General features: G+C 39.4%; 1 protein-coding gene across 2 annotated transcripts; it reads right to left on the bottom strand.

The window, feature by feature from the left end:
* Positions 1–16,600: 16,600 nt before the first annotated feature.
* Prlr (prolactin receptor) lies at positions 16,601–30,690 on the bottom strand. Of its 2 annotated transcripts, XM_026390151.2 has the most exons (8): positions 30,614–30,690; positions 27,680–27,812; positions 26,190–26,359; positions 23,018–23,187; positions 20,934–21,075; positions 19,810–19,909; positions 19,249–19,318; positions 16,601–17,631 (listed from the first exon to the last, which is right to left on the bottom strand). In XM_026390151.2, the coding sequence occupies exons 1-8, from the start codon at positions 30,681–30,683 to the stop codon at positions 16,612–16,614; spliced, it is 1,875 nt and encodes a 624-aa protein (XP_026245936.1). In that variant the 5' UTR covers positions 30,684–30,690; the 3' UTR covers positions 16,601–16,611. The 2 variants fall into 2 exon arrangements, with proteins under 2 accessions (XP_026245936.1, XP_026245937.1); XM_026390152.2 differs by lacking the exons at positions 26,190–26,359; positions 27,680–27,812 and having other exon boundaries at positions 30,614–30,683.
* Positions 30,691–72,089: the final 41,399 nt, after the last annotated feature.

The following is a 72,089-nucleotide window of genomic DNA, read 5'->3' as shown; positions in this document are numbered from 1 at the left end:
TGAAGTTATTTGTGCCTCATAAACCTAATGCTGCATGGAAATAAATCAAGGTTCATAATAATAAGTACAATAGTAAAATTCATAAACATTCCATATAATTAATTATATATATTATGTATGGATACAGAGTTATAGTTAGGAGGTGAATGCATTTTAAAAATAGACAGGAAGGCTATACATCAAGGAAAGTAGAATTTGTTGAGGGATATAAATTACATACCCATGATGTTTCATTTGTTAAAAAGATATGGAACAAGCGGGAGTGAGAGGTTGTGTTGGAAGCCCAAAGAGCTCCCGAAGCTGCTCAAAGTTTTGAGGCCGGGGCTGAGCGGGTGGCCGCCAGAGACCTCACCTTCCCGTTTGCCACCACTTTGCATTTGAATTTGCGATTGGCGTCGGCCCGCAGACGCGTCAGCTGCTCCTCACTGGCGAAAGTCCAATGTCTCTTTTGGCTGCTGTTGTGGTACATCTTAGCGTCCAGGACCAGGCCCAGAAGGAAGGTCTGGACAAAAAAAAAAAAAAATAATAATAATCACAGCAACACTTTAGTGTGAAGCAGACGTGACTCCACCAGGATCCCGCGGAAGTCTGGAGCGTCAGGCCGGCTGGCGCGGGCGCGCTGACTTCACGACCACGTGCTGAACCTGCTGACAGAGGCGTTTCCGGAGCCGTCTAAGAGGGGAGTGTCTTTGGTGTTCTTCGGCCGGCAGCCGAGGACACAGAATATTCCACACAATCTACAAGGAGCTGAAACAGAGGAATGGATAAACTACAGACACTGTTTTTAGATTGGGACCAGCAACCAGCCAAGTGACAGCAGCTACACACGCCGGTGGGGAACGCAGACCGGACCCACAAGGACAGGTCCGGCGGACGGCTGAGGGCTAGGCCCGTCCCCTCCCCCAGTGTCTGCAGGTAGGAGGGGGACTGTGAACACCAGCAGAGCGGGCCCAAAGCCTGCTGAGGGGCGGAACCGGCCCCTCCCCCAGTGCCTGCAAGCTAGGCCAACCTGCAACCCATCGGGAGGTTAGGCCCAGCAACCTATGGAGTGACACAGGTGCCTCTGGCGCCTGCTGGGTAGGTGGACCTTTGACTGACCAGCAAAGCAGACCTAGGGCCTGCCAGCATGGTAGACGGATCACACTAATTGGAGGAGGATCACAGCCACTACCTGCCCTGCAAGGGTGATTTTTCAACTATACAAGAGCAATATAAATAAATAGAGGGGGAAAATATCAAAGACACAACAATTTCACCAAGCAGAAAGAAACGCCAGCAGTATGAAACGACAAGGAAAGAAAGGACCACAGGCAATGCAGGTCAACTCAACTTTAGAAGAGGTAATAGCTGCAACAGATGGAATGTCAGATAGAGAGCTCAGGACATACATGCTTCAGATGATCTGGAGTCTCAAGGAAGACATGAGACAGCAAAATCAGACAATGAAAGATCACATTGACAAACAAATCCAGGAAGTAAAAGATCAATTTCACAGGGAGATAGAGGTAATAAAAAACAAACAAATAGAAATACTAGAAATGCAGGAAACAATAAACCAACTTAAAAACTCAATTGAGAATACTACCAGCAGAGTGGATCACTTAGAAGATAGAACATCAGACAATGAAGACAGAGTATTTCAACTTGAAAAGAACATAGATAGCTCAGCAAGTCTACTAAGAAACCATGAGCAGAACATTCAAGAGCTATGGGATAATATCAAAAGACCAAACTTAAGAGTCATTGGGATACAGGAAGGCACAGAGCTCCAAACCAAAGGATTAAGCAATCTATTCAGTGAAATAATACAAGAAAACTTCCCAGACTTGAAGAATGAGACAGAATCCCAAATCCTAGAAGCCTACAGGACGCCGAATGTGCAAAATCATAAGAGATCCACACCTAGACACATTATAATGAAGATGTCCAAAATACAGAATAAGGAGAGAATTTTAAAAGCTACAAGGGAAAGGAAGCAGATTACATTTAGGGGTAAACCAATCAGAATAACAGCTGATCTCTCAACACAGACTCTAAAAGCTAGAAGATCCTGGAATAACATATTTCAAACGCTTAAAGAAAATGGATTCCAACCAAGAATCTTGTATCCGGCGAAATTAAGCTTCAGGTTAGAAGATGAAATTAAAACCTTCCATGATAAACAAAAGTTAAAAGAATTCGCAGCTAGAAAACCATCTCTTCAAAAAATCCTTGGCAAAACATTACAGGAAGAGGAAATGGAAAATAACATTGAAAACCAACAATGGGAGGTAGGACAGTAAAGGGGGGAAAGTAGTCAAAGAGGATAACAAATCAGGTTTAGTAACATCAATAAACAAACATGGATAGAAGAACAAACCATATCTCAATAATAACCCTAAATGTTAATGGCTTAAACTCACCAATTAAGAGACACAGGCTAGTAGAATGGATCAAAAAACAAGACCCAACAATATGCTGTCTACAGGAGACGCATTTGATAGGAAAAGATATACATAGACTGAAGGTGAAAGGTTGGGAAAAATCATATCACTCATATGGACCGCGGAAACAAGCAGGAGTGTCCATACTCATATCTAATAAAATAGATTTCAAGCCAAAGCTAATCAAAAGGGACAAAGAAGGACACTTCATACTGCTCAAGGGAACCATACACCAACAAGACATAACAATCATAAATATATATGCCCCCAATAATGGTGCAGCTGTGTTCATCAAGCAAACTCTTCTCAAGTTCAAGAGTCTAATAGACCACCATACAATAATCATGGGAGACTTCAACACACCTCTCTCACCACTGGACAGATCTTCCAAACAAAAGTTAAATAAGGAAACTATAGAACTCAATAACACAATTAACAACCTAGACTTAATTGACATATATAGACTATACCACCCAACATCAAGTAGCTACACTTTTTTCTCAGCAGCACATGGAACCTTCTCAAAAATAGACCATATACTATGTCACAGGGCAACTCTTAGACAATACAAAGAGGTAGAGATAATACCATGCATCTTGTCTGATCATAATGGAATGAAACTGAAAATCAATGATAAAAGAAGAAAGGAAAAATCAAACATCACCTGGAGAATGAACAATAGGTTGCTGAGTGATCAATGGGTTTTAGAAGACATCAAGGAGGAAATTAAAAAATTCCTAGAGTTAAATGAAAACACAGACACAACATATCGGAATCTATGGGACACATTGAAAGCAGTTCTAAGAGGAAAATTCATTGCTTGGAGTTCATTCCTCAAAAAAAGAAAAAACCAACAAATAAATGATCTCATACTTCATCTCAAAATCCTAGAAAAAGAAGAGCAAAACAACAGCAAAAGAAGTAGAAGGCAAGAAATAATTAAAATCAGAGCTGAAATTAATGAAATTGAAACAAAAGAAACAATTGAAAAAATTGACAAAACTAAAAGCTGGTTCTTTGAAAAAATAAATAAAATTGACAGACCCTTAGCCATGCTAACGAAGAGAAGAAGAGAGAGAACCCAAATTACTAGCATACGGGATGAAAAAGGCAATATCACAACAGACACTTCAGAAATACAGAAGATAATCAGAAATTACTTTGAATCCTTATACTCCAATAAAATAGAAGATAGTGAAGGCATAGATAAATTCCTTGAGTCTTATGATCTGCCCAGATTGAGCCAGGAGGATATAGACAACCTAAACAGACCAATAACAATAGAGGAAATAGAAGAAACCATCAAAAGAATACCAACTAAGAAAAGCCCAGGACCGGATGGGTATACAGCAGAGTTTTACAAAACCTTTAAAGAGGAACTAACACCAATACTTTTCAAGCTATTTCAGGAAATAGAAAAAGAGGGAGAACTTCCAAATTCGTTCTACGAGGCCAACATCACCCTGATTCCGAAACCAGACAAAGACACTTCAAAGAAAGAAAACTACAGACCAATATCTCTAATGAACCTTGATGCAAAAATCCTCAATAAAATTCTGGCGAATCGGATTCAAATACATATCAAAAAAATTATACACCATGATCAAGTAGGATTCATCCCTGGTATGCAAGGTTGGTTCAATATACGGAAATCAATAAATGTTATCCACCACATCAATAGACTTAAAAATAAGAACCATATGATCATCTCGATAGATGCAGAAAAAGCTTTCGACAAAGTACAGCATCCCTTTATGTTCAAAACTCTAGAAAAATTAGGGATAACTGGATCATACCTCAACATTGTAAAAGCAATCTATGATAAGCCACAGGCCAGCATCATTCTGAATGGAGAAAAATTGAAGGCATTCCCTCTAAGATCTGGTACAAGACAGGGATGCCCTCTCTCACCACTTCTGTTCAACATAGTCCTCGAAACACTGGCCAGAGCAATTAGGCAGACGAAAAAAATTAAAGGCATAAAAATAGGAAAAGAAGAACTTAAATTATCACTATTTGCAGATGATATGATTCTATACCTAGCAGACCCAAAAGGGTCTACAAAGAAGCTATTAGAGCTAATAAATGAATTCAGCAAAGTGGCAGGATATAAGATCAACACGCATAAATCAAAGGCATTCCTGTATATCAGCAACAAATCCTCTGAAACGGAAATGAGGACAACTACTCCATTCACAATATCCCCTAAAAAAATAAAATACTTGGGAATCAACCTAACAAAAGAGGTGAAAGATTTATACAATGAAAATTACAGAACCCTAAAGAAAGACATAGAAGAAGACCTTAGAAGATGGAAAAATATACCCTGCTCATGGATAGGCAGAACTAACATCATCAAAATGGCGATATTACCAAAAGTCCTATATAAGTTCAATGCAATGCCAATCAAAATCCCAACAGCATATCTTGTAGAAATCGATAAAAGAATCATGAAATTCATATGGAATAATAAAAGACCCAGAATAGCAAAAACAATACTAAGCAGGAAGTGTGAATCAGGCGGTATAGCGATACCAGACTTCAAACTATACTACAGAGCAATAGTAACAAAAACAGCATGGTACTGGTACCAAAACAGGCGGGTGGACCAATGGTACAGAATAGAGGACACAGTAACCAATCCACAAAACTACAACTATCTTATTTTTGATAAAGGGGCTAAAAGCATGCAATGGAGGAAGGATAGCATCTTCAACAAATGGTGCTGGGAAAACTGGAAATCCATTTGCACCAAAATGAATCTGAATCCCTATCTCTCGCCGTGCACAAAAGTTAACTCAAAATGGATCAAGGAGCTTGATATTAAATCAGAGACATGGCATCTGATAGAAGAAAAAGTTGGTTATGATCTACACGCTGTGGGATCGGGCTCCAAATTCCTCAATAGGACACCCATAGCGCTAGAGTTAACAAATAGAATCAACAAATGGGACTTACTCAAACTAAAAAGTTTTTTCTCAGCAAAAGAAACAATAAGAGAGATAAACAGGGAGCCTACATCCTGGGAACAAATCTTTACTCCACACACTTCAGATAGAGCCCTAATAACCAGAATATACAAAGAACTCAAAAAATTAGACAATAAGATAACAAATAACCCAATCAATAAATGGGCCAAGGACCTGAACAGACACTTCTCAGAGGAGGACATACAATCAATCAACAAGTACATGAAAAAATGCTCACCATCGCTAGCAGTCAGAGAAATGCAAATCAAAACTACCCTAAGATACCATCTCACTCCAGTAAGACTGGCAGCCATTAGGAAGTCAAACAACAATAAGTGCTGGAGAGGATGCGGGGAAAAGGGCACTCTTGTTCATTGCTGGTGGGACTGCAAATTGGTGCAGCCAATTTGGAAAGCAGTATGGAGATTTCTTGGAAAGCTGGGAATGGAACCACCATTTGACCCAGCTATTCCCCTTCTCGGTCTATTTCCTAAAGCCCTAACAAGAGCATGCTACAGGGACACTGCTACATCGATGTTCATAGCAGCTCAATTCACCATAGCAAGACTGTGGAACCAGCCTAGATGCCCTTCAATAGATGAATGGATAAAAAAATGTGGCATTTATATACTATGGAGTATTACTCTGCATTAAAAAATGACAAAATCATAGAATTTGGAGGGAAATGGATGGCATTAGAGCAGATTATGCTAAGTGAAGCTAGTCAATCTTTAAAAAACAAATACCAAATGACTCCTTTGATACAAGGGGAGTAAACAAGGACAGGGTAGGGACGAAGAGCTTGAGAAGAAGATTTATATTAAACAGGGATGAGAGGTGGGAGGGAAAGGGAGTGAGAAGGGAAATTGCATGGAAATGGAAGGCGATCCTCAGGGTTATACAAAATGTCATATAAGAGGAAAGGAGGGGCAAGACAAGATAATACAAATGGAAGTAATGATTTACAGTAGAAGGGATAGAGAGAGAAAAGGGGAGGGGAGGGGAGGGGAGGGGGGATAGTAGAGAATAGGACAGACAGCAGAATACATCAGACACTAGAAAGGCAATATGTCAATCAATGGAAGGGAAACTGATGTGATACAGCAATCTGTATACGGGGTAAAAGCGGGAGATCATAATCCACGTGAATCAACCGTGTAATATGATGTATTAAGAACTATGTAATGTTATGAACGACCAATAAAAAAAAAATAAAAAAAAAATAAAATCCTTTCCTAAGTTAAAAAAAAAAAGATATGGAACAGATAAGGAAAATATTAATATTTATGAAACTTGATGTTCATAAATAGATCTTTGCTATGTTTTTAGTGTAATTTTCAAGTGCTTATGAAATAGTCTAGGCAACAGATGAAAGATCATAAAAGAGGATTAAATCACAGTTGGAGTTTGAAGTGAAGATGCAGAGTAATTCTAGGTAAAAAGAAGTGAACAACAACCAAAAAAGTCAGTCTTTGGCACTGAGATTTGAGGCTACAGCTTTATTTAGGGAAGTTGATTGTAACTTGGTTTTGGAAACTTTCCTTTTGATTGTCCTCGGTTACTCCCAGGAGAAGATCCAAGGAATTTCTGGGTGTTTCCAAGCCTGTGTGCACTTTCAAAGCTCAGGTCTGGCAAATGAATAAAGACCAGGGAGACATGAGGGCAGTACAGAGAGAAGATGTAGAAGTTAGCTAAGTTGGAAGCAAGGTTTGGTTTTGACTTAGAATTAGTAGGAATAGAAAATCAGAGAAGGTGTTGAAATATGAGCAAAGAAATTTGTGCCCAGAAGAACAAACAAACAAAAACAACAAAATGCCAAGGATGAGTGTCCTAAGATAAATGTTTTAGCATGTGTCTGCGTGTTTTATTACCAGAGAGGTTTAGAATGTCATTTCCCCCTTTCTTTTAAAAAAATGTGTCCCAAGAAGTTTTGCTGAATCAAAGAAAAAACATGTCTCAAATTCTATTTTTCATATAATCCAAATTTCATACATAAAAGACCCTCCAAAAGCCATTGCTCAAGAAATAATTTATTAAGTCAACTTAAAGTAGGCATTGTTACCATTGCAAAAGCATTTGCTCTGAAAAAGGATTGAAAAATGCATCATAAAGTTACATAGTTCAGCAACAATATCAATATTCATCTTGTAAAGTAAAACTACTGGCAAATGTCATTTAAGCTCACCTTGTAATTTTTAATGTTTTATAAGGAGCAAATGTGTCACCTTAAAAATGTACCAGTGGCATTTACAAATTCTTTCAAATACATTTATAAATACAGTAATAAAAATTCCTGAGCTCTGTTTTCTTATGCCAGTGTTCGCCAACACACATCCATGTGGTGTTTTATTTGACTGACGTCCTCTAGCTTTTTCTTTAAAAAATATTTTATAGCATTCATAAAAATATCTGTGCTTCAAGTCAGTTTATAAGCACACATTTTAATGTGAACCTGATCACAACAAGAGAAAAATGCTTAACATTTGTATGGGAAGCAGGAGTTGATGGACAGTGTAGGTGGAGGAGGTTATTGATAAAAGAATTTTAACTTTAGGTGTCAAGATTTCCAAAGCAGAATACATTTTACAGCATTAATAATGGGTTTGATTTCCTCTGCAGGCTTTGGGGGGATTTTCAAAATCATCAGGACTTTTTCTTCCCATGTCCAGGGAGGTCCCTTTGGGGGCTTTTCAATGACACTTTCTTTCACTCCTCTTCACTCCCATCTTGCTCCATCACCCCAAGATGAAAATTGCATCTCCCGGTTCTAAAAAATGGGGGAGACTTGGTATGTGTGAAACTTGGTCAGTAAGATGTAAGAGGTCTAAGTGGGTGAAAATTTCATATGGGATTCTGGCAAGATGTGGCAGTACAGAATTTCCATTTTCATTGAGGAAAGCACATGCAGTTAACTTTGGAAAACTAGCTCCCTACTACATTCCTTAGCTCATCACTAATTGTAGAAAGCCTGTGTCTGATGGCTGACAGTGCACATTTTGTAGCTTCAAAATACAAATGGGCCCAAGAATTAAAGGCAAATGGTTCCAAGAGAACAAGAGAGTCAAAGTTTCTTTGCCTAAAGCCAAGTTTTAGATCCCAGTATTCATGTAGGGAAGAAGTTTATAATTCTTCAATAAGACATGGCATTAGTGAATTAGGACATGGCAGAGGAGAGTTTGTAAAGCAAACCTCCATGTTGTCTCATAATTCAACAGAAGCATGAACTCTAGTTGATTTTTTAGATCTAGATCTTTTTCAAAGTAAGAGGTTATCCATTCACACTTCATCTGATGGATTTTGCCAAAAATATATTGGTAATATCAATGAATTATAGTCTTCAAAGGGTTACTTTTTTCTTAATGATTTGGTCTTTATTTAACAATATTTAAGTGATATTGTCTTACTCATTCCCACTGTGACCAGTGCCATGTCACTTTATTTTTTGCAGCTTCTCATATGACAGGGATGAGGTAAAGGAAGGGAATCTTGTCTGGTAATTTATGGCAGGATGAAGGTATATGAAGAAATTTATTTTGGTCCCATTAAAGAAACAATTTCCTGATTATACATCTGTCGGCAACAAAAAGTTTTTCAGATATTTGCTTTAGCCCAACATATGTTATTCTGCACATTCCCATTTCAAGTTTAAAAAAAATAAAGAAGGATAGGCAAGGGAAAAAGGGAAATACATATTTATTGAGCCGGACACTAGGCTGGGTATTTTTATAAAGACATGAATAGAAATATAATGACCACAATGTACTAGGATGTCTAAGATTTTGTTTGGCAAGCATTGTTTTTGGCATGCAGTAAAAATGAAGGTGTGAGAATAGCAGTTAGCATAATTTCCCATACTATTGACAAAGATTTAACCGTCCGTGTAGTCCCCAGAAAATGGAAGGAGATAAAGGAATAAATCCATGGAAAACGGGAAGCATGGTATGCAATAACCAAAGATTTATAGAATGAAAAGTGCAAGATAACAAATCAGATGTGTATAATCTATAATTCTTAAAGGTTAAACAGGAAAAAAATAGACATTACAATGATGGCATAAAGAAAACAAGTTTTTAAAATCAAAACAAGATTATTTCTGATAAATGACTGACTTTCCCCATATCATAATATATTTGATAGATAACATTAAGTAAAGAAAAAATTTATTTCTAGGAGTTTTAGGGGAATTATTTTGTAAATTTCCTGATTATGGATCTTTTAGCAGCAAAAAGTCTTTAAGAAAATTGCTTCAGCTGTATACATAATTCTGCTCTTCTCCATTAAAAAAATATACATGAAAGGCAGGCAAAGGAAATAAACATTTGTTAAGCCAGGCACTGAACTGGGTATTTTCAATAATGACATATATTATCATGGCTTTGGGAAACCACCTTAAGGTGACTTAATAGTTAGGAAAAAGCTCTACACTCTGTTATTTTTTTTTAAAATCTGATGACTATGTATTCTTTCTGAAGTTGACTCATCAGCCAGTTTTTATAAAATATAAAAATGTAAAAAGGGTTATTCAGAAAACCTAGCATAAGCCTGCAAAGTGGTGAATTAGAAGTTGCATTCTCATGTCAAGAAGCAAACAACGTCATCAATGTGTTTAACAATCACTTCTAATTTGCCACTTAATGTTGAAAGATTTTACTTGGCATTTTCTAGGGAGAGAAGACAAGCAGAGGTAGTGGTAGCTTTGAAAATATGGAACCTTCCATTATGGTGAAGGCTTCACTTCAGTATGGCTTTGCAGAAGACACGATCTTGCAATGGGTTGGGTCTAGATCGCTTTGGTTTCCACATGAGACTCGTACATTGTTCAAAATGAATTATGAAGCACAAAAGTAAGCCTCATTATGCAGATAACACTCAAGACTCAGTGGTCACATGAAGCAAAGCCGAGGGGTTGAAGTTGATGTTTAAATAGTTCTTGGATTGTACTTTAAACACAGAACACCCCAGAGCAGCTGTACAGTGGCATATGATACTACTTCAAAGATTAAGGAAAAATTAGTACATTCACAGTTTCAACAGAAATATGTGATTACATTTTTTAGTCTTATTTTACAGTCATAAACATAATCATTTTGAAATTACACATGGATAGATTCTAAGTCATTAAATAATTTTCATTTCTATTACATAATGAGTTTTATAACACAAGGATTATATATTTCAGTGTGGCATATACTGTTTGTGAACCACATACGGCAATATAGTATAAAATAATACAATGATTACTTTAAAGTCAGAAATGACTTATGACAAATACATCCAATATGCCACCAAAAACAGTCAAAGCATGAGATGTTTCATTTCTAAACTACAAGCAGCTTTGAAGGAAGGTTATTAGGACATGAAGGGGAGGTAGTTATTTCTAAAATTAATTTCAAAATTCATTTTTCCCAAGAATTTATAAAACAAATCATTTTTCAGAGGTATTCTTGCCATATAGTTTTTCAATTTTAGATAGCATGATAAAAAGATCCCCTCCCACCAGAATGCAAAATGTGCACAGAAAAGCTCAGAAATTTATCCAGGTGAGCATAATTTGACCACAACTATTTAAGTTTATGTTTGATATTACTCCTTCAGTTGCCAAAGTTTTTAGAGTTTTTTTTTAAACAGCAGCAGGTAAAATGTTAATTAATTAATATGCCTTGATAATCTGAGAGTCCCTCTGTTCATTGATTACACCATATCAACAGGATATGCCTTTCCAATTTACATTTTTCAATGCTTTGTTAATTGAAATCAGAGTGTAAACCAAATAAATTGATGTGGATAAAAGAGCTGCCAGCCTATTGTATCATGAATTATATACATCTCAGAGCCATAATATCAGACTACTGAATACATTATAGTTTTACTATTTTCACTAAAATTTAGGTTTAGTGGCGATTCTTGGCATTTTGTGGAATTCTCAAATGCCCAAACCTTTGGAAACACCCTATTTTCTATTTATCTATCTTTTCCCTTTAATTGAAATAGATACCATGGGGATCCCAGACCAAAAATCACCTTCCTAAAAAGCAAAAGTCTAGGCAGAGAAATCCTGTTTGATTTGCAGATGACAAATCTGTCAATCATACAAATCTCATTTTTTATTGGATCATAAGTTCTGAAGAAATAATTCTGTGTTTTTAAGTTTCTCCTTAAGACCTCTGGTGCCTAGTAATAAAGATAGCTTGAACTTATAGATGGCCACCAAATTAACTAAAGAGTGAATATGGGCTTAAATCTTTAAGCATGCAAATCTCTCAGTGGGGTGTGCTTGTGATCCTCAACTTGGGCTTGGATATCTGTGCCTGATTTAACATTTGACTAGTTCTTTGCAGGGTTAAAGTTCATTTTTTAAAAAATAATTTTGTTTCTTGCTACTAGGCATGATTAACACTTGGGAGAAATAACAGGCCCTGGGGAGAAGGAATAAAAAGCCTAGAAGTACATAACACCAGGAAGGAAGAGGAGGGGGGAGGAGTAAATTCATCTGGGTTGAAGGAATGGAGCTGACTTTGTGTCTTAAGCATTTTTATAGACACACTGTCTTCAGAGTTCACTGGGCAGGTCAAGGGCAGGTCAGCAATGTGTTCCTGTGGGGTACCTGGACCTTGGACATGAACTCTTGGATTTTACTTAGATTATGAGAATCAAAGGCAGAGCTAGAAGAAATCCTAGAAATATTTTTGGCCAACCCAGTGAGAAAATTGGTGGCCAGAATTTAAAGGTCCATATACTTTATTCAGTGGCAGTGATAGGAGCTAGACCTGGACATGGAACGCCAAGTCACTATCCCAGCAATGACAATATTGTGCTTGAGCAAAAAAGACAGGAAAGGACATTTATTCACTGAAGTACACACAAGGCTTTCATCAATGGCTTATCTATTTTTAACAACACTGGGGGTGATAACTCAGAGTCATTAGTGTTTTTCCATCTGTGTGCCAAGTTTCAAAGTGCACACATTGTTCTTTTGAGGCTCTGGCATGCAATTCGGTGACATTTAGTAGCACAACAATATGCTTTAAAATGGATTGTCTTGAGTGGGTGGCGGGTTTATCCCCACATCATAGCCAGTGGGTGGCAGGTTTCTCCCCACATCATAGCCAGACTCAATTTCTTGTCAGGCAAAGTAAGTCACACTATTAACATCTGTTCTATGATGGTTCATTGGAACCATACACAAAAATCTACTGAACATTTTGCTGGTTAATTCTTAGGCCATTTTGTCATTCTTTCTGACTTCTCTTTCCATTTCTTCATTTTTTTAATGCAACATTTGCATAAAAACAAAATCTACTTAAGGTCAGTTTTACTTTCTGACAAATTTCCTGTAAAGTGACAACTCTTGTTTTTTTTTGTTTTTTTTTTTTTTAGAAAATAAAGAAAGGCACTTTTATAAAACATAAAAATCTGTTTCTTTATTCTCTAAGGAGATAGGGAAGTTGGCAAGGCAGGCCCAAGTCTTTCTGCAAATGCAAATTATGGGCAGCAGAGGGCAGCTCAAAAAAGCCAGATTTCTTCCAGAGACAAACTGCTCCCTGGAACTCAGCCTCAGGTCACTCATTAACTCAAGGTTTGCCTGTTTATTCATTTCAGTCACCACAGGGCAAGGAGTCAAAATGCTTTGATCTTACACAAGCAGCTGGAGATTGATTCCTCAGACCAAACCAGTTAGAGTGAGTCTTCAGTTCATAACTGATTACCAGAGATGGTCTTAGGCACTTAGGAAAATGTTGAGTCTGCTAAATGTCAATGGCAGCTGATAATAACTTGTGCTCATGTTAGGGTGTCTTATATACATTAAATTAAAACTTAAATAGAACATTTTGTTACTTTGGTCGTAAGTGTCCATAAATCAACCATTGGTTGTATCTAGTTTTATAAGCTTTGTAACTTGAATATTTAAGTACTTGTTTATCAAAGTATGACCTTAAGTCAGTTGGGCAATGATTGTTTACAAGCTATCATAAGTGGAAAAAAGAATCAATAGATAAAAGAAAAGAGATTTGGGGTTGCTGGACTCAGCCAGAAATGAGCACGGCTTGATTCACTAAAAGATAATTTTTCTGCAGAATAGTGTCTCTTTTCTATCTTATGCCTATTCTCTCTATGCATATTTGCACATAATTTTAGAATATGATTCTGTATTTATATAACTTAGAAAATGAATTTGCAATACATTAAGATCATTTGGGGCTGATGACTTGAAAAATAAAGTATGATGAGCAGATCACTGAAGATTACCTGGTATTCATATAATGAAAAGCAATTATTTGATGCCATATTAAGATACAAGGCATTTGTTTGAATGATCTTTGTAGGAAAATATTCAGTGAGTCATGGAATCAAGGAATCACAGTTTTTTTAAAGCCTTTAGAAATTATTTGGTCTAACATCTTCAGAAAAAAAAATGAGACCTTAAGAAGGTCTATATCTCTCCAAGGCAAAACAGGAGTAGAACCCAGAGTATGTGTTCTTCCATTCAATCAGCTGTTTCCATCAAAGAAAATATGTTATATCATGAAAACAATTGAAGGAGTGCTAAATGATTACAGAATCATAGTTTTGACTAATGAGTGCTAATTTGTGTCTTTGGGATTTGGGTTGTCGTTAGCCGGCTATAACCTTTTTTTATATACATAAAATTATATGTCAAAAGAAGATTGTTTTAAAATTTTCAAACTATAAGTTCTACACAATTACACACACACAAACAAGTTTTTGTCTTTGCTATGGTCATAATTTTATAAATAAAAACCTATATATACATATGTTGGAGAAGAATGGTCTACTTGGGAAAAGTATAGTTAAAATTGTCTTGAAGGTCATTGTCTATGATCAACATCTTTTAAGTGGACTGTATTCTCTGGCCCTAATGGAAACTTTATGTACTTTTGCAGGTCATTCTCAGATTCTCCATTATGTGCATCTTAAACCACTAAGAGGTTTCTTTTTTTTTGCCTTATTCTTATATATAGTACTGTTCATTGAGAGTTAAATGTAACTTGACCTATACGTTCCATGAGAGGATTGTTTCCATGCACTAAAATAACCTTTAGTGGAAATATTAATCTAGGGCAATGTTTCTTAAACTTCCATGAGCATATGAATCATCTGGGGATCTTAGTTAAATGCAGATTCCATTTCTGTAGGGCTGGGCTGGGGTCCAAGATTTTGCAAACAGAATTTTCATACAGTGTCCAGTTGATACTGACACAGTTGATTCTCAGACACTGAATATTGAGGATCTAGAGGATTAATGAGCTTGGACAACTCTCCCAAAGGCTTCCTCAAATCATAAGAGTTGTCTATGAACTGGGAAGATAGAGCACTGGCAGTGTGTTCACTTTTAATCATCCGGGAAGCTGGATCCAGTTCTTATCAATATGGACTTGTTGGGGTGGAATACTTGACTCACCAGGGTGAGCTCAAGTCTTTTATGTCATTAGTGAGTGGCTGGAAAGTGGATTTGCCCTCAGGTGAAATGAAAAATAGAGGGAAGCTGTTTGTAAAGTCAATGATTCATAGATGTTCCTCTTAAAATGGTGATCCCAGCTTTTGACCACTCTCAGGGGGTCAAAAACAAACAACAAACAAACAAACAAACTAACAAACAAACTAACTAACTAACTAACTGATCTACAGATTCTCATTACCATACCTGACCTCTGGAGCTGTTCCTATTACTCTTCAAATGCCAGGCTTTCTAGAGCGTATTTGCACACTGCCCATGTAAGTGCTGTCTCCATCTCTACCAAGATTTTGCAAATGGTTCTATTTAGAAGAGATACTAACTCCTGGTTTTGCTTAAAATTCTTTTGCTGCCCAAGATTGCTCAGAAAAACAAAACAAGACTAAGCCTCTGTCTCTGAAACAGCATGTTAAATTCACCACTGTCCCTTTTCATGGTAGCTTTATGAAGATTCAACCATAGATGGGCAGAAGCCCCAGAGTTGCCCTAAACTCACAGGAGAAATAATTTCTGATCTGTGGAGAATTCTTCGAACCCAAGTTGTTGTTGTTCGTTGTTGCTTAAAGTATCTTGGAGAGAAAAAGAATCAGAGAAACTATGCTCCATTGTAATGGAAACTGGATTTTGTCATCCACTTCATATTTCTCAGTGGGCTTTGGGTTGGTATGACATTTTACTTCACAAACAGGGACTGCATACACTTTTATGTACTGTAAATGCTCAATTATAGCCTTGTAGCAGAAAATACTGTACCCACTTAATACATAAACAGCTATACTGGGAAAATAGAAAATAGTCTTTTATTTTACCTCAGCAATAGAAAAATAGTCTTCAAAAATACATTGCTAAACTTATGGGTTTGTATTAAAGTAGAATTCGTATGTACAGTAAGGCAGTAGTTCTATTAGCATCCTGCTGTGATTATCTTTTAGATTAGAGTTCATCTTTTGGGATTTTTTTTTTCACTAAGGAAAGACTAGGGAATATAATAATTTTTTTTTCCTGCTGCAGGAAAACATTCTAAAAGAATTTGCCACGTGAAATTCATTTGCCTCTTATATAATAAAATTTTACTTTCCAAAACTATATTCTTTAGAGGCTTTGGAATGAAGTAAAATTTAGGGGTGTTAAATCTATGCTTAACATATTCAAAGTATCTTAAGAAAAAATCAGAGGCATCATTTTACTTGCATCTTGGCAATGTGTCAAGGTATAGGAACAGGTGTAAACAACTCGTCAGGTATGCTGGAATGCATGTGTTCTTTCCATGGGTCATATTTGGGTAATCCTAATAAAATGAAAGAAGAGTGTCCAGATTAAAGAACTGTTTTTCAGAAGTGGTTTTCATGGCATTTCCCACCTATCTGTCACCTTCCCATGCTACCATTTTGACCATGTCATTTCCTTCTATCACCTACTGAACCATGAAAGCCTTTTCCAGAGGATGTACCAAAATCGTACTATCCCTCAAGAATACTAAGCTATGTGCTTTTATTTCATTGAATACAATTTTTATAACTAATAGCAAAAAGTGAATCTACAAATCACAGGACACAAAACGACTTGTTCTGGAAATCAGCAGTTGGAAAAAGAGGCAAGTGGTCAGACATGGAGCATGAAAAAGAGCAAAGTAGTGTCATTCTACCCACGTTCTCGAGCATCAGCTCGCAGGTCGCATTTTGTAACTCTGTAGTGTTACCTGAAGAAAAATCACATTTTACCCAATCCTTCCATTAGTCAACTCTCAGTGAAAGGAGTGCGTGAAGCATGCAGGGTCCAGGTAATCCAGCCCCCCCTGGGGGTGTGTGCAGTTGCTTGGTGTTGCTGTGAAGCAGGCCAGGTCTTTCTCAGCTTGATTCTGTTGACATGATGGCGGAGCTTCCTTGGCCGATGCTTCAAACAAAGCCACGCTTTGAGCACGTGGGTCTGGCACTAACACCAAGATGTTGTTATCCATCACCCTGGAAACTTTGGCATACTCCTTACTGATTTCAAGAACCCCGGGCTTCTCTGTCTGGTCACTGTTCTCTTTCTGTTTTGGCAGCAATGACAGAGCTCCATCTTTGTTGACCTTGTGAATCTCCACGTAATCCAGGGGTTTCGCAGAGATAAAGTGGGCTTTTTCGTGGGGCAGCAGCCAGGCTGTGCCTGGCTCAGTCTTGGGATGGAACCTTTCCATCTCCTTCTGCTTGTCTGCCTTTTCCTCCCCTCCAGTCTCAATGGTTTTAGAGGATCGTAAAGCATCTTTGCCTGCTTTGTCCAACAACGTGGCCAGTGCACCCGCAGGGCCCACAGCCAGCTTACACATATCATCGATGCTGTGGTAAGGAGACTTGGGGTTGTGCTGGGCAGCCTGTGGCAAAGGCCAGGTGGAAGATTTGGATCCACCAGCATGATAGTAGTGGATTTTGCCTTCCGTACTTATGCTGTGGGGGTCACAGGTGAAGGGAATATTTGTTTGGGGATTCTCAGGCTGCTCAATGACCTTAGGAGTGTGGAAAGTTGGGGGGTTGGCCCGGGGTTCCTCACACTTTTCAGACAAAAGGGAAGGGCTGTCACAGCTTCCCCGGCCAGAGTCATTGTCAGGATCTAGGTGTAAGGGTTTCACACCTTGACCTGGGTGTTCTTTCGAATGTGCTGGCATTAGCTGCTGGTCTTCACTGTCGTCTACTTCTAAAAACTCCACCAGCAAGTCCTCACAGTCAGAAGTGGGGGGAAAGTCTTGGCATCCCAAGGCACTCAGGAGTTCTTCAGACTTGCCCTTCTACGAAACACAGACACAAGGAAAGAGAGCTATTAGCTTCATCACATGCCCAGTTGGCATCACAGTTGGCAACATGGCATCTGTTCAGCACCTTGATCAGGTCAAGTGTGGTAAGAGCTGTGCGGAATTTTCCAAACTCCAGGCACTGTGTGCCAGGCCATCTGTAATCACCTTCTGGGTGTTACTCATCAAATATTTTTAAGTCAACTCGTGATTTTTAACTTACTCAGTCTAAACAACAATGATCCTGGGTTTAATAGGAAAGTAGTATGCACACATACACTAAACACAAAACCACTCAATAAAAGAAGCTTGTGGAACATCTGAGACCACAATGCTGAGGCGAGAAGCTGGCTCTGCTACTCACGGGCGGAGTGGCTCCAAGGTGTCATCGCTGGCCTCCTCACCTGCTCCACCACTTTCTAGAGTGATAAGAGGTTGATTCTTTCCTTTCTCCTGCTATTCTCTGCCTCCTCCTTTTCCTGTTTCTCTTTCCCTTCTCCTTTTTCCAATCCCACGTTTTCTGCTCCTTCTATTCCATTTCCCCCACATCTCCTTCCTCCTTCTCCTCTTTCCCCACCTCTTCATTACATATAGGGTATATATGACTTTGGACAAGCTGCTCCCGTAACTTCATCTTCTTCATTTTAATAATAGGAATAATACGACCTATCTGAGAGGGTTCTTTGGAGGAGTAGAGATAGATAATAGAAAGAAGGGTATTAATATTCTTAACCCTCAAGTAGCTATGCTGTCTCTGTGGCCAGGAGGTTGAATTGTGAGCTAGTCAGTAAATTTAGTGAGTTGTTAGTGATTAATTTAGTCAGTTGACTTGTGAGCTAGTCAGTGGTCACTTTAGTTAGCAAAGGCATTCATGCTGGCTCTGTAAAGGTCAATGCTAGACTGAATGGTGGGGTAAGAACACTGGTTTAGGAGCGCCAAACTCCTGGGCTCTTGTCACTGCTCTGATATTTGCAAACAAAGAAAATGCAGACAAGCCAAATTCTGTGACTCACTTTTCAATTTCTTGCACTATCAATCATAATATAACCAGATCAAGTGACATTTGCTTTCATCTACAGGGAATAGATTTAACATATGTCACTGTTAAGGTTTCTGTTGAATTGAAATTATCTATTTCAACTTAAAAAGAAATTAAAAAAAAAGTTCTAATCTCTCTTTTCATTAAAAACAGTCTAAACACGCTTTGGTAAACAACACTACTGTTTTACTAACCTAGTCTCAAGTGACTGCTCAAACAAAGGGAAGCTTGTCCCATATGATGGAGGTGGAGGTGGGTTCCTGTTTTGTATTAATCAAAACATTCACCTTCTTTCCAAATTATTTGTACAAAATCATAATATCTGTGCTTCTGAGCAGCCCTGGGTCAGTGTACAGCATCAACATGTATTTGTATGTTTTCTTTCCTTGCCCTTGGACTTTCCATATCTGATAGTGAGCACTCTTATCCCTCACACCTCTCTCTGTTAACACATGCCAATAAGGAGAAGGATGACTGAGATGGCCTGGCTGGATTGATGGGATTGTGTGTTCATTTGTAAAGTTAATTATTACAAAGTAGTGAGTCACATTTCATTCTCTGCCTCTGGCACTTACCTCCAACAGATGAGTATCGAATCCTTTTATTTTTGGCCCAGGAACTGGTGGAAAGATGCAGGTCATCATGCTATAAAATAATATGGGAGATTGAATAAATTACTCATCTTTTTGCTTTGTGATTTTTGAAAAAATATTTTTATCTTCAAATAGCTGCTATGGGAACTATAAAAAAGAGTATCGGGGCTACATTAAACTAATAATAAGCGGTGAAGATAATAATTACAGAGACCTCTCTTAAAATTTTCTCTAATTTAAAAGACTGATTTTGAAACTCATGAATTATTTGGACAATTTGCTTCTCTTAATTTTAGCTGTTCTTTCCAGATTTTTACTATTTCACAGCTGTGAACACCTGCTTCAAGTGAGTTCATTTTCCTACTTTTTTTTTTAAGAAAGCACTGACAAAATGATTTTTTTTTTAATTGGCAAGCACATTGCAACTAATGGTTAAAATTAGGTCTTGGATTGTCGTAGGTTTTCATTATTTTCACATTATCTTTTTTTGCTGTTATTCCTGACAACCATGATTGAGAGAAGGGCTTAGAGATAATGAAGTACCTATAGCCCTTCAAAGCCACTGCCCAGACCATAATCAAACAGATGACAGCAGAAAGAACAGCCACAAAGATCCAAACCGTTGTGTCTTTCATGGTGAAGTCTAAAAAACAAACAGCCAGAAAGCTTTGATCACATATAGTATCATTAAAAACAAAGCAGCCAAACTAATGTGTGAAACTTTTGAACACATGATTTTCTTCTAGTTTTATCTCTTTTGATTTAAGAGCAATCCAACTTATATTTTCCAAAATTACTAATATTTTAATATGTTGCACATATTTTATAATATAAAATTTCAAGTCCATTCACATATTCTTTTATTTGATTCTTAAAGAAGAAATCCATGGTAAGTTGCAGTAATAATAATAAAAGTTAACACTAAAAAACGTTCTTACTAAAAACCATCAATCACATTAAGCTCTCTACCCACATTGCCTTGTTTTATAGATGAGGAAACTGAGAATCAAAGAGTGATTTACCCAAGAACATGTCAGAATATGTCCTAACTTCACTGAATTTCATTTTTCTCACTTTTAATTCCTAATGGTAATTATATTCTCTCCAAATACATGAGAGGGTTGGGAGCACCAAATGGGATAATGATACTGGAAACTGTAAAGTACTCTAGTAATGCAAAATGGCTCTTTCTCTTTGTGGAATATAAGCCACTATATTTAATGGCACTTTGTTAGATCTGAGGGCCTCTCATGTTCTGTGCCCATGGATAATAGAACAACATATAATCCTCATCAGAGATTAAACATGGGTTTGTGACTTTGAGATGGGATAATAGCCTACAAACTCAGGAAGAACTAGATGATGGTACTGACTGAACCCTCTAAATGCTAGGGATGAGGCATATGGAAAGGGCATAATGATTGACCATTTAACCCTCTGAGACATTTAAAGTCCACATCTGTACATTATCTGGAAACTGGTCCTCACTGACAGTCACTCAGGGAGAAATGCAACCTTGCTCAATGTCTTTGAAAAGAAATTAAAAACCCACCTCTATTTATTATTCTGGATAAGGCTCAAACAGTTTCTCTATTAGTAGTTAATACATGCAAATTAACCATTTAAAAATACTTAGGAATATAAGCAAAGGTAGTCCAGGCACTCACCACTGGGTATCTGAATGGAGCTCTCTTGACTCCACTTACTCCAGAATCCATGATCTGGTTTGCAGCGAACCTGGACAAGGTATTTCTGTCCTGGATATAAGCTGAGAATCTTAAATTGAGTCTGTTGCCCTGCAAAATGGGTCTAAGGAAGAACAAGGAAAACAGAAGTCACTTCTGACTTTTGTTTTGAGGAAAGGGACTTTGCCACTAAATAATAAACCATTGGAAACATTAGGCCAGATGATGATACCTACAGGATACCCTGTTTTCACCATTCTATGCTACCCTTTCAGATCCATCCCTCCTTTAAAAAAATCCAATGACATACCTCATAGAAATGAAAAAAGCAATCATGAAATTCATCTGGAAAAATAAGAGACCCAGAATAGCTAAAGCAATCCTTAGCAGGAAGAATGAAACAGGTGGCATTGCTATACCAGACCTTAAACTATACTACAGAGCAATAGTAACAAAAACAACGTGGTACTGGCTCCAAAACAGACTGGTAGACCAATGGTACAGAATAGAGGATGCAGAAACCAATCCACAAAACTACAACTATCTTATATTAGACAAAGGTGCCAAAACATGCACTGGAGAAAAGATAGCCTCTTCAACAAATGGTGCTGGGAAAACTGGAAATCCATATGCAACAAAACGAAATTAAATCCCTATCTCTCACCATGCACAAAACTCAACTCAAAATGGATCAAGGACTTAGGAATACAACCAGAGATCCCGTGTCTAATAGAAGAAAATGTAGGCCCTAATCTCCATCATGTGGGATTAGGCCCCAACTTCCTTAATAAGACTCCTGTGGAGCAAGAATTAAAATTTCAAAGGTTTTCTATCTCTCCACTTGTAACTTTGTTTCACAATGACAAATATGTCATACCCCTCCAACTCTGCTGCATGGAAGACATGATAAACATTAATAAATCCACTTTATAAATGTATAAGGGACAATAAAATTGGAAAATAGTTTCTAAACTCCAGAGAAGTAACTGATATAAGGATTATTAATTGGTATTAAAATCATAAATTGGAAGAGAACAAGGTCTTCATGTATGTTGAAGCAACTGTAAAATTGCTGTGAAATTGTGATATTTGTAAAATCAAACGAAACATGAGTTTATAAATAAAGGACCGGATTTTCATCTCCCCAACACAGGCATCAATTTAAGCATCATTAACGGGTTGGTCAACCAGATGGCTGTGTCTCCTGATGATGGTGCTGATGATGCATTATGAAGCATGTAATATCACCCCTGAAGTATGCTGGCCCCAAATTGTGCAATCTGAATCTGCTCCAATCTCCAGAAAATTCGGGGGAAGAGAAATTAACTGACATTACAGAGAATTAATCAGATAAATGAAGAAGATGAAATATTCTATGGGACAAGTGGCCCAGCCTCCTGAGTGCATTAATACTAAAGAGATTTAACAATCAGGTACTCTGTGTGGTCTTGAAGTGGATTTTGGTTTGGACAAGCCACCATTAAAGAAGTTCCTGAAACACTGAGGAGGGATTAAAAGATGGACTGGATACTACATGTTATTCAGGAATTTAATTTTTCTATGTGTGATTCTATTATTTGGCATATATTTGGAAATGTTCTTTGTAAAAAAGACCCATATACTAATGGATTTAAGGGTAGAATATCATAATGCCTGCAATTTACTGCATTATTTCTTTTTTACATTCAAGTATTTGGAAGTATTTCCTTACAAATACAGCCACTGCCTCTGGATAAATTACAGTAAGATTCTCCCTACCTCCTGCCCCAGTGTAATTTACATACTTTCATAGGTGTCTCGATCTAAGGTATACTTAGAAAGGCAGGTGGGGAGCCTGGGGGAGAAGGCTGTAAAGTGCAAGAAACTATTTCTGGGAGAGCCATGAAGATGGACTCCATTCAATTCCAAGAGAGGAGAGGAGGCCTTCCCACGTCTGGGTGGGCTACATCTGCCTGGGTAGGCCAACATGGTGGCCCACTAGTTGAAGAAATGATCTGTTGATAGCCGTGAGGGGTTCATCCTTGCTAACGAACATGGATTCTTCAAAAATATTCTGTTGGACTCACCTCCCACTCAGCTGCTTTCTCAGGTTTTAATCGAATTTCATACTGTAGCGTGAGCCAACCAGATCTTACGTCAACCAGGCTGGGTGGGAACCACTTTATCCACAGATATGGTTTTCTGTCTTCTGGCTGTTTTACTTCCAATGTCAGGTTCTCCGGAGGGTCTGGTTCAACTGTACATAGAAAAGAAATTCCAGTTGCATTAATTGTTCACAACTTTTATTTGCCACTACAGTTTTCTATCATGGATTGCATTTTCAACTTACCAGCCTTCTTTCTCCAACACATTATTATCCCTTAGAAGACAGGAGTTATGCTGTCTGCCTCTTAGTATGTGACCAATCCTATCCGTACTCAAATTTGAGTTTAGTATGGTCAGAATAGCAAGCAGCTGAATTTTTGTTTTTGATGTGTTCTTCACTTTCCAGCAACCAAGGTCAAATATATACCCAAATTATTTTCAATTATTTGATGGCAGAGACCAGGTGATACAAGTTAAGCTGGAATTTGCAAATGGGAGTTAGGATGAAAGATTATTGGGAGGGGACCTGAAAACTTATTTTCTCTCTGCTAGGAGCAAGATTCTCTTTGATGGCACACATGTTTTGTGAACCATCTATTCATATTTATGAGTTAGGTAACAAGTTTACAGATTCTACCTTTGCTTCCTCATTTACATTTCACATCCAATACATGTTAGCCCTGATGGTGAATGGAATTCATTCTTTCAGATACTAGTTATTACAATGTGCCTAAAGGTTAGACTTTTTGGCAATGATCTCTTTGGTGACCTCATAACAACTTGTTGGTCCATTCCTTCATTCTGCAAATGTTTTCAGCAAAATGATAACAAACAGTCTTTGGGTGCTTGCTACATGCCAGATGCTGCATAAAACTCTCTCCCTGCATCGTATCATTCAATGTCTCCAACTAACTCCATACCGTGCTATTACTGTATCCATTCTACAGAGGAGAAAACAGGCTTAGAGGAGGGGAAATTACAGTAAAAGTGACATTTGAATCCTGATTTATGTGGTCTAGAATCAGCTTTTTCTACCATTTTACTCTGCCATGGATGTGAGCAGCTCTGTGTGATGCCAGGGGCTGGAGAGTGGGCTTGGGATGTAGTTGAGGCAAATGAGGTGCAAAAGTTGCAAAAATCTTGGCACATAAAAAATGCTCAATTCCATTAGTCTTCTGGGAAATACAAGTCAGAACCATAGTGACATACCATTTTACAACTACCAGAAAGCCTAAAATTCAAAAAATTAAAAAAAAAATGTTGGCAAGGATATAGAGAAGTTGGAACCTTCTGGTACAAATGTAAACTGCTATGGAAAATACTCTGAAAGTTCCTCAAAAAGCAAAATATAGAAATGCCATATTGCTCATCAATTTCATTCCTAGATACACGCCCCCAGGAACTGAAGAAAAGATGTGCAGGCAAAAACTTGTACATGAATATTCACAGAAGCACTATTCATAATAGCCAAAAGGTGGAAAAATGCAAATGTCCACCCACCAATGAATGGATCAAATGTGGTGTAGTCACCTATTGTATGATCCCATAAATGTGCAATATTCAGGCTGGGCAAATGGAGACAGAAGGAAGATGAGGGTCACAAAAGACTGGGAGAGGGAGAAATAGGGAATGAGCATGTAGTGGGTATGACATTTCCATTCAGGATGATGTGACTTTAGGGAAACAATGGTAAGTCACTTGTTTCCCTAGGCTGAGAGCTAGGACTAGATAAATGTTGCATAACATTGACAATGAACTAATGGCACACTTTAAATGGTAACTGTTGTTACATATATTCTACCACAATAATAAAATGATGGAGGCATCACTCTCAATTTCTGAAATTGCAGAGTCCTGAGAACACCTCCCTAAAAGTGAACTGCCTAGGGTGCAATTTGTCTTACCCTAGTCTCACTCTAGTCTCACTCCTGATGGTCAGTAACATTTTCTCCTTTTATCTATTGCCTCCTGAAATCAGTCTCTACACCAGGTGGGGAAAGAGAGTGTGTGTAAAAATAGTATAGTTGGCATTGTGTCTTACATTTATCTAAAAAATGAGCTTTAGAAAAGCTTCCATAAATCCTAATGCATATGAACTCCTAAGAAAGATTATTCTATATACTTACTAAAGAAATATCAATTAATTAAAAGAAGCATTAAGTTAAGCACATACTGAGCAATATCTGTGATTAAAAAAATGCATGTACAAAAGTAAATATCCAGAATGAATTCTTTAAAGCAAAATTCCTTCACCATTTGGACTAGATAGTCCTTTGCCCTGGGGGGCTATCCTACACACTTCCTCACTGAACCATAAGGGCCATTGAAGTTATGCCCACTTGCCCTGCAGCTTAAAGATGATCATGCAAATCAAGAAATATCTTCCAGGTTGATTTTTTTTTCTACTTTGCTAATGACTTCTCCATATATTGTACTTGTGATCTTGGTTTTCAGCTTGATGCTAAAGCATCAAGCCAATTCTTTATTTGTAAAACAATAGCTTGGATTGTTAAGAAATATATGTATTTTGAGAATTCAGGGTGGGAGTAAAGCAATTGCAGCAATTTCTATGGATGCAGAATCAGATGAATCTCTTCTAACTGCTGCTCTACAGGGAATAGCTCTGTCTTCCATGGAGAGAATAAAAGAAATAAATCCCAGCTTATCAAGGTAGAAGGGGACACTGATTATGTGGTCAGTGCAGGAGAGAAACATTAACAAGGAGAGCATACATAAAACAAGCATTGTTGCCAAGCATGGTGGCTCACGTCTGTAATCCCAGTGGCTCAGGAGGCTGAGGCAGGCTGACTGTGAGTTCAAAAGCCAGCCTTAGCAAAAGTGAGGAGCTAAGCAACCCAGTGAGACTCTGTCTCTAAATAAAATACAAAATAGGGCTGGGGACATGGCTCAGTAGTCGAGTGCCCCTGAGTTCAAAGGAAAGCACATAAGGATCCCAAGTGCCAAACTTACTGAATGAATGAATCAATGAAAGTAATTTGAAATGCTCAGTTGACAAGGATATTGTGAATTTTCTCATATTTTTTTTTTTTTTGGTCAGGGATCGGCCCATAAGCAAAGAAGACTCAATTGAATTTGACTATTGGTAAATACATAGTGGAGTAACAAATTCCTCACCCCTCTCCTTCCCCTTACCTATATAAGTCACATCCACATAGCGTGGATCCGAGGTACTGCTTCCCATCTTGTTGGTGGCATTTACTGTCATGATGTATATTGTCCATATAGAGGTGTGCTTTTTGCTAAAGTAACAGGAGTTGGGGCCACTGGTTTTGTAGTCTGGACATTCATGGGTGATGGTCTCTCTGCAATGAGTAACGTATTAGGAGGAAATAAGAAAGTGATAACAACCTTAGTTGTTTTCTTAGTAGATCAACACCACTGGCTTTTGGAGATTTGACATTTTAAGTGCATATCAGCTGGGCAGAGAGAGAAAGGGGTGGAAAGGATGTTTTAGGGTCTCAGCTATTCTGCTTCTCGGAAACCCTTCCCTCTGTATAGTGCTTTTGCGAACTTTGAGATATGCATTGTCTGATAATAAATCCTGAGCTGCAAGGATATGGGTATGGCCAAGGCACTGCCATACCCAGGCAGCAACATTATGTCACCTCAGGGAACTGGGACTTTCACCTGCATACACACACAGTGTGGCCATCTACAATGCAGCATTTATTGCACTTACATGTTGAATTACATTTGGGAAAAAAAAAAGAGTTCAAGAGGATAAAAATTTTAGATAACCAAATCAGTAACAGAGTGAAGTGACTTTGAAAAGAGGTATTTTAACCCCAAGTGGCTTATTAGGCTGCTCATATGAGGAGATACAAATCCAGTCACACCACAGAGGGATGGAGGTTTATTCGATTTTGGTTGCCAGTTTGAGTTCATAAAATCTGCTTACATGACACCCCTTTGGGTCCCAGATGGAAGGACAGCTTTGTGTACAACCAGGAGCAGTTACTGGAAAGTGAACCAGCTGTCTTTACTGGTAATATATCCAATTCTCCAGGATCTCCAGGAGAATATCATTGTGAGTTTAACAAAATTCTCACCCAGGGATGTTTTGTTTAGTCCTTATGGCAACATTATGTCCAAACATGCCTTCCAGGAGATCTCCAGTTCTGGATCAGCAATTTGGTAAAGAAAAACACTCACCTTCTTTTCCTTATACTCTTCTTCATTTTCTTGGATGTGAAACAAATTTGAAAACCTAATGTGCTACATTTGTCAAGGATTATATGATGCTGATTTATATAATCCTATCGTGTTACAAAAGTAACATGTTTACTTAGGAAAAATTACAAATGGCACAGTGTTTACATATGGTCGGCTAAGATTATTATAAGGAAATACTTCTATGGAGACTTGGGCTGCAACATAAGCTTGTGACAGGTAAATGGAAACATTGCTAATATTTTGTTGCCAATGTGGTGGATCAGCTTGCACAGATTGAGAAAGCTTGTAAAGGACCTTAACAAGAGAAGGTGGACAGACACTCCTTTTCTCCAGTGGTTTGAGCCTTTGTGGTATACACCCAGAAAATTCTGACTCAGAACCATCTCTACTTTGGCCTGGATGTGTGAACAGTCTTGTGGGGCTTGATAGGAGAGAAGATAACATTTTACCCTTCCTTGTGGTAAGTCAGTGTATAATTGGTAGGCAGTCCTCCGTCTGTCCCAGGACTCCACCAGCAGGTGAATGTTTCCTTCTCAGGAGAACGACATTTAAAGATAGTAGGTTTTCCAGGAGGTGACTCTCCTAAAAATAAGTCACAAGCCATTGGAGTTAATATTGAGATCCATTCAACCACTCAACTCTTCTGCTGGTGACAGCACAGTGAAGGCACCCAGAGCAGAGAGAGGCTCAGATGAGCAGACCTACAGGCTCAGTGCTCAGAAGTGGCAAAGCACCAGCACCCAGGAACACCCTTTGGGTGCTATCCTAGGGCAGAAAGTGTTCTTGGAGAGAGAGCTTGGTGGTGGTTGTGGTGTGTGCCTGTGTAAATGTGTGAGTGTTGTGTTTGGAGATGGAGATACCAGCAGTTCACGTGGGGCAGTGGCCAACTGTAACATTTCAGTGAAGAGTGAGCCTGGGGAGCAAGAAGGATGGGTTTGGGTTGGAGAGTGTGAGGCCTTCCTCCCATGGAGTCTAAAGAGCTAATGTAACGCTACAATATAAGGTGACTTCCTCTCTGGCACAAGCAGCCTGTGCATCCTTTGCCCATACATTGCTCCCTGGCACATCTCTGCTTCTGGGTTTCTGTCTTCCTGCCATCCTCACACCACTAACTCCAACTGTCTCCATCTTTAGTTTGTCATCTATCATTGATGCTCCCTTTATCTGAGTGTTCCTCAGCAGTTCCTCCCTCTCTCCTCTTATCTTCTTCTTCCCCTTTCTTGTCACTTTTCCTTGGCCTTGGCCTAATGGCCTAGTGGATCTCCCCATCCTCCCTGTTACCATCTCTGAGTCTTGGTTTTTAGTCCTTCTTTCTGCTTATATTTTCTTCCTCTATGGGTTTTTTTTTGTGATGAGATGGCAAAGGGCTGTCTTGCAATTCTATGGACCATTTTGGGGAAGGAGTATGGGAAGACTCTGGGCAGGTCTTCTCTGAGCTGTGAGCTACATGAGCTGCATTCAGTCTCAGGCTGGAAGCTGGAAGGTCTGCTTAAGGTGATATGGAAAATACAGTGTCAAGGAGGAGGGATTTTTTTAGTTGCCTAATCCCCAAAGCTCTTGGCAAGCTGGTTCTCATTTCTCTTGCTTGGCTGCTGTTAGCTCCAAAGAGAAACTGAGCTATCCTAGGAGTTTGCCCCAGTGCAGCTGGGCTAGGGAGGCCAACTGAACTATCTATGTAACTCCCATTTGCTCTTCCTTCCTGTCAAGTTTAAGGCCCCAGTGTTCAGTTTAATAAATGAGGAGCTGAGAGAGGAGCTCTGAGTTAGGCCTCAGCAGCTCAGAGAGTTCTCACTGTTTCCTCCATACTTCTCTCCATCCCTCAGGCATGATCCTAGGCCAGAACTCCTAGTTGAGCATCAGACTAGGAAGAGCAGGTCTGCAGGAGACCCTGTGAGGGGGACATGCATAAGAAGGGGTTCTCTGGGTAACCTGGCCAGAAAGGAGAATTGAATGGAATGGCACAGCATGGTGCACAGGACGGGCCCAGGATACCAGGCTAATCATGCCAGTGGGAGCTGAGCACCATGCCAGTTTATAGACCCCGTGAAAGCAGTCCATGTCAGCCTAGGGTAGCTCTACCAATATTTGTCATTGCTCATCCTCTAGGGGAGATTTCTTCAGGATGATGTATTTGGGAATCATGGCAAACACACAAGGTTCCTTTTGTTTGTTTTTGTTCTGAGTGAGGAGGAGTATGTGACATAGGAAGAAAAGTTTATTTAAAAACCCCAAAGTCTGTGGTTTAGTAATACAGTTGAAGACACTCGGGGCTACTGTTCCTGATTGGGGGACTTAGAATTTCCCTCATGAATGATTCTGACCTCTGCTTTCCCTTTTCTCTCTCTTTCACAAAAGCTTCTCTTTCACATTGTACTGGTCACCAATAGTATTTTTAGGAAACTCAGAGAGGAAGGTAAAATTGTGAAATTACAATGTGTGCCTTTATCCTCTTTAGAGATAGTCACATGTAATGGACTGTCTTATTACACAGATGCATAGGGACAATCACACAGGTATCACACATGTAGGTGTTAGGCAGATGTTCACATAGATCCCACATCCCAAGTACACACACACACACACACACACCCCACATACATGCACAGAGAAATACACACAGGGTCACACTTACAACAGTACATATTATTACACATACATGTACACACAGAGTACACATACATTCTCATAGGTACACACACAGGCATAAACCCACACACAGATTTATACCAACACAGGTACTCACAGAGGAGCATTTGCAATCAGGCAGTATAAAAAGTTAATATGCATATAGGTACACTCATAAGTATGCACACTCAGAAATGTATAGGGGTTGACACTCAGAAATGTACACAGACACACTTAATTTAGCTGTGGGTATGTACAGGCACACTCCTAATTTAGCTGTGGATATTATTTCCCAAATCAGCAGATAACAGAGTTGGCTGTATCTGTTTCTCACCATGCAATAGCAGTCTTTTACATCCCTTCATAGTTTTTCCAAGATTTTTCACATTTGTTATTTCATCTGTGGTGGAGGAAATGTCACTTTCCTCACTTTGAGAATTTGGAAAGCCAAAGAGATTGGGCAATTGGCTCAAGGTCACACAGCCAGCAACTGGCAGAATCTGGACTAGAACTCAGGTCCTCAGAAGTGTTTCATTACCCTCCTCAATGAGGATAGAAGGCAGAGAGCCTAATGACAAGTTTGCATTAATTTTTCTGCATTAATTTTAATGCAAAAAGGGTTGCAAATAATTTATTAGCAGCACATGACATAAGCATTTTTATTTCTCACAACTGCATTGCAAGAAAGCTGTGATGATCTCTTCACCTTCTTGATAAAACCCCAGCAATGAAAGAGAGCAGGACAATCTCTTACTCACCATTCAGGAGTCTGATGTTGAGAAAAAGCAGCAGCATGAAAACAACTGTGGATGCCACATTATCCTTCATGTTGGCTCCCTTTTCTTCTTACGGGAAATGTATCAAAGATTGCCTGAAAGAGAGGCAGCAGGCAACTTTTTTGAAATGACAGCCTGGTCAGGCATATGCACCAATTTATTCTGGGTGTTTACAACTGTTTCTTGCTCCTTGCTTAATGTGAATGACAAAACAGAAGGAAGGGAATGTAGGAAAATGTAACATGGGGTGGCTTGGCTCAGAAGCCTCGATTTGCACTTGCTGGGAAAAATTCCACCGCCAGAGGTCATCAGATGATAAGAGAAAGTTCAAGGGGAGTCACAGTAGTCCACTCCTTTGCACACATCCCAAAGGGGGGAAAAATGTTCTTTTTCCATTCCACAGTCATCTGACAGTATATCATGCATTTTATGTGACATAGATTGTAGGCCCTACAAGGGAACCATTCTAGGAGGGATTTGGCTTTAAATCTCCAGCCCCAAATAATCCTGGCTGAAAAGTCAGTTTCTCAGTTTCCGACTTTATCTAGCCCCACGGATCCTGCCAAGTAGGGGGCACTTTCTTTGAAGGTTCAGAGTGAGAGGGTCCTGGAAGCCCTGGCTATGAGCATGGTTGTGAAGCAAACTTTACAATGACCTCTAGTGAACCTCCACATGATTTCTTTCTCCCTTTTGTGAAGTCCCATTATAAAATATAATAAACTCCAGTAATAATTCAAATCCCTTGAGCTCAGAGTATTAAGTAAATTTTGAACCTGCAGGGGTTGAGAGTTTTGAGCAATTTATTATTAATATTATTATTTTTACCCTTGGAACAGCTTTCAAAGCCTCTCAATGTCCTTCTAAGAAAAAGGATTTTAAAAACATTTAAAAAAAGAAGGCTCATTAGTTTTATTAGACTTTAAATGACACTCAGAAAACAATAGATTTGATGAACCAAGTGTAAATTCTCAGAAACACATGGCTTTAATTTCTCTTTAAAATTTTATTTTATTTCTTTTCTTTTTAGTTAGTCAGTTAGTTTGTTTGTTTTAGTTTTTAAATGAAGGGGAGAGCATTGGGGGCAAAGCTGTGTTGTCTGATGAGCCTCCAAAAGACCTTGGCCCATTCCTCCTGACCAGAGTGTGAGTCTCCTCCTGACGGTCACTTAATGGGAAGTTTTTTGAAGGCTTTCTCCACCCGACATTTCCTCCTGCAAGACATACTCAGAAATAAAAGCTCAGTGACAGCAAAGGTGTAGGGCACAAGGGCAGGAACTATCAGGTAGCTCCCTTACACCGAGGCAGCTGTTTTAATAATGGATCCTGGTCCTCTAATGGGTCCTGTCAGGTAGCCAGCATCTTGTTCTTTGAAGGTCCAGATTCCTTCCAGATGCCCTCCTGGGTTGTACATTCTCCACCATCGGCCCCATCTAATCCCTAGGGGTCATCTACATCAAGAGGGCAAAGCCCCTGAAAGGGTTTTAAATAATGTCTATGGGACTCTTCTGGAGCATCTGTGATAGGACAGGCACAGGGCAAAGTACTTTCATCATTTGAATTTTATTTTGTTCTCACAATGGCACCATGAGTAGGTACAGATCATTACCATTCCCTTTTAACAGATGAGAAAGTGAAGTATGGAGAGGTTCAGTAAGCTGACAGGCATCTACCCATGGGGACAGAGCAATTGGGCAAATCTGAGAGCAACTGATAAATCATCCTGATTTGCAGAAAGTCTATGATAGATGGAACAATGATTCCCCCTTCTGTTGGAAAGACAGTGGAGATTAAAACAACAGACCCAACAGACCCAACAAGTGGATATGTAGTGCTGAGCAGAACAGGAGAGCCAGGGCTGAGAGGTCATGTTGGCTTCTGCCCTGCTTATACCTGCTGGTCTCAGATTCTGTTGATCTCCCTCATCCAGCTTAACCAGGTACAGATAGCCCAGAAAGAGGTCTTTGTCCTGGTAATCTGGTTATCTCATCTTAGGTTGGAAATAGGATTCTGGATTCTTCTGCCCACTGGTCAAGACTTTATTATTTTAAAAATAACATCCCTTTATTAAAGCTTCTCTACTTTGGTTGGGGGAGCATTGTATTAAAATGCCTGGACTCAGCATGCCATAAATCACACTTTTTGGTGAGGTCAGATGCTATCTAGGCAGATCTTCCAAAGCAAGGTTTCAAGTGTTTTACTAAAGAAATGCTAGGGTGGGGATACAGGGTAGGTTCAGCAGAAGTAGATTTTGTCATCTGCTCATACTTGCTCATAAACTGATGCAGGATCAAAGAAACACTCCCAATAAAAGTTTTTTTTTTTTTCCTCTATAACTTTCAGGAAGCATTTTATGGACTAAAAGGTAACAACTTTTCTCTGGGATTTCCTGAGACATAGCCTGGTCTCTGATCACTACTGTGTATTTTATTTTTTTAAAAAATATTTATTTATTTATTTTTTTAGTTGGACACAATATCGTTATTTATTTATTTTTATGTGGTGCTGAGGATTAGACCCAGGGCCTCGCATGTGCCAGGCGAGCACTCTACCGCTGAGCCACAACCCCAGCCCCAACTACTATGTATTTTCTAATGCCTGAAACCCTTGTGCCAGGGAGTTAGACACATTCATAGTGGAATCAATGTAGTGTTTCATAATGATTTCTCAACTTATTCTGCATCTTACACCTCAACAGGAGAAACACAATAGGCTCAGTAAGCCTTTAGAGTGAAAGATAATGGCAGCTGTCCCCCCACCCGCAGCGGACTGAGCTAAATGTTAACTCCCATCAGACCCAGGGTGAGTCCCAGCATTAAGCATACCTGTATTGCCCATTGACCAGTTTTTATGGCTGGCAAACATTAGGTTAGGGACAGAGTTGGTTTTTTATCTCTCTGAGCCAACTCTCCATTGGATTTTGATCTCAACTCTCCAAAAGGATCTTGATCAAGGGTAAGCCAGCCCTCCTTATGTACTACCTCAACTCAGGCTGGAACATCCAGTGGGGTCAACAGTCTGCTTTTCATGATGTTATAGCAGCAAAAGGCTTGAAATATTTGGAGTCCAGTTAGCAGAAAGTCAGCCTTGCATATTGGATCCCAGGTCAATCACTGCAGGTTTCTTTCCTCACTATCTCTGTGAGTGTGGCTGTGCTTTAAAAATACAAAACTTGCATCTGAAGAGCAGGTTGGTAGCAAGTTTGTGACCCCCCAACACCTTGCCTGTGACTACCTGACTTGGCTTTTGGCCTTCTGAGTCCTCAAGGCTCTCCTGTCCTAACGTTTCTTCCTATCATATTATCTAAGGCATCTTCCTACCCTGCTCCTGCTGCTGTGGTATGGACGCTAAGAAAACCCACTTCTCTCTTGGGTTCTTCTATGTCAACACCAATCCTGTTTAGACCTTTTTAGATCCTATTTAGGCTCTTTCCAAAAGCCTCCCTTCATTACCTTCTTCATTAAGCCAAGTCTCTTCCACAGAGGCCAACAGTTGAGAAAGAGGTCTATCAAAACATGGCCTGGAACCTTGCCCTTTTGAGAAACTAGATTGAAAATCAGGGCCATGGTACCACAGCCTGTGCTGATTCCACTACCCCCATTAGGGAGGACATGAACTAGCAGAGGAGGCCGAGTGGCTCCTGAGAGTTAAAAATACAAATCCAAGATTCAACACACCACTCTCCACTATCAACCCTAAAGCCTGTGTTGGTTAGACTTCATCTGCCTGTTCTGGCTCACTGAGCCCCTGAGTAAATCAGCCCAGGATGCCAGCAATCTTGGTTCTCCAATTTTGTGGCACTTGTTCCCAAGATCAGGCATTAGGTGAGTCAATACTGAGTGTGGTCTCTACTCTGGCTGCCATTTAATACCAGCCTAAAAGTTAAGACTGTTACACAAGTTCTGTACAAAGTCAATGACAGTAGAATGAATAAGAGAATCAATGAAGCCTCAAAGGTGAACAAGACTCTATGATTTGGAACAGGACATCTCCTGCATGGAGGAACTATGGTCTTATCTGAGTATGAGTATGATAAATGCTAGACTTAGAACCAATGTGATCTGTCATTGTTACAGTTGGTTTCCCTAACTGTAGAAATTGACCTAACATGCTAGGCAGGGATTCTGAGGATTCTTCAGCTCTTGCAAGCCCAATTCTCAGATGGAAAAGCAAGGCCTCATCTAAGTCTTTCTTTAAATACTGTTATACATGTGGTTTACATATATGAACCATTAAGTATTCTGCAATAGTTTACCCCCAAGAGAATATGTCCATTGTATCACCCAGGTTAAGAAACAGAACACTAACAGCACCCCAGAAATCCAACTTGTGCCTCCTCCTATTATCTATCCACACTACCCCAGTAGGAGCCACTCTCCTGACTTCTAACACTACAGATGAAATTTACTTACTTCTGAATTTTTTTAATACTTTATTTTTTAGTTGTAGTTGTAACTAATGCCTTTATTTCACTTATTTATTTTTATGTGGTGCTGAGGATCGAACCCAGAGTCTTGCACGTGGGAGGCGAGCGCTCTACCGCTGAGCCACAACCCCAGCCCCTACTTCTGAATTTTATATAAATAGAATCATACGCATGCATTTAAAGGGAATGTATGTGCGTCTGGCTTCTTTCATCATCCCACATTACTGTGTGATTCATTCCTGTCATTACATGTAGTTTTACATAATTCATTTTCATTTCATCTCATTCATATTTCACTGAATGAAGTATCATAACTTATTTATTCATTCCAGTGTTGGTGACTGTTTGTGTTATTTCCATTTTTGGCACATTGGGTTTTGCTAAGACTGAGCCAGCCTGGAATGGTGGGCAAACACCGTATGCCCCATAACCCTTACCTGTAGCTCTGTATTATACAAGGTGAGTGTGCTTCCTGTCATACCTTCTGATAATTAGCCTCAATTACATTTCTACTGCATTTCTTGTCCTAAAAAAAAAAATAAAAATAGCAGTCTCATTTCCTGAGAACACATTTTGAATACATGCCTTCACTGGTTAAAGTGTTAGGCATTGTGTTAGGCACTTCCTTTGGGCCCCTCTGCCCAGTGAGTTTTCTTATCTGCCCTTCCCCACCCAGCATTAGACAGCCTGAGGTTGAAACACAGTGTGAGAACCCCCAAGTGCTCTTGATTTCCAAGAATCTGGCTTTTCTTTCCAATGCAGAAGGCCAGAATTTAATCTGGAAAACAAAGGACATAATCTGCTCAGGGTGGAGAGAGAAACAGGAGGGATTTAGCCATTTCATACCAGGCTAAAAGTTAAGACTGTTACACAAGTTCTGTACAAAGTCAATGACTTTGAATGAATAAGAATGAATAGAATGAATAAGAGAATCAATGAAGCCTCAAAGATGAACAAGACTCTAAGATTTGGAACAGAACATCTCCTGCATGGAGCATCTGTGGTCTTACCTGAGTATGAGGATGATAAATGCTAGACTTAGAACCAGTGTGATCTGCCATTGTTGATAGGAGAATTTGTAGAGGTTTTAGAATATGGTAACTGATCTTTCATGGAGATGCTGGAAATTGGAGATTCGGTGCCAAGAGAATTTTGGCCTAGTGGCAGATGAAAGTTTTAGCTCTTCATGCTCCACCAATAATTATCTTTGTGCAAACATGTGGCCACAGCAATGAATGGTCACCTGTCCATAGCCCAAGTGGTACACTTACACATTAGTGAATATTCACAGAAGACCCTTGTTCAAAGGTTATCCATGACTATTATTTTTTATGGCTGTTACTATGAAGTTTACATTTTGTTGTTTTTTGAATGTGTTTCTATCCTATTCCCTGTTTGGTGCTATCCCTCGGTGGGAAACATCTGGAACTTTCCACAAGGGAATTATTTCTGTGTAAAATGTTTATCACATTAGAATCTGGCAGGTTAGTCAGAGAATCAGGACTGCATTAAAGTTATTAGAAATAGGGTAGAAACTGCTTTCTAACATTCACCTCTGATTTCAAACATATCCCTCCTTACTCTCTCATAAGCCCCAGGGTTCCTGAAAGGGAACTCTATGCTCCGTGAAGATGCACCAAAGAGGAGACCTGTGCTATGCACGATGATGGCTGCACTCTGTAAGAAGCAGATGATCAGCAGAAGGAGCATTGGCAAACTGGGGCTTCACTGAGGGTTGGTGCTGTGGGGAGACTTCCACAGAAAAATCTACTGGCTTCCAACCTAATTGGGCTAATTGCCACACTATAATGTATGCTCCTTTGTACTGCAGTCATTTAGTAAATCAAATGCTGCATGCTTACCCATGGCTGGAGGCATCGCTTCCAATTACACCAGCTTCATTCCCTCACCACAGGATCCCAGCAACATTGTTTTTTTTTTTTTTTTTTTTTTTTTTAATCTGAGGGAGGTTTGTTTTTGCTCAATCTTCTTTGGCTCAAGGGCAAGAATAAGAATTGGGTGAGTTTCAGTGCTCCGTGGCCAGTGCACACTCTGGACAGATGGTGGAAAATCCAAATTGGCTTGATTTCTAGAGGAACTAGTCCCTCATGAGATCATTGGTCAATTAGTCACAATTAAAATTCATCCAGAAATTGTACATTATGTTTTGCAGTTGACAAAGCTGTTCAACAGACACCAGGGTTTTCAATCTAGCATTCACATTATGAGTAAGGGGACTTCTTTAAAGTCCCCATCCCTCTGCCTTGTCCCTGGAGATTCTGATGACAGTCGGCCCTCTGTATCTATGGGTTTTACATCTGTGAATTCTTCAACCCTGGGGTGAAATATTTGGAAAAAAAAATTGCATCTGTACTGTCACTATACTGTGACAATTTGGGGGAATATTTATTATCTACCTATATTTATATTGTATTAAGTAATACAAGTAAGATAGAGATGATTTAAAGTATATAGAAAAGTATGTACATAGGATGCTACACCATTTTACATAAGGGACTTGAGCATCCACAGACTTTGGTTATCCACAGAGTTTCTGAACCCTGTCTTCTGTGGATACTGAGGGATGCCTGCAGAGTTAGGCCCAGGGGGACATGGGGATTTTAAAAAGGTGTAGATGATTCTATGTGTAGTCAGGGCTGAGAACCACTGACTGTCATGATGTCATCTAACATCCGTAATGCCTGCTCTAGGAGGCCCACTGACAGGAGGTTCTGAATTCTACAAGGCACCCCTTTCTTCTGATACCAGGCTAGCTCAGCATACCCCACTGTCCAAAGTGTCTCTAAAGCCACAGGTAATGGGAATCCACCTGTGGCCCTTCAAGAGTAATGAGTGTTCCTGGGGCACTGTTCCTAGACACTGTTCTGGGCACCATTGCCACCTTAGGCTTACTGGGTCAAAATATTTGGAAGGTGGGGCTTAGCAAGGAAATTTTTAATGAGCACTTAAGTGATGTAATCGAAGCTGAAATTTGAGAGCCCCAGCTTCAGCTGAAAGGAGATGGAAAGAAAGGGGCTGTGGAGGTGGGAATGGCAACCTCTCCACAGGAAAAGCTGCATTTAGAACTTCAATGGAGGCAGTATCCCCATTGTTTCCTTCTTCCCAGTTATAGGTTACACGTTCCCATCTATTGTCATAGAACATGCTTATGTGCATCCTGTGGGAAGGCTGCACATCTCAACTCAATAGCTTTAAACCTGGCCATGGGAAAAGCTTTAGACAATGGGATGTGAATAGTTATGATCATTTTTGCTGAATCCAAACAGAAGCCTTAAATATAATTGCATAATTTGGCTCAGGTATTCTTGTTTTGAGTCTCCAAATGCCCTTGGGATACTGAAGATAGTGGTTATACTCTCAGTCAGGATTCCAAAATGAGAAGACAGAGAAAGCCAGATAAGCTGAGCAGAGTTTGCCAATCCTAGCAGTGCCACAGCCAACCTGATGCTGACCCAATGTCCTTAGGTAAAGGGAATAAATAGTGAATACTGTTGTAAGCCACTGAGATCTCACTGTTTGTTACTATGGCAAAGCTGACAAATATGGGACAAGAGTGGTAGGAGGAGGACATATGTTTTGCAAGATTGCTCAAACAAGGTTGTGTGTGTGCGTGCGTGTGTGTATGTGCGTGTGTGTGCGCACGTGCTGTTCAGTTAAACACAAACCTACTTTGCTATAAAAATGAATCTCTATTGTGTTAGTAACCTTGTCTACTGAGTACATTTTAATTTCTGAAAACTTGGGCTTGGGATGTGAGGAGGAAATTTAGAATTAATAAGAAAAGATAAATTACTGGTTACTGGCTGTCTGCTTAGTTGACTTAGGAGGAAATGAATGTCAGTAGTTACAGAATACTGAAATTTTGGATCTGAAAGGAACCAAAAGGCTTGAAAGATATTAGGATCTGACCTCACACTTTAATATATGGGGAAACTGAGGCCAAGACCCTTTCGCTCCATATGCCATTCAGTAGCTGTGTGACCTTGGACAATCTGTGCATCTTGTCTGGGCCCTGGTGTCCTCATCTGTAATATTGTCCTAATGGGAGAATCTTCGGAGTATTAAGGATGGGATGCATGCACTGTTGAGAAAGCCAACAAGTTCAATGAGGAATCCTCAAGAATGCGTTAAAAGACTTTGTTCCCCTCTAATTCCTACTTCAGTTAGAACCCTGGGAATCTATTCATGGGAGTAGCAAAGGCTTCTAGTATCTGTCAGAATTTGATTCTCCTCTCCTGTCTGCCCACACGGTTCAAGCCCACTCCCTTGCCACTCCTGTAGTTAGACGGCATCAAGTGTTTGAGCTGTGGCCTCTGAAAGTGGGCAGGAGTAATATATTCCTATTCTAGTCCTGGCCTTTAATGTTTTACATATTCATTCTTTGTCTCTTTCCCTTCACTGGTTAGAGGGAGACATAATTGAGGACTTTAAGATGGTAAAAGCTCAGTATAATCAAGAAATGGGAGGCCCTTGAGTTCCACTCTGACCCCCACTGGATTTTGTCGTGGGTGAGAAAGAAACCTTTGGCTGTCAAGCTCTGGGTATTATAAATGGATAGTCTCTCTTAGCCTGGCTAATTCACAGACAATCCAGAGACAATCTGCACAGCCTAGTTTAGATGGTAACTATTGTATTTAATCAAGTATAAGAGCTCTGGGTAAATGAAAACCCTTGGTGACTGGCCTATTGCCACTGTCCCCTCTTGAACTCCATCATCAAAGTCGCAGAGTAATCTCAGACTCACCATGTACATATCCAGCACCCCCACTCTCTCCTTTATACCTGTTTAAAGTAGGTCAGCAACACTTGCTGAGTAAGCGATTGTTTTTATAAGGCCAAGTAGAGACTATTTCTCATCCACAGATCCACTAAAAGCACTTTCATTCCTCTGATTCCTGCTTTTCCCCATCACTTCAATTATAATCCACAAACTGTGCAAGTCTTTCTTCTCATGAATCCCTATGGTCTCTAAATTACTGATGGATATTTTCTGAGACTTTTCTTGATTCTTTGAATAATATTTTCAAGCACATTAATTTGAATGTAAGGACAGGTGGAGGACAAAGGCCACCGAAATGTGGTTGTAGGGTAAGTGGCTGTAACTGAAGCTGATTCAGATTTCAACACCAGAAATGAAGGAAATGAGAGGGTTGTTAAGAACAGGCAAAACCTCAATTGGGCAAGCTCCAAATGGCAAGGAAATAATCATCCTCAGCCCATTCTTTCTTTTATTTTTGTGCATTTTTCAACAAAAACACATTTTGGGGGGCTTAACACGTGTTTAAATACAAAAATATACCATTTGGGAGACAAAACCTTTATTTTAATTAATTGGGTACAAATTTCTAAAATTATTCACTCCCCTGCCTTTTTAATTGAAACTTTCCATGGAGTATTGATTATGGTGTGATGTGGTGGATATAGGCTACCCTACAGAGAATGAATACAGACCAAGGTCTTGCAGACCAAGGACCCTTTGCTAAATCAAATGTCTAGGACTTGAGTATTTTCAGCCTATGAATCTTCTTTTGCTCTCCCCCCACCCCCACCCCTTCTCTCTCTGTTTACATTTTTTTGCTTTTTTCCCCTTACATTCAATTTGACAGCTAATAGTTTTCACTTTTGTTAGTAAACTCTTTTCTAGGAGTCTCAACACCCCCTTACACTCTACCTCTTATGGCCTATGAATTCAGAAAGCTGATAAACAAATTTTAGAAAATTTAAGCAATTTAACATGAGAATAATGAAGCTTTTAGTGAGGGCTAAAGGAATATCCTATTAGTCCTGTAGGGAAATGGATTTTTGTTCTGTTTTGCCCAAAAGCCTATTTGGCTTGCTTCCTGGATTTCATATATATTCCAGAGTTAAGGTTGCTGGATAAATGAGATTTAAATAGTGGTGCGTTCCTGTATCACAAAGTTAGACAACTATATTTAGAAAAATATGACACAGTATGCTCAATATCTTAAAAGGCAAGTACTATTGTTAATTATAAAAGGATCTCTTAGTGTACTTCTTAATAAGTCCACCATGACACTAGTGCATGAGTAGGCCTAACTCCCAACTGGCTGCTAGGCTTCCTGGGCCAATGGAAGCAGAGTGGGCCAATTCAGATGTCTGCACATGTGGCCACCATGACATTGGCCAGGCACATCCCATTAAATCATTGTTGATTCACTGCTTTACAATAACACCACCACTTGTTTGGATAGCATATGATTGATGGTGTGTCTTTCAAACACCCCTCTGAGAAACAATGAAATGGAGGGAAAAAGATTGGGAAGTCACTATTCAAAAGATTAGTCAACTTCCTTATCTGGGTAAACACTTTCTTGGTAGTTTATCTATAATAATTTTTCATCCTTGGCCTGGCAGACATCCTATTGTTCCATTCCCATGCTTCTAGACCCAGCTTTAGAGATGGAAATTAATTTTAATATTATGAGAGCAATATAATCTAATATTATGAGAACAGAAAGTTTGGTGCTTTGCTGATACTCTTGGTTTTGTCAATTGTCAATTTATTTGCAAATCAAAATTTAATGATTTGGGATGCTTTCCATAGGTGTATCTGAGCAGAGAGGTTGACCCACACCTCGGTTTCTGGAATGTACTTTGGAATATATAATCCTCACTTTTACTTTAAACCTCTGTAGGTGCATATGCTCAGACACTTGGAGCCCCGGTAGGCTCATTGGTTCATTATGGAAAGAGCAGCAGGGCAGGTTCACTTTCATAGCCTACGTGGTTTAGATGGAGGATTTCGGGCTTTTGAGTGTTCTGAGCACACAAAGCACTTAAATGTTTGCAGAATGCAGGATGAATAACCAGGCATGACAGCCTCCAACAGGTGGTCTTTGTTCTTACCTTCCACCCTGATGGAGGCCATACTCAGCCCTTTGTCACTTTATGGATTTTCAAGAGCAAGGATTTTGTGTTCTATAGCATATTACATGAGAGACACTTGACAAAATTCCTTTTTAGGCACCTCTGTCTTCCTCTTCAAGTTTCCTCCCTTGACAGTTGTTCTATCTTGCCTCTGTGTCTTCCCTCACAGTTCTCTAAAATCCCTTCTGTAGTTCTAAGCAATTTAGTAATCAGCCTCAGCTTGCATAGCTCATTCACTAAAATGCCAGGCTGATTGTGGGAAAATGTTAACCAGTGTACCCCACGGGGGTCCTAGCATTTCTGTCATGGGGCTCATTTTAAGTTGTGTCTGTCACACACCCCCTTCCCTATCCCCTCCAAATGGCTCTCTTTCTGTGCAGGAATATAGCTGCTAGAAAACTGATTTCTCTGTATTGTTTCAGAAGCAATAAAGATTGGCATGTAGTTATCTGGTAAAATGCCCAGCTAGCTCCTCATCCTGTTTTAGTCTCCTCTCCCTCAGGCAGGGGCTTCTTTGGTTTCCCAAGGCTGGAGGGTTCTCAGCCCATAGAACACCCTGAACATGACCTTATCATAGCAGCATTGATAATGAATCTGACTTATCTTTCTCTGCCCCAACCCCTGAATACCCCCACTCCTAGCTGTGTGTGTTTCAAATTCCTTATACTAAATACAAAACTCCATATAGAGTAGGTACTCAATAAATGGTTCTGAATAAATGAAATGTTATTGTCAACTACATTTAGAGGGGGAAATTGGTAAAGATTTTGTTCTCTTAAAGGTCTATAATAATTGGAATATTTGGTGGAGAGAGGTAATGTTTTCTTTATCTTAGGTAGTTCAAAAATTGATAATAATAAAAAAAAGTGTTTTAACCAAATCTTAAATTTTAAAAGTATTTTCATAAAAGATATTTTATTTTATTCTTTTCCCAACATGGACAATTTCAGAATGATATTGAGTTTATAGACAAACTGTGACTGTGAGATAGTAGAGTGGGCCCAGCATCTTGTCCTTTTGAAAGTAAGTTGATGTATCCTTTTTCACAGTATATATTAAGAATTTAACATTGTTGGTTATACTTTGAATTAGAAAATTACATTTCCAGATATTTATCCAAATAAACAGAGATGTAAAAAACACCAATTCAGAATAAAGAGGTTCCCCATGACATTGCTTATAAACAGAATATTGGGAAAACATCTAAACCAAATTACAAAGGATTGTTTGACTAGATCAGGACCTAAGCATACAACAATATATTGTTTTACCCTTAAATTAATGTAATAAAGTTTTCAATAATAGAAACATGTAGAAAACAAAAAGAACTGGGTGCAGGAAGTAGATGTGTTCGATCCCGGTTCTAACATAGGCCTCTGCACATGTGCACAGGAGAGACACTGGAGACACATACACACCAATAATATTGGCAGTGAGAATCTCTGGGAGGATGATTCTAAAATAAAAAATGATGACTTTTATAATAAAATCAAATAAACCGTTACTAAATTATCTAAATAAAACTAAAAGTCACTACTTTTATAATTGAGGAGAAAAATCCCAATTAAAATGTTAATGCCACAAAAATAATTCCCTAATGAAAAGCTGGCATTTAGTGGTACAAATACATGGAAATGGTTCCCACTGGGGTGGAAAATAAAAATCACTCCTATGTTTGTGGCAAAATGACCATTAGTGGGTGACAGCATGTACGGGTCTTCTGGGCTACAGTGAGCATTTCAACAGTTTTTGACATCCCACAGTCTGCTCACTTACTTTTAAGAATTGCTTCCACTTCTCTGAATTTCCTCACTACATCTGTCTGAGGGTTATTTAAAATACCCTGAGGTGACCAGCTTTTATTTGCCATTCAGTTTTTTGACAAGTGGGTGAAAGGCAATTTTACAGGGAATCTCTTTATCTAGGGCCTCAGAGAAGGAAGGGTTGGGCCATCTTATGAGAGGAGTTTAATAAATTCAGTGGGGTGACTCTGGCCTCTCAGCTTCCGTTGGGCCTTGTTACACAAAGACAATTATACATTGGTAGAAAGGGGCAGGGTGAATTAAAAGCCAAGAAGGTAAAAGTCTGAGCACTTCTTCCTTCACTTCCAGTCTCAAAGTCCTTCTTTCTCCTCTCACTTTGCTTCATCTTGTACAAGAACATTCTGTCTCTACCTGATTTACGACTCACGTACAAGATGTTCTTTCAAACTTGTTTCGTCATTTAAAACATCTGGGCTACTTATCTAGCAAGATAATTGCTTGTCTCTCTTACTGGTTTATATTCACTTTCTTCTTCTTCTTTTAAAAATATTTTAGTTGTAGATTAACACAATAACTTTATTTTACTTATTTATTTTTATGTAGTGCTGAGGATTGAACCCAGGGCCTCATACGTGAGAGGCAAGTGCTCTGCTATTAAGCTACAATCCCAGCCCCTTCTTCTTCTTTTTTTTTCCTTCATTTTACTCAGTCTCCAGAATTCCTCTCTTAATAGAAAAGCACACCTGTCCAGAGAGGTAATGGCCAGAGACCTGACTTAGGCTGGGTCTGGAAGCGGCTCAGGAGCTACTCCCAGTACAATATCAATGAGTGAGAATGGTGAGGAGGGGAGAAGACAAAAATTCAGGCATTTGTGTTGCATTTTCAAAAAAATCATAGGGTTGACCTATGTTGCTGTAATGTTCGTTAGTCCATGCATCTATCCATCCATCCATCCATCCATCCATCCATCCATCCATCCATCCATCCAGACTTTGATGCAACAGGCAAGGTAGGCCCTGAGAATACAATATTGTGCTAAAATAACCCTCCTCATGCTTTCAGTCTGGAGAAGAGAGAAACTAGTAAAACATTTAAATATAAATGAAACTAAGTGCTAAGAATGAGCTCTTCTGTTTCCAAGAGAGCTAATAGTGGGCAGATTTGAACTGGTCAGAGTTGAGGGGGACTTCCCTGGGGGAGGCTGCTTAGGAGACAAGGAGTAGAGGGCCTCTCTTCCTTCTCTGTCACCACCTTGTGTTTAACTGGGTCTGGCAGACACTGCTGGTTGCTTCTCCAACAACCACTCCTGTTGTTTTTGCACAGAGCTGTTTTGTCAGGAATCAGGTATCCAGCCTCGGGGCATGAGCATGTATCATTCTAAGCTGATCATGGTCATCTCATTTGCCTAAAGTCTATGATTGGTTTAAGAGTGGTCATCCCATCAAGTTCTAGCCACTGAGACATAGCAGAAGCTTTCTGGGGGTTGCTGGGGAAATCTTTCCTTCCTGGAAAAAAAGAGGGGTTGGGAGGAAAGAAGCCTCCCCAGATGGAAAAGGTGGCTCTTTGTAAGTGTCATGAGCTGCTAAGTCAAACCTGCAAATGGTTTTCTCAGGACACGGTGAGTGTTATACACCCAGTGTTCAATCCACTTTTAGCCAGGCGTGCTATTGCTTGTTGATCAAAGCATCCTAACTGGGTCTTGGGCCACAGGAGGATGCAGGAGGGAAGTTGGAATCTTTACTAATTTAGCCTTGGGAGGAAGTAGAGGTCCCACCACAAAGTAGCCCAGCATGGCCCATTTGCCTCGGGAAGATTTCACCAGTTTGGCACGGAAAGCTCAGTGGTCTAATTTTCAAATCTAGTGGCTTAGAGGTAGAGAAAAATTTGGATCTTAATGGAGAAGTTTTGGAATGTTGCTATAAAGGAAAGGAAAGGCATGTGTTGCTAGGGTTATTATTTTATTGGGCATATTAAAAGTGATAATTTGTTTTTTTATCAACTGTCCTCAATATTGCTTTGTCTATTTATTTATCCTATGGATTTTTAAGATTTTTCTTGACAGTAGCTGATTTAGTATTAGAGCTCATTAGAAGGAAAGTTCAATAATTACTCTGCATATCTATTTATTTATATGCATGCTGTCAAAAGAAAATATAGAATTGGGATCTATTATATAGCCAAGTATATAAGTGGCTCATGTACATTATAAGCAAGAAGTTCTCTCAAATTTGAAAATAAGTCATATATATTTAGCCACAGACTACTGAAAATCTTATAAATGGACAGGCGTTCTAGAAAACAAAACCCACTCGACTGTTCAAGGGTCTCTCACTGCAGACTATTTTGGAGCAAGGAAAGCATTACCTTCCTTGTGCCTTTTGCATGGAAAAACAGATTCAGTAGACCTGGTGCTACTGAATGAAACAGAGCCATGAACACTCTTCTCCCCTTGCCATTATCAGAACATCGACATTGTTTCTGCTGGGAGAAGTCATACCATCTTTCTAGCCAGGAGGCCTTCTGCCCTCTCCATGAGCTCACATAAGTCATTTTGTGAAGAAGAGCTCCCTGGCCATTGGCTTGGGGATGGGCATGAACTGAGTTCACAGCATAATCCATGGTCATATACCCTAGGCTGACACACTTGGGGACTTCAACAGGTTCTAAATAACCCATATATATCACTTGAGAAAGGTGATGTGAGCTCCAAACAGAAGAGGTGGGAGGTTTCTAAGGCTAGTTCTGCTATTTCCAGCCATGTTGACTTCGACACCTCTCTTCTTTCTGAGCATGAATTTCTTCTTATATAAAGCGGAGAGGGTCACATCTGCTCTACTTCCCTCAGTCAATTATTTTGAGAATAAGATAAAAGATTATTGTGAAAGTGCTCCACATGTCTGCAAAGTGCTATGCAAATAGGAGCCACTGACATTGGTAAAGGGTGACGGTTGCTCCTTCACTGTCTTCAGAAAGGGTGAAATTGCATTAAAAACCATTCATGTTCCTCAGACTCTGTTGACGTCTAATCTCAGGTGGAGAAGATGATCTTTTACTCCCAGGTGCTTTTGATTTAGAGGCTCCCAGCTCTGAGCGGACTCTTGGATACTGCCAAGCTGCCTGGTGATTTTCCTTTGGCTGGGAGCCCACAGGTACCTGTGTGTGAGCAAAGCCTCAGGGACTAGGAGATCTCTTGTTTCACAAGAAGCTTACAGAAGCCCAGGGTCAGACAATGGAAAAAATGGGCCTCAAAGTCAACCCCATTCACTTCCTTATTTTCAAGAGCTTTGTGGCAAGGCTCATGCATGTTTGCTCAGGGATGGGCACTTGGCAAAGCACACAATTTTTTTTTTCTTGGTCTGGTCCCCTGTCATCTTGTCTTTGGAATTCTGTTCCATCTCCTGTTCTTCTCCATCCTCCTCAGTGGAGCTTGTGATGGTGGGCTGTCTCTCCTTTCCAGAACTTCCCCCTGGCAGAATCAGTTCAATCTAGAGGACTGCTGTGCAATAGGTCTTTAGGGGATCATGGAATTGTTCTGGATCTTCCCTTCTCATATGGTAGCCATTAGCCACATGTAGCTATTGAATGTTTGAAATGTACCCAGTATGACCAAAGAATTAAATTTTTAATGTTATTAAAATTATTTATATTTACATTTTCCAGATGTGGCTAGTAGCTTGTGGATCAGACAGGATAGGTAACAGCTCAAATTTCAATCGTTTCAGTATTTCTGTAGCAACTAGAACTCATCTGACCTTAGTTCTAATCCCAGACCCTCTTTTAAGAGAAACACCAGCAAGTCTCATAAACAAATTGCTATTGAAAAACTAGGGTCTTCTCCCTCTTAGGTAAGTGAGCATGTTTTGAGCAATGCTATACTTTACTTATAAGCAGCAGCTTAAATAATAGGAATTTGAAGGACTTTGGCAGGTAAGTGGTGGTTGAAAAGATCAGGTGGACAGAGTTTTAGATACACTTCAAAACACACTGGATGGATGGGCACATCCTAGTGCCCTGGATTGCTTCTAAATTCTTCCAGTCTCTTATATTCTTTGGAGAATTAAGGAGCAAAGTGTGATGGGTACCTGGAACAGGGCTGGAGGTAGGAGAATTGAAATGTGCAGTGCCTAAAGGATGCCAGAACTGTTGCAAAAGAATCTGGGGTGCCAGGAAGAATCTGGGGTGCCAGGCAGATTGCTCCACACTGGGGATGAAGTGCCAAGGAGTGGACTGGTAGGTTGTGATCCTCACCACTGGGACACAATTGTAAAGTCAGCAGTTAAGTCTTAGACCAGAAACCAGATTAAAGGCCACACCACGGACTATGGTATTTTTGGCTGAGTGTAGGGCAGAAATTACGATTCTACTGAGTTCTAAACCCTCCTTGCATTCTTCTTATGAATGTTGCTTTTTGGATGTCTTTTTTTTTCATCCTGAAACTGAGCTGTGTTTCTGTTTCTCTTGGCTGATCTTATAATTGCTTTCAAGTTCCTGCCTGTGCTTTAACATACCCACTGGCATTGGAAGGTCCTTTGCAAACCAAATGCCAGGTTAGGTAAAAGGTGGAGGATAATGGGGAGTAGATGCCATTAAAGGAAGTCAACCAAGGAATGAAACGACCTTGAGGGGCACTTGGAGGTGAGCAGAATGAATGCACACCAATGCTGGTAATTCGGATTTAATCTCAGGGCCTCACTTTCCCAACTGCTAGCACAAGTAAATCTGCTACCACCCCTTACCTGCTCCACACTACTTTGGGAGTGGAAACAGGATTTTTAGTTAAGGCACTGTCCATAATGTGTGCCTATTTGTTTAAAAACCTAGAAAACTGCATATAGTAAACTGAAAACTCCATTTCAAATATTTTGTGCAAATATGTGGCCAATAAACAAATACATATGGAAATTTTAAAATTGCAGCTGAATACCTCAGTGCTTTGCCAGCAGTTCAAACTGGTTACTAGACCCCTTGGATTTCCTAAAGGAAAGGACTCCCACAATGTTCAATATGACATTGTTCTCCCTCACTTGCCTGTCCTTCCAGTAAGTAGCATGGGGCATTTGGCAGTAAGGGACAGAGCCCAGAAAGGAGAAAGAAACTTGCAGAAGTCTGACTGATTGATTCATCAGTTTGATATTCCCAGGCAGGGTTATTATTCCACAGGGTCCTATTGTATCTAAAGCATTTCGTGATGACTCGTAGCATCCTTCCTCTATGTATTTGTTAATGTTACCCTAAACACTATAAAATTTCAGTCCATTTGCACAAAAGGCAGAAGCTCATGCTGGGCTGAGGTATCTTACAGTGGTAGTTCTTGAAAAGGGGGATTTTGCCCCAACCAGGGATGTTTGGCAATGTCTGGAAACATTACTCTCATTTCTGAGGGAAATTTTGTCCTTCCCAGAACCTGAGATTGTGTCTGAAGATATTGCTCTTTGTGAAAGCAAAGATTGTGTCCTACTGGTATTTGGTGGGAAGAGATGGGAATACTGCTAAGTATCCTAGAATGCACAGAACAGTCCCTGGACAAAAAAAATCACTTGACCTAGACTGTCAACAGTGTTTCAGAAAGTCTGGCCCAGAGGGAAAGGTTCAGATTTGGTTGACACTGAAGGAGAAGATGTCTCTCAAAGGGCTATCACTTTTTCATGTTTGGAAGACTAGTAAACACCATGTAGCAGCTCTAAGAAATTCCAGGAAATTTCTGCCTAGAAGTTTCTTCAACCAATAATCTAGTTGGATTTCTATCTTCAGGAGTTCTTCAAGACATTTGAAAGAGCACATGCAGCCTCAGGTTTACACATGTCCAACCTGTAGATTCCATTTGACTGTAGAAGACAAAGGCAAGCCATGGGGCTTGTTTTCTCCATCAGAAGAAATGGAGTCATATTTCTTCACAATCTATTTACTAGCTGGTCTTGGCATCCTAGAGTTTCCTTGGCAGTGATAGGTGGGGACAATTAGGAACCTGTTATATATGAGTTTTAACATACCAGTTGGGTGTAGGGAGACACAGCCATTTTCGAAACCTCTAAAGCACAGAAAACTATAAGAATTCCCTAATTGCACCAGTAGGAGATATCAACTATTAATAAACTCTGTTTTTCTTTGAGAAAAATTAAAAAGGGGATGAACGTCAGGTTTTCTAAGCCAGGCAGGGTGGGAGGTTGAATAGGCCTTTGAGAATAACAGAATGATCTGTTGGAGAACATTGATGGGTTTGAATTGATCTGTCTGAACGATCCCTTGAGTCTATGCCCTTGGCTGGATGAAAGGGACAACAGGGCGGTGTGACAGAGGGCACAGGATCAAGACCTCTTACCTTCAGTGTTCATGTGCAAAGCATCTTTAGTGCTCACCTCCATGAATAGGGAAAGGCATCTTCAGCTGAAAGAGGAAATGACTCATTTTAGCTCCAACATGACAAAAGCAGGAGATGTTGTTTCTGGCTTCCTGTGCAGCACTTACTGTGCTTAATGCTGTCAGTTCAGTGAAAGGCACATGATGGCTCTTATTTTGTGGAAGTAGCTTTTTGTCAACTTTATTATGAAGTTATTTAAATCTTACAAAAGATGCAAAAATGGCAAAATAAAATAAAATAAAAAGTGCCCTTTATCCAGATACCCTAATTGTTACTATTTTGCAACTTTTGATTTATCATCCTTTCTCTTCTGTGTACAAAAATCATGTTTTTTTTCCCCTAAATCCTCTGAGAATAAGTCACAGACATGATGTTTCTTTTGTCCCTAAATATTTCAGTTTGTTTTCCTAAGAATAGGACAGTCTTTTACATAAACAAAGCACAATGATTAGAATAAAAAAATTAACAGTGATCCAATATTATTGTCCAATCTATACCTCTTACTCAGATTTTGCCAGTCAACCCAATTGAGATTAGATTTTCTGGAATTTGATCTTGGAGATCTTGAATGGATTTTGTTGATAAATCCTGACACAGCCACAGCTAAATTGGGACTGTGGCCAGTATAACCTGAAGCTCTAGTTTGGCTTATAATGTGTATTGTTAGGAGAAGGCTTTTTGAATTTTTAGTAACTTTTGGTGAGAAAAGGGTTCTGCACTGGGCTGTGGGGTTCAGGCTTATATAGGTACTCACCAGGAACTGCGGTTCCCGTCCTATTTCTGCTAGCATTTCTGACTCTAGTTTTTGTGTATGAATGAATGCTTAAACTCTGGGGACTGGCTGGCTTGGCCTATGGGGCATGATAGGAGGATTGCTAGCGATGTAGATCTGAGTTAGGAAAAAATAATTTCAGAACTTGAATACAAAATAGGCCCATATATGTCTGCAGCTACTTTTTAAAATTAGCTTTCATTTGTGGTCAGCAATGCCTAATTTAGTGCCCATTTTTGTCTTGCACATTCCATGAAAAAGCAAACAATCTAACTAGAGTAGCAAACCAAACAAGGCTTTCAAATCATTTCTAAGTCCTTAAAATCCAGGATCTTAAGCATTACCCCTGGAGGAAGTCAGTGCTGAATATTCTCCAAAGCAACTCTATTGGCAAAGGAGGAAGAGACTGGCAGGAAGCTGTGGATGGCTACAACTGGCTTCAAACCCTTGAGCATCTCTCTCACACACTCACCACTTTCTCAACATTGCTGCTGCCATCGGCATCATGAATCAGGATCCCAGATACATATTTTTAACCAAAACCTAGGATGTGACAAGAGTCATTTGAGCATAGGACATCCAGTCCCGAGGCATTTGATAATGAGGTGTTTGTGAATCCAGAGCCTGTGACACAGATGTCTGGAGCAGGCTTCTCAGAAACTATCCATTTTTATTCATAGGGCACAGTGACACTGAAATTTTCATTTTTAAAACTCTGAATATTCTAGTGTGCATTTTAGATTCTGGGAATTATTACAGCTTTCTTTTTGATAGTGTCTTGGCTCTGTTCAGAACAACTCCTGTTCCTTTGTGTTACTTCCTAAATAAAATCCATGCTTTTTTTCAAAAAAAAATTAAAATTTTTGATGGAAACCCTGAAGTTAGCAGAGGTTAGGGAAGGACAAAGAGAGAGTGGGAGTATATAGGGGTTGGAAAATCTGGAACACTGAACAGCAGGAATGAGGGCTTTGGGGCAGGAAGCCAAAGAGATCATGGTTTCTGCAGTTTGAGTGCTAGACCTTGCGTTCACATCATTTACTCATCTATTATTCATTCATTTGTATGAAATGCCTGGCACACTATTTTAGCTCTGGTTGTTCTCTGCCCAGGCTTCCACACATGCCCCATACCTGCTGTGTGCCCTGTAGGTCTGCTCCTATGACTCCCTTCCCTTAAGCTTCAGATGGGGCTCTACTCAGTAGTCTGAGGGTGGGAGACAAGCATGTCACATATCTTTCACTCCTTTCCTGTTTCCTTATGGCTTAAGTCTACCAGTGGTTGGGTCTCTACTACCACATCTCTAGTTGGGCAGCTCCTCTTCCATGGGTCCAACTATCTCCCTGGGCCCCAGTCAACATTTACTATGTTCTGAAGAGATGCTAGATACTGTGCTAAGGTCCTTAGGTTCTATGGTTCTAAGAACCTTATATGTATTATTCTCTAACTCTTTCCTCAAAACCTATGAGGTGGGCACTGTTATTATTGCCATTTTCCTAGCTAAGAAGCTGAAATTCAGAGCATTCTCATAGCTGGGAAGTGGCACCCAAACTTGAACTAATATCTCTTTGATGGGACAACTCCATCTGCTATCATTCATTCATTCATTCATTCAGTACCCAACAAACACTAATGGGTGCCTGTTATTTACTACGTGCTGTTTTGTGTGTTGAGGATAGAGCTGGGAATATTAACAGACTAAGTCCATGCTCTAAAGAAACTCATATTCTGGGTGGGATAAAGTGGAGTTTTGCTATAAAATTAACAGATGAAAAGATAATGAATGGAAATCTACCACAAGACAAAGAGATAAAAAAAATAATAAGTATTTTGTGTTCACAGTAGAACTGTCAGTATAACTATAATTGATGAATTTATCAAAGCTCTTTCTTGTTTACCGACATTTGCTCAAGCATCGTCTTTGGGCTTGACAAATCTTCAGATATATGCAGAAAATCAGAAAAAAACCTTTAAGTATTCTGGTGACTAATCTAGATCACATATGGCAATTTGTCAACATGCACGTGAAGCCCTTAAAGAAAAAAGAACAAGTGCATCCAACAAGGCATTTGGGAGACGTTCTTGGTGGGCAGGCTGAATCTGAGCAGCATCAGACTGGGGAGACCATAGGCAACAGATGGGAAGGAGGAGTGTGGAAAGCCAGTTCAGTTAACACAACAACTCAAGTAGAAAAAAGAATAATTTCTAATGAAATTCCATTATTCCTTTTCCTGGAATACAGTTCTTTCTCCCTGTCTAGAGTATCAAAGCTCAATGCTTGTAATGACTACTAAGGTTATGATGAGTGTCTGACCCTTAAAAGGCAGATGCAACCGCACTGATCTTAGTCAAGGGAATGGACCTTGGTTAAGAGTGGAGCTTCCAGGGTGGCTGGGAATGGAAAGAACAAAATGGAACTTCCAAACTCTTGATTGAGGTTGGTTTTGGAAAAAAAAGAGAGCAAGAGCATTAAGGGTCAAATGAATAAAGTCAACTCAGTTGTCAGGTCCAACAGGTAAATGTGGGCTGGGAGTGGGAGACAGGGCCCAAACATCAGGGGCTGAGTAAACTCAAGCCCAAAGAAGGAAACAAAGAGAACCCAGGACTTTGTTTGTGTCTTGCTGGTTACCAACTACAAGGGTTGGGTGTGGGTGACCCAGGATAGGCACAGGATAGGAGATGGCAATTAGTGGTAATACTTATGCAATTCCAGAATTCCTATTCCTTTCATTAGTGGATTATAAAGTGATTTCTAGATTAGTGAGTTCTGACAGCATCAGCACAATCTTATTTAAAATAATGACTAGAAAACAGAAAGAAAATAATTAGTTAACATTTATTGACTTCCAGAAACTCTTTCTTAGCACTTTAGCACATGAGTTCATCTAATCATCTTAAGTACACTTTAAGAACTAAGCTTCTTAATAAAGAGCTAATTAAAAAATGATTAAAAACATAAGTGACATTTGAAGGAAACCTGTAAAAAGTCATCATCAAAAATGAATCCTAGTCTTTCACTCATTCATCTGTTCACTCACATATTTATTCAGCCAACAGTTATTGAGCACCTAGTGCATGTTTGGCACCATGCTAGGGGCTTTGCATACATGATTGTATTGACTTCATTGTCTAACAGGGGCAGTGGAAGGAGGAAGGGGTTGGAAAATCTGGGTTCTGTTTCTAGCTCTGTCTCTAATTGGTCCTGTGTTCCTTGAACAATTCTTTTATTTTTTATTCTCTTTTATTTTCTCTGTCTTCTAAGGTCAAACAAGGAACTTGAGACTATCTATCTATCTATCATCTATCTATCTATCTATCTATCTATCTATCTATCTATCTATCATCTATCTATCTATCTATCATCTATCTATCTATCTATGATCTATCTATCTATCTATCTATCATCTATCTATCTATCTATCTATCTATCATCTATCTATCTATCTATCATCTATCTATCTATCTATCTATCATCTATCTATCTATCTATCATCTATCTATCTATCATCTATCTATCTATCTATCATCTATCTATCTATCATCTATCTATCTATCTATCTATGTGTTTAGTTTAGATTGAACCCAGAGGCACTTCCCACTGAGCTACATCTCCAGCCCTTTTATTTCATTTTTTTTTGAAAAATTTTGAGACAAGGTCTCACTAAGTTGCTTAGAGGTTTGCTTAAGTTACTAAGGCTGGTCTGGTCTGGAACTTGTGATCCTCCTGCCTCAACCTCCTGAGCCACTGGGACTATGGGTGTGCACCTCCATGCCTGGCTGCTTGAGGTCTTTTAAAACTGAATGTTAATTCAGTAGCTTTATATAGTACATTGCATTTTATGGCAAATGTTCACTTGCAATTATGCCCACCCCATCAGGTAAATGATCATATTTATGAAGCATTAGAGGTAGAAACTTGTCAGGGCTTGAACCAAATTCCATTTCTTTTCACTGAATTCTATTGCTTCTTCTAGAAGAACTATCTGGATGCAAATGACAGCAGATGACATGGAAGGCAAGGAGAGGTAGAGTGTGAAGGACAGGGTTTGCCTTTCAGAAGCTTTGAGTGCTGTCCTTACCACAATGAAAATGTATCCAAAGGCGCCAGAAGAGAGCTCACCTGTTTGTTTTGTGTTGCTGTAATATAATATCATAACCTGCATGATTATTTAAAAATTAATATATTTCTTACTGTCTTGGAGACTTGAAAGTCCAAGGTAAAGTAGCCCACACCTGTCATTCCGTTGTGAAAGGTAAAAGTGCAAGAGAGGATGAGAAAAGTCAAGAGAGGGCATGAGCTATGATAGAGAGAAAGAGAGAAAGGGGGTTTTATAACAAACTGGTGATCATGGCATTACTAGGTTCAAGAGGGCAGATCCCTCAAGACCTCTTATTAGGTCCATCTCCACTCCCAACAGTGTTGCTTTGGGAATAAATATCTCCAGTACATGCACTTTCAAAGGGACTCATTCAAACCATAGTATACTTTAAATGGTGGAAATTACATAGAGGTAGATTTGGGTTCAATAAAATGGTAATGGAATATCACATTGGACATTCCAATTTCTCATTAGCTGGCAGAGCTAGAACAAAAAGGGCCATGTTATAAGGCAGAATCACTTCTTAATTACTATGGCTAAGGAGGAATGACCACTCTGATAGAAAATATGTTCCTTGCCATGGTGGATACCTAAGCAGAGGTCATATAAAGTCCTATAGGGGTTATCAACTTGATTTGGGTCTCAAAACAAGTATGGGGATTTCAATTCTAAAATGCTATGATTCTAGGAGGCTGGAGGTTTGCAATTTAATCTATAGTTTATAACCTCTGCTCCAGAATTTAGATATTCCTGCAGTAATCTGCTGGGGAAAATTCAAGGCCCTTTTGTAGCTACTGACATCCAGGCCAAATTCCTCAATCCATTTCTTTCCAAGAGGTTCTTTGTATGGATGCTTTACAGAGTACCTACCCTGACCTCCTGCTTTGGGCTTTTCTGAAATCCCATTCGTGACAAACATCCAGGATGGGAACTTTTCGGGAAGTCAGTTGAAATCAAAGTTGGAGGCAATGAAACTCAAGTGCTATGAGCCAATGGATCAGCAGCATTGCATTTGCATTTATTCAATCTCCTCATCTCCCCAAATGTTTTCCATCCGCTAGCTTTATCAGAAGCATATTGGCCAACTGGTGTTCTCTGAGGGTCACAACTTTAACTAGAGAAGGTGTAGGAAAATGTATTCTAACAGCGAAACACTGAAAGGTTAGAAGTTTTACTATTGTTATAGCTTGCCCAAGGTCACGATATTGGTTATTCTCAGAGTCCTATCTGAATAGGGTGACTTCAAATCCTTTTGGGAATGAGTACAAAGTAAATGAGGAGTACTTCTGATAATTTGAAAGAGCTAAAGTCCAGATTCCTTGATTGTCCATCAGGAAATGTTAAGAGTTTGGAGCTGGATTCTACAAGCACCAGAGCCCCAAATCAGGATCACTTATAAAGCAGGGTGGTCGTTCCAGTTCAGTGAATGTGGAATGAATGCAGTTCTGCAGAAATGGGACAATGGCAATCTTGACCAGGATGAGCATGGCTTGGGGATGAGATGAGGTGGCTACCAGCAGTGGACCTGAACAAAAGGCTTTCTGCTTACTCTAGCTCAGAGTGAAACTTGATCTTCCCAGAGACTCTGAGGAGCATTTACAAGCTAGAGTTATACTATAATAGATTTAATTTATTTATTTACTTTTCTTTAGTGTTGAGTATTAAACTCAGGACCTTGTGCATTTTAGACAAGCACTCTACCACTGAGCTACATCCTCCTCCCCCTACACTGCTAATTTAAAGTAGATGGGAACTGACAAAAAAAAACCAACCAACCAACCAACCTCCAAATGGTGAAAAGACATTGTCTAGAAAGATCAAGGAATTAGTTTAAAAATATAATCTCCAGAGGCTCAGGGTGTAGTTCAGTGGTAGAGCAAATGCTTAGCATGTGTAAGGCCTTGGGTTCAATCCCCAGGATCAGAAAAAAAATCTGATTTTGAAAAAAATAATCCCCAGTTGATTGCAATAATAAGAACATTATTAACATGTTAACTTTGTCCTGATCTCTAAGTCCCCATGAGGGGATTTATTACAAGTTTTTTAAGCATTGGAAGCCACTAATACTGTAAGTGGGGGAAAGAACACTCTCTTTTAATTAAAATAGAAGATTGTTATGTTCGTGGTGAGCTGAACTGAGAACATCTTTTTACCTAGAAATATAAGAGAATAAATATTTCCTGGTCTTAACATCCAAGGTTCAGAATTAATTAGAATTGGTAGCCCAAAGAGTTCATACCTTACACTGTCTAATCAGGGAAATTGTGTTAGAGGGGAATGTTAGTAAGAAGATCTGTTTTCATTTCCCTGTTATTTAGGCCCCATTGGGGACCATCCAAATGCTATTTGTCTCAGGCCATTGCATCATTTCCTCCCTCTTGGGGCAACAGAGCTAATGACCTTCAAGGAGTAGCAAATTGGTAGCATGTGGTCAATGCTGACTTCTGTGTTTCAGCCTGGTTGTTTCACTATTTGATGTTGCTTTTGTAAGTGGTAGTTGAACTTGGCAGTATGATCAATTGTGCTACTGTTTACTCTTTTGTTTTCAAGGCTTATTTAAAAGTACTGTTGGTAGGTGAATGGTAGTGGTAATGGGAACATCTAAAACCATTAAGTTGAGAATTGAAATATCAACATGGACACCACAGACTATTCCTCAGCTAATGGAAATGATTTAAGGTACTGTATGGTTTTAGCATGAGTGCCATATGCAGTTTCTTTTAGTTCCTGTAAACCAGGGGTCTGTCTCCATAGAACTGGGAAGATGAAGCATTGGGCCAGATAGTTTGCATAACTCCAAGGAATTTTTTGAGCCCCAAATTTGTTCTCAGGTTCTCCTGTCTGTTTCCATCTTATGGGTATTGGTGATATCATTTCTCAAAGTGGTCCAATTGCACCAAACAATCATTTTTTACTAAGACAAAAATTAGAAGTTTTATTCTTTCTTTGTACATGTTATTGTACCTGTTATCCTAGTATACAAAATGTTGACTGGTCTGGTTTATTACATATAGGTTGCATAGTCTAGTGGACCTCTATAGGACTTTGAATCAGACTGAAAGTGATATCATTTGTACCACTATCTGGCCGCAAGATCCTGAGTAAGATATAAAGCTCCTGGAGTCTCAGTTTCCTCATCTGTAAAGTAGGAATACATATAGATACCTTACAGTACTGTTGTGAGCTTTGATGCACAGTACCTAGGAAACAGCAAGTAACCAATACATGCCATTGATATTATAGCTAATAATGACTGCATCTTTGTTATGTGTTAGCAATTGTGGGGATCCTTAAGGAACCTCTAGGGTAGTAGAATCATGGATGAGAGGTTAAGTACTTATCTTCATTTGCTGATGAGAACAAAAAAGAGACAGGTTAAGTAAAGGAAGCCACCCGGGAATTATTTGAGGGTCTTCTCTCAGTATGGCATTCAGGGAGATTTTAGGTTTAACCTTGGGAACTATCTGTGGCTCTCCCATGCAATAGATTGCCCAAGGCACATGACCTTTATCTTGATTGTACTAGGAAGATCCCTCATAGTAGCTCAGGGAGATGGGTGTAACCCACTGGGAACTGGACAGCCCATCTATAGCCTTTTTTGGTGAAGAACATTCTCTGGTAGGACTTTGATGTTCCCGGATATAAACAAAGCAAGTGGGACCTCCATTTTGCCTTTTTAGTGTAGAAGCTTGAATCATGTGATTGGTTAGCCCATCCCTTTCCTGCTTTATGAAAATATTTTCTGTGTCCTGTGTTTTTTTTTTTTTTGTTCTATTTTTCTTAGCTTTTATTTTTCAACCAGCCCATACCACTGAGGGGAACCCTATTTCCATCGCCTGTACAGGACATGGGCGAGGGGTTAAGTACTTGTTTAAAGGCCCAGTGATATGAAGTAGCCATGCCAGAATTCCAGAGCCTTCAGTAGCTGGCCACTACTTTCTATGTACCAATGGTGGGTATGAAGGGTTTTGCCACCTTGAATAAGAACTCTCTTTATTTCTATCCCAGGGCAAATTCTAAGACCTGTAGAATGCTCTTTGCTCCCTATACCTCCTCTTTTCCATGCCTCCCCCAATCATAAAGAGCAAGAAGCAATGAGAAGCTGAAACAGACACACAGATAGGACCATTGTGACCAGTAGACCCCTGACAGATCAGCTATGGAACCTGGCCTCAAAATAAGTTGTGAACTTGTCAACTGAGCACACAGAGGCAGGTGCTATATCCCTATGCATGACATTAAAAAGAACTTCAGATATCCTAAAATTATTTTATTAGAGGGGAAGTGTAAAAAGCCTTCAATACAGACCACTCTAGTAAGATTTAAAAACACAAAATATAAACATTATGACTTATTATGCTAGTATTATTAGGTCACCCACAAATATCCACTCTGGACAAACTGAAAGAGAAAACATTTTGCTATCAATACTGATGCCCTTAAATGTAAGATATCAAAATCAGGAACTATTGTACTAAGTCACATGCATAGCAAAATCTAAAGGTGCACAATTCAGATATACAGATCATAGGAATTTGGACTTTTAATTAAAATACATTGTGTTGTCCGTTAACTGATAATGGAAAGACAAAATGTCATATATCTCTATGATGGAATATCATTTGGCAAAAAAAAAAAGATTGAAGAACTCATACATGCTTCAACATGGAGGAATCTTAACAACATTATCCTAAGTGATAGAAGTCAGACACAAAAGATTATATATAGTATGATTCCATTTGTGTGGAATGCTCAGAAAGGCACATTTACAGAGATAAAAAGTAGATTAACAATTGTCAGGGACTAGGGGTAGTGAAAAAGGGGGTATGGGGAGGGAGCAGAGAATGATCAGTGACTTCTAATGTACCAACCCATTGGTAATATGTTCTAAAATAAGATTATGGTGTGGTGAGTGTTGCCTAATTGCAAATAGACTGGAATTTACCAAATTGTATACTGCAAACAGTTGAGTTTATGAGATATAAATTATATCACAATAAAGATATTTTAAAAAACACTGGTTTGTTATTTCTCCTACTTACTTGTAAAAATGATAAAACACATATATATGCATATGTATGTATATATATGTGTGTGTGTGTGTATATATATATACACACAGACACAGACACACATTTGTGGTGTGCTCAGCAGCCCTTTCTGAATGAAGGGTGATGAAAATGGAGGTATTTTATCTACCTCCTCCCAAAGCTTTGGTAATTAATCTTGTCCTTCCCGTCTTACTTTTTAGTTTGTTCATTGACAGGTGAGAAGTTGGAATCCTAGAGATAATTGGCTCTCTATTTAGTAAGCACAACTCTCAGGTACGGCCTTCAAGTCTGTCTCCATTTCTGACCCTTCCTTCTACATCTTAGATGATAAGGATCCAGCATTCCAAACCAGAGGGCAGGTATTCTTCTACCAGTGTGACTCCTTATGGCAAAGGGAACCAGAGCCATTTGTTAATGAATAGAAAGTCAAAACTGGTGATAAAACAAAAATAGTCTCATATTTTTCCTTTCTGCTGTTGGTGGTAATTTAGGCAGTAGAGAAAAAAATGTTCTCTTATTAGTATTTCTGACTTGCTCAACTTACTATACAAACAATCAAGATAGTGGTAAATTGTATCCTTTGGATACAATTGTTATGTTCTGCATGTTTATTGCCTTAAAATTCATGTTCAAACATAATTCCCAAGTCATGTGTTAATGTTATTTGGAGATGGGGTCTTTGAGAGGCAATTAGGATCAGATAAGGTCATAGGAATTGGGTCCTCTTGATTGCATTAGTGGCTTTATAAGAAGAGGAAGAGAGATACAAATTATCAAGTTGGTTCTGCCATGCCCTGTGCTGCCTTGGGATTCTGCAGTACCCACTAGCAAGCAGACTCTCACCAGATGCTGCCCCCGGACTCTGTACTTGCAAGCCTCCAGAATTGTAAGAAATAAATGGATTGTCTTTTTAAGTTTCCCAGTCTGTGGTATTCTGTGATAGCAACAGAAAACAGACTAGGACATCAATCCTGTTTCTAACTATTGAGAGTGTTCTCTGCTCAACTCTTCTACATTCACAAATTAGCTGCCAGGAGAAGATTCACCCTGGAATTGTACAACCCTGGCAGAACTCTCACCTTATATTCCATATCTCTGGCAGAACAAGGTTAGGGAAGTTTCACACAAAGGTTAAGGGATTAACCATGCAAGTGTGCAGCTGGGACTCAGTTGATTTCAAGACAGGAGGAGGTCCTGAAATTTGAAAAGATTCTAGAAGCTTGACCAAATCCACCTCCTCTGTTATTCAAAGGCATTAAGATATCCTATAATGATAATTTTGTAATTTCTGTGTCCATTGGCTTTTTTGTCATTCTATTTTGATTTGTCCTTTCTTCTATTTTCTTCTTCTCTTTATAATACATCCTCTGCCAATGATAGAGGAATTTGACTTCCCCCTTTTTTTTGACCTACAGAGGGCATTCACAGAGCCACGCAGGGGTAGGAGTGGTGACCTAGGACTTAAATCTTTACCCTTAACCATCTAGAGAGATGCAGCTACAAGCCACATAGTGCCAAGAATTGCTGGCCACCAGAAGAAGCTAGGAAGAAAGAAGGAATAGGGTTTGTGGCACAAGAAAATGAGCCAGAATTCAAAAAGGTCAGTGACTTACCCTGTACAAGTCATAAGTCAGTCAAAATCTGGATGCTCGCTTCACAAAGCAGAAGGTAAAAGCACAGAATTTGCCAGATTTACTCAAGGTGCCTGTTTGCTAGGATTTCTTCTTGGCTCTGAACATCCTCAATGACCAGCCTGCACAGCTCTAATGAGCACCAACCTGTTTGCTGATTACCCATTGGTGTGCTGACTCTTTAGGCAGATTAATATTTGCCTTGGGATATACAAGGCCCTTACTGTCCCTCCCTCATTGAAAAAAAAAATTGGATAACTTGCTTATGACGGGGTTGGATTTGTTTGGTTTGGCTTGATTTGGTTCACAGCACACCTGCAACAGAATCAAAATGGCTAGATTCAAAGTAGCTATGGTTTCAGCAAAGCAGACAAATGAGCCAGACAGAGGGTGAAGAGTTGGGAGAGATGGGGGTGAAAGGATCGAGGGGAAGCTCCAGGGGGTGAGTCATGAATCTCTTCACTGGAAGCTCAAGTCTACTCTGTCTTCACTGTATTGGCAAAATCTGCTCACTTGGGTTATGAGCATGGAGCACAGCATGGAACGTGTGTTTATGAGAGACTGCTGTTGGCCGTGGAGCTTCAGCTGTCCCCTCAATCCTTCTTGTCAAAAATCACTTTCCAGGCAGAAAGGGAATTTTTAAACCTAAAATTCTGTCAGGTAAGGGCCTAGCCACTGTAGAGGAGGCAAATGGAAACCTTCACACAAAGTCATTTGTTTGGATGGTGGTGTAAGTTGAATTGCTTCCTCCAGAGAATATTGAAGTTCTCTAGTACCTCATGAAGTTCTCTAGTACCTTATTTGGAAGTAGGGTCATTGGAGTTGTAGTTCAGATGAAGTTGTACTAGAATAGGGTGAGCCCTTCATCCAATATGGCTTTTGTCCTTCTAAGAAGTAGAGAAGAGACACACAGGGAGGCCTCCAGGTGATAACAGAAATTGGAGTGATATGTCTGCAAGACAAGGAATGGCAAGAATTGTTAGGCCTTAGCAGAAGCTGGGAAGAGGCCTGGAAAGATTCTGCTCAGCGTTTCAGAAGGAACATGGCACTGCTGAGACTAGGATTCCAGTTAGCCTCCAGAATAACTGTGAGAAAGTAAGTTTCTGTTGTTGTAAGCCCCCTGGTTGTGGTACCTGGCTGCAGGAACCCTAAGAACTAATGCACAGATGATTTGTGTCTGTGTGGGGTGGGTATGGTTACAAATCCCCTTCCTGTAGCCAGTGCATATGTCTTATACAAACCAATTAGAAATGAATAGTTGCAAGGTAGACCTGAACATTGTGAACATAACACATGTCCTCCTTGAGGGTCACATGTATGCTTACTCTAGCGGGGAAAGTTGCTAATTTCCTGTAAGAAGTCAGTGGTAGTATTCTGAGTTCACGGCAATGATGTCTTGCTAATATTTATTTATTCATTTATTTGAGATAGAGAGAGAGAGAGAGAGAATTTTTAATATTTATTTTTTAGTTCTCGTCGGACACAACATCTTTGTTGGTATGTGGTGCTGAGGATCGAACCCGGGCCGCACGCATGCCAGGCGAGCGCGCTACCGCTTGAGCCACATCCCCAGCCCTTGCTAATTTTTATTTAAGGATGACGTCTAATACTAGAAGAAACTTTAGGAATGGTTAACAAGATAGTGGACAGACACATCCCACAGGACAAATAGTGCCAAAAGATCCCCAAACTTTGGGTACTTTCCTATCAGGAGTGTAAAGGAGGTAGTCACAGTGCCTCACCTGTCAATCTGACTTTGATGTTTTTAGTAGGCATCCTCAGCAAAATCACTTAAATCTTGCAGGGCTTCCATTTTCTTTATAAGAAATTAGTTTTAGCTTACCAACATATCTCTATAACATGGAAGAAGGAAAGATAAATTCAAGCTCTACATTCCAGGTTCTGGTTCTCCATCTGCCCCCTCTATGCCTCTGAATCCTCTTTCCAGAACACAAAATCTATATTTGGAAAAGTTACCAACCCAAAGGTAATTTATGGGATCCAGATATATATTATTTTATTATTTTTAAAAAGCAACTCCCAGACACTATTTTATCCCTATTTATTTCAGTATACCTCTCTAGCAACTATGACCATATTCTTGTCTTTTTGAGAGAGAGAGAATTTTTTAATATTTATTTTTTAGTTTTCAGTGAACACAACATCTTTATTTTATTTTTATGTGGTGCTGAGGATCGAACCCAGAGCTCTGCGCATGCCAGGCGAGCGCGCTACCGCTTGAGCCACATCCCCGGCCCCGACCATATTTTTATATAATGATAACATTATTTTCATATTTAACAGAATTAATAATAATCCTTTGGTATCATCTAATATGGATCTGGTTATATTTTTGCCATTTAAAATAGGTTAAACATTTGAATCAGAAGAGAGAATGAAAAAGGTCTGCCCCATTAATGTGGTGAACATCATTCAATTCATTTTGGGCTAGAATAGAACAAAACCATTGGAGAAGGCTAAAATTCTCTTTTTTCTCCTTCAACTGGGGCATTCATTTGCCCTTGGACGTCAGAGCTCCGGTTTCTCAGGTTTTAAGACTCTGGGTCTTAGTCTCTGATCCTTGGGTTTCTGGTCTTGGAGTAATGAGTCATATCATTTCCCTTGGTTCTCAGGCCTGTGGAGCTGCAATGTATTATACCAGTGGCTTTCCTGGGTCCCCAAGCTTGCAGGTAACAGATCATAGAACTTGTTGGTCTCTGTAATCACCTGAGCCAACTCCTATAATGGATCTCATTGTGTATACAGTACATCCTGTTGGTTCTGCTTCTCGGGAGTACCTCGACTAACATAGGTGTGAAAGGTCATTTGACCTGTGTGGAATTGTAACCCACCCATTTCTTTGAGTTCCAATCCCAAGCAGCCTGTTTAGGATGCCACAGGCTTTCTTAGTAGCCAAATCTATTATGTAATTCTGCAGTTATTATCCCTGGCTTCCTCTACTGCCAGTTAACTGCACTCTGGGATGATTTCCTCTGTGGAAATAGAGACCAAATAGCTCGTATTTTCTTTCTACTAATTTCTTGTGCTTTCAGAGATCATCAAGTTGTACGTTAGGCTTTTCCTACCAGATTGGGAATCCTTTAATACAATCCCTTCCTCACAGGATTTTTTCTCTCCTTCAGGACTGTGGACAAATGACAAATCTATGGGCTACCGAAATAACACAGTTGCTGGGAGCAAAGAAAAGTCATGCTCTTCTTTTTGCCAAGTATTTGTAAGAACATGCTGGCAAAGTAGATATTACTCAGAAATAGGCCCCATTGAGCTACTGTAGTTTGGCTTTTTCAACTATGTTTATTAAAAAACAACAAAACCCTTCACACATGAAGAGGAAAAAGAATCTAGGAAGCCCAGAGGTGAAATTGGGTGAGTTTTGATATATTTACTGAGCTAGCAAATTTTTGCTTGAGAGGTTTGATGCATTTTCTCCTCTGATTATACACAAGAGTTTGGGACTGTGGAGACCACATTGTTCTCTACTCACTCTAGGGCTAAAGCTACATCAGGATAAATCAAAACTATGAGCTCTAAAGCTGAAAATTCAACTACTCACCTCTACTCACTGTTTTGGGGACAGCATGCCAAATGCTGGCTTGACTGCTATTTTGGCTGAAGTAAGCAAGTACTTGCCTAGTCCCATTCTGGTAAGATATGAGAGCACAATGTCAACAACTGGGAATTCATTCAATTAATTGAAAAAAAATGTGATTTTGTTTTTTCTTTGTTGTTGTCACATTCCATTTGTTGGCAGAAACTAAAGTGTCAAGACAGCAAGGCAGTAACAGAATTTATCAACAAACTTTTAAAGATGCTGGTTCCCAAAATCTGTTGCATACTGGAACCATTTGAGAAATTTAAAAGTGTTGATGTTTGGCTCCCACCCAGACTTCCTGATTGTATGGTGGAGGGTGCTGCTGAGTGCTGGTGTGCAGTAGTTTGGGAACTGCTGCTGTAAGATATTTCCTGGTGTTGAATGATGCTGATCCCACTGAGTTGAAGAAATTGTTTTTTTTTTTTTTTTTTTTTTTTTTTTTTGCCTTTAAATCTCCTGGCCCAAAGAAAAACAAGCCATCTCAGGCTACATAAATAAAAATGTAATTTAATGTGATTGACAGTTTTGTGTTTTTTTTTTTTTTTTTTAGAGAGTTCTATTCTGTTGCTTTTAAAACAAAGCCTTAGGAAATGAGTATTCCTTTACCGTTCAGTCAGGAGAAAAAATAATTCCGTCCTAGTGAAGTTGGCAAAGGGGACAGTGCAAAGAGGAGACTCGGAGAGGGCCAGTGAGAGGGGAAGGCATATGGAGAACGGGCAGCACAAAGGCAAGCGGGCTGTCTCAGCTGCTTCCAGCCCTGTGCATGCCTTCCCCAGCACACGCAGCACTTCACTGTCTTGTCCTCCAAGCCTCCTGACCCAGCTATTGTGTGTGTTGGCTTCCAAAGAGAAGGGAGAAGAATAAAAGCTACAAGAGAGATCATACCACCTCGCCTTTGTGAGCAGTTGGACTGTATTGATCCTTTCCTGCTTCAGCTTTTGTGTCTGTTTTGTCATGATTTTATTTCCTGCCGGAGCCTTGACCCTCCTTCCTTTTTCTGCATTATTTTTTCCACTGGACCCCGCACAGTCTGGTCTCCGTACCTCACCCTGTTTCAGATGCACTCCATTCCCTTCCTGCTTTTGTAGACTTCCTTGGGCTTTTCTAGACAGAACTCACTCAACCCCAGGATTCTCTGATCCCGGTGCTTTCCCCAGCCAGTGCCCTTCTGAGGCAGCCCACTTTGGGCAGCTGTGCTTTGTACCAGGTGATGTGATTCCCTTCCTGTGCTGGGTGTGACCAGGACCCGGGGCAGCTCTTGCAAAGGATGGTCATGGAGGGGCCTGTGAATCTGTCTGGCTTGAAGACTTTGCCCACATAGGGGAGATTCCTTATACTGGGAATTTGGACATATGACAGAAAAACAAAAAGAAAATCGCAGTAAGAGGTAGTTAGAAGTTGAGAAAGAAATAAGCAGCAGTGGCCATCATTCTAGAGTGGGCTGAAACCACTACCAGATCAAGCAGGTGAATGAGCAGAACCTGAGGTGGAGAAACCACACATGGAATTAACATACAAGACAGCCTCTGAGAGTTTGTTGAAAGCCACACACAGCTCCCTTTCTAAACCCTGCCCACCTTCACTATATATCTCCATCTATGTCTATGTCTATATCTATAAATATCCAAAGACAGTATTTTGCAAGCACTTTTGGCAATTTATTGGACCCTCTAGGGCCAAACATCCAAAAGAGGTTTGGCAAAGGTTTGTGATTGGTCTAAGGACCACACAGGATTTCAGTGTCTGGGCTGTAATTTGAACCTAGATCTGTTTAAGAGTCCCCAAGAGCTTCTTTTCAAGTGAAGCATATCTTTCATTTCCTTATAGAAAACTCCATGTTTGATCCCAAAATGTAAGAGATAAGAGGAGGGCCAAGGAGATACAGAAGGGCATGAGCCAGCCTCATCCACAAGGGCTGCCCTGTTTATGTCACTCTGGAGACGAGACATCCATCAAGAAAGCTGGTGTCTTACACAATTCTGTCTTCCCACTGGTCCCTACATTTCACAGGATCTCCTTCTGTAAGGAGAGAGTTACACAACTCATTCACGCATTGGAGTGCATATCATGAAAGGCTGTTCTTTGACTTCAAAGAAGCATCGTTCCGTTAACAAGACAAGAGACAAGGAAATAATGGCTATAATTTGTTAACTCCTTTAAGGGAAAGACACTTACATTCTAGTGGGAGCCAAACAATGGGAAACATATTGAGATATTAAAATGATAAAACATTGAAATGATTAATTTAATTTATAGACTAAAAATAGACATTTATACTTATATGCACAGATTTAAAGAGTGTATACTTTGGAAAATAGTTCAAAAGTTTAATGGTGTTGTCTAGGCCGGGCTAGGCTAACCTCATGCTTGAACTTGAATTATTTGAAAATGTTCTGACAAAACTAGTGTAGATGATATGTAGTGGGGATGAGCTACTTCAATTCCATGCAAGAAAGCTATGTATCTTCAGTTTAACAATTGCCTTTTCAAAGATGTCATGGTAGTTTTAGTTTTGCAAGATTAAAAGATTGGAGATTGGATGCACAGCTGTGCAAATGTATTTGACATTATTGAACTGTACCATTATAAATGGTTAAGTAAGTTCTATATTACATGTATATTACCACAATAAACAAAAGACAACATGGTAAAGCCACACATACTAGCATACATGGTAAAGTAGACAACATGGTAAAACCATACATATTACTAGATGGTCAGAAATGGAATTCCTCATTTGTTGATTGTTTTATGTTTTAGGATAAATGGAAAGAGAACTGGGAAAATATAGAGAGTAGGTCAGGCTTTAAAATGGATATATATTTTGATTAGTTATACAAAAGGCACAAGTCAGAGATTAAAAAATTATGGTTGAGAAAAAATTCTTTATACAGAATCAAAAGAAAGAGTTATCAATGCATGAGTCCTGTCTTATTTCCTATTTTGAAATTTTTTAAACTAAATTTTGATTAGAATATAACAGGGTACCAGTCAGAAGCAATTCTATGGTTCAGAGAAGCTTCTTGAGTCAATCAGAACTTTGTAAAAGTATACTGTCACTGTTGGAGATGACTTCATTTCAGTGCATATGGAGCTATTAGTTGTTTTGTTACCATTATTTAGTACCAATGAAATCTTCCAAATAAACTATGGCATGCCAAAAATTATAAGATAATAAAATCTATTAAAAAATTCTTACCATGGGAAAAAGGGTACACATATACATACACACACACAAAGGGTACACATACTCACACACACATAAACACACCCACACAGAAAAGAAAATACACAAATATAGTTCTGCTGAATTTAATTTTTGATGTGGAGGATATTTTTCATGCAGTTAAAAGATTTTGAAGGGAGTTGAGTTCTAGGAAGGTTGGATAAGCTCAGTAGCCCTGCAATTTTCAACAAGTGCTAGTAATAAAATGAATTCCATTTTGCAATCACAAGAAGAGAAAAAAAAACAGTTCATGGTAGAAAGAAGGCAATCTATTCCACTATATGAACAAAGCTAGTCAGGGAAGACCCTACAAATGAAGGCCACAGATGTAAGTATATGCCTCAAATATAAAACGTAGGCAAAGTGAAAGGTTAAAAATTAGGTCAGAGAACAAAGTACCCAGGGAACAAAGTATTCTAACCTTTTGACAGCATAGAACAATTTGAAGTTAAGAGGCGTTTTAATGGAAATGATGACTCAAAGACAGGTCTTACCAAAACAAACTATCTGAATATTGGATTTTGCATAGTTTTTTTCTTGGTAGCCCATTATCAATTCTCTAAAAAGTTCCGTATATGCTAGTACTGCATTTCAAGAAATACATGGAGATACTAATAATGAAACTGTTGAAAATTAAGCCATGAAGATTAAAAATAAAACCTTTTAGAGAGGTTAAGTAATTTGCCTAAGGTAAAGAATTGGAGGAGCATGGACTCTGAGTGAGCAAGAGGGGCCTTACAGGCCCCTGAATGTCTTCCTGTGGTGGAAGCCATTCTTGTGCCTAAGGAAGTCTTGACCTTTCCTGATCATATGGATTGTTGTCTTAAACTTCATTCTTCATTTCTCCCTTTTCAAAGTCTTTAGTATCATTTTGATTTGAACTTCAGAGCTGATGTTCATAAGCTGTCTGCATGGAAGCATTTGATTCTGATGTACTTTACCCACCAATGTGTAATACAGCTCAGCATTTCTAAAAAGTAAATGAGTCCACAACAGAGAGAACACAGGTGATGAGTTTCCAAACAATGGGAATAACAGAGTTCCAAATGTGACAGAAACTCATCAATTCCTATTATTTGCTCCTATTTTTCTTTCTAATATTAATTTTCCTGATACTCAATAAGGCACTTGGTTGCTAAAAATAAATGTAACATTAGCCAACCTCCTCTGTTGATAAGTGTGGACACACAAAGTAAATTCTGGCAAATAAGATTTAGCAGGAAAGTGCAATTTTCACTAGAAAAGGAGTGTGAGACCCATATTTCACCCTTACCTTCTTCTTCCTGGTTAGAATCAGAAGTGATGACTAGGGTGTAAGAGCCACTGTGGCCCTGGGGACGGAAATGCATAGTTGAAATTGGTGGATCCAACAAACAGAATGAACCTCACAGTTCTGGAGCTGTCAGCTAACTATGGCTTGTTCACTCTAAATTCCATATACATTAAAAAAGATAAACTCCTTTCCTCCAAAAAATAAAAAAAATAAAAAATACCCCCTCCTCTTTTTTTTTTTTTTTTTGAGAGAGAGAGAGAGTAAGTATTGACCCGTGAATTTTGGAGTTAACCTTGAGTTTATAGAAGTAATTAACTATAAAATACTTCATTCTAACCTCAGCATTATGGTTATTCAAGACTTGAGCAAAAAGAAATGAACACTACTGGATTCATTGCAGCCTGGAAGAACCAGATGCAATTCATTAAGGAACCGACTTTGATGCTTTGCAGAGACGGATGGCTTCTTATTAGTTCTATTCAGCTTACTAAATGAAGGGAAGCGGCTTCTGACCCTCGGTAATGCTGGAAGCCTTTCACTTCAGGCAACTCTCTTTCCTCTTTCTTTTCAAGTCTATAATAATTCTATTGAGTAGCTGTAAGAGTTTCAAACAACCTTCAAAGTTTGTATCCATCTGCCAGCTTTATAATCAATCGTTGTGTGGCATTTTGGCTGATACAGCTGCCATTCAGAGGAGTCATTCATTCCAGAGGAAATAGAATATATAATACTGTGAACACTTCTTGGCCTGGTTGCCTTATCCATAGATTATAAATGAAAACCTCAATGATTCATTCCCTTTAGCAAAATCAAACACTCTCAACGCATGCCTCTTTCTTCAGAATTGGAAAGGATTCATGCAAAACAGGATTTTGTCCTTGATGGATTTTGGCTTTATTCTACAGGGAGAAAAGGGAGGAACTATACATGATGACTACAATGCAAAGCAGAAAAACCCCAGGGCTACTCTCCAGCTGCTATTTACTGCTATGCTGTGCTGACTGGCACCTGTTCTGATTGGTCAATACCTGTGCCAGGCCTGGATTTAAATATTTTGAATATTACATCTGAATAATGATACTATTGGAGTTATCTCTCCAATATCCCTTCTCTTTTGCTTTCTTACCAATAAGAACCTTATTTATTATTAATTTTTTTTTTTGGTGGATCAAGGTGCCTAACTGGATAAAAGAGCATCTCCAGGTCTCTTCTACACTTAGAGATGGCCATGTGGCACAGTTCTGACCAATAATATTTAAGCAAATGCTTCTATGAACTTCTGGGAAGGTCCTTTTCAATGAAAGCTGAGTCAGGTTACCTTGATTTAGTCCTTTTTTCTCTCTCTTTCATTGCCTGGAACAGAGACTAGAAGCTGGAGAGGGAGAAGTTATTTGGGGATCCAGGATGGTTAAGAAGAAAGATGAAGGGAGGTTGGGTCCCTGATAGACTTTTTGACTACTTCATCATCTAAGGATCACCTTCCTCCGTACTCCTTAATACCTGAGAAAAGTTTCTACTTTTCCCTAATTTGCTTGTCCCTGGTTAGTCAGGTTTGGCGTGACACATGGCATGATATAAATCTAATAGAAATGCTATCTTAACATTCAAAGTTATTTCTCCCAAAGTGCAGAGCTGGTTACTGGTAAAGTGAAGCTCTTAGCATCGTAAAATGTCATTGCATCTGCAAAACTGCAGAGTGTGTGGCCATTTGGGTTGAACTGAACCTCCAGAATTGGGGCTTTTGGGTCACTTTGCTCATGTTTGTACCAAATCTATTGAATAAATAAATATACATACTGAGTATGTCCAGAAATGCATGCTGAGAAAAGGCTAACAATGAAACAAATAAATTGCTGACACCAGGCATTATCCTTGACCACTTGATTTTCAATTCTCCATCTCCCCTCAATTTGAGTCTGATAAATATCCCCTTCTAAATCTGTTCTTCGGCTGAGGATGTAGCTCAGTTGGCAAAACACTTGTCTAGCGTATCCAAGGCCCTAGTTCAATTCTCAGCACCTCCCAAACAAACAAATAAACAAAACCCACTAAAATACAACTGTCTTTGGGGAGCCTTCCTGAACCCTGCCCTTCATTCCTAGCTCCAAGGTAGGTGTGTCTCTCTGAATGATGCTATCATCCCTGCATTCATTATGGCAATTTGCTGTTTATATAGCAGAAGAAAATTCTAACAGACACACTACCCTGAAGTCCAGAGGTGGGAAGTCCCGCATGAAGTTGTGCGGATGCTGAAAGCACTATGAAATGGACAGAATTTTAGGAGATCCCTGCCCCTTCCTTCTAGGAGGGTGAGGATCATGTCTACCTGTGTAATTGGGTATG

This window comes from Urocitellus parryii, chromosome 1 (genome assembly GCF_045843805.1).
Source record: "Urocitellus parryii isolate mUroPar1 chromosome 1, mUroPar1.hap1, whole genome shotgun sequence".
In the NCBI taxonomy this organism is placed as follows: domain Eukaryota; kingdom Metazoa; phylum Chordata; class Mammalia; order Rodentia; family Sciuridae; genus Urocitellus; species Urocitellus parryii.
The sequence above is the reverse complement of the archived record's forward strand: the minus strand, read 5'-3'. Positions and strand labels throughout refer to the sequence as shown.

Coding starts and splice junctions, on each gene's coding strand:
- Prlr (XM_026390151.2), bottom strand. CDS start 30,683: ATGAAGGATAATGTGGCATCCACAGTTGTTTTCATGCTGCTGCTTTTT. Junction 26,360..27,679: donor CTGACTTACCACAAGGAAGG/GTAAAATGTTAT, acceptor TACTCATTGCAG/AGAGACCATCACCCATGAAT. Junction 21,076..23,017: donor AGAAAGCAGCTGAGTGGGAG/GTGAGTCCAACA, acceptor GTTCTTCCTTAG/ACCCATTTTGCAGGGCAACA.